At 59.3% G+C, this 64863-nt stretch overlaps 1 protein-coding gene across 1 annotated transcript; it reads right to left on the bottom strand.

Moving 5' to 3' along the window:
* Positions 1 to 7887: 7887 nt before the first annotated feature.
* Positions 7888 to 39913, bottom strand: FLT4 (fms related receptor tyrosine kinase 4). Its single transcript, XM_055124545.1, has 30 exons — positions 39857 to 39913; positions 26949 to 27045; positions 26425 to 26669; positions 25823 to 25935; positions 25579 to 25741; positions 25361 to 25500; positions 24910 to 25078; positions 24693 to 24810; positions 23911 to 24065; positions 23560 to 23722; positions 21295 to 21418; positions 20099 to 20207; positions 18471 to 18851; positions 18147 to 18293; positions 17924 to 18055; positions 17710 to 17816; positions 17009 to 17144; positions 16536 to 16640; positions 16230 to 16343; positions 15912 to 16000; positions 15660 to 15807; positions 15150 to 15244; positions 14473 to 14595; positions 13660 to 13771; positions 12653 to 12752; positions 12407 to 12512; positions 11925 to 12076; positions 10823 to 10943; positions 8741 to 8826; positions 7888 to 8065 (listed from the first exon to the last, which is right to left on the bottom strand). The coding sequence occupies exons 2-30, from the start codon at positions 27023 to 27025 to the stop codon at positions 7888 to 7890; spliced, it is 4008 nt and encodes a 1335-aa protein (XP_054980520.1). The 5' UTR covers positions 27026 to 27045; positions 39857 to 39913.
* Positions 39914 to 64863: the final 24950 nt, after the last annotated feature.

Raw genomic sequence — 64863 nt, 5'->3', positions numbered from 1 at the left:
GGTCCGAGAGCTGCCCGGGACATGAGGGGACGCAGAAGGCCCCTTGGGTGGGGAGATGACGCAGGACCGGTGGCCAGCCTGACCCACTCGTCTGTCCACACAGGACGGGGCGGCTGGGATGGCCTCTCGGTGTGGGCACTGGTGCCCTGGGCAATGTTTGCAGGGCCCTGAGGCCAAACCAACACTGGCACTCGGCCAACTGCTGAGGGGGCCTTGGCCGGGGGCCAGAGCCACACTTGGATGTTGTGGAGGCCCCACGGGATGCCAGGCGAGGTGGAGGGGGTCTGGCCCCAGGGCGAGGACTCCGTGCCCGTCCCTTCTGCTCTGACTTCAGCCCCCCTAGAGCCCCCCGACGCTAAAGACGGTCCCGTGAAGCACAGGTAGAGCTGGTCGGGCGTGAGCTTGGGACAGCCATGAAGATGAGATGGGTCTGTCTCGGGCGGGCGCTGCCCTCAGAGGTCACTCCTGCAGGGCCGGGCTGGCTGCTTGGTGCCAGGGAGTGAGCCCGGGTAGGCATGTGAGAGGCCGCCTCCCACCGGCCGCACAGTGCTCCCGTCCCCGGCAAGCCTGGTCTGCAGGAGTGACTGTCCCGGCCCACAGGAGCCCCCGCATGACGGCTGAACCCACTTTGCGGACACGGGAACTGAGGCCTGGGGTGACTGTAGTGGGTGCTGGCACAGGCCCAGGGAAGGCTGGACGCCCTCCCAGCCCTTCCCCCTGGCAGCACCCCAGACTGGACTCTCCCGGGGCGGGGAGGTGGCGGCCACACGTGGTGATGCGCAGGGGCTACTCGGGCTCTGCACTCGGGAATGACGCTGCTGTGCTCCAGGGGCCACCAGGGACCACACCCAGGCTGGCGCGTTCGAAGCCAAGGCCCTACTGTGGTCTTTTCCTTCAGCGCCCGGCAACAGAGCTTTATCTCCAGAGAAAGTTGCGGGAAAACCTGTAAAATCAGGGCTGCAGAGACAGGACGCACAGCCGACCCAGACTCAGTCCCCAGACTCTAGTCCCTGCGTCTGTCCCCTGGGCCCTTCCCGGAGTGACCCTGGAGCGGAGAGCCACGAGGAAGCCCCGAGCACCACTGGGTGTGGCAAACTCTTTTTTTTCCAAAAATCAAATTAACTCTGACAAGACAAGCAGTGTGCTCCCGCAACCGGGGGTGGCCAGGGTGGCCTGGGGTGGCCTGGGGTGGCCAGGGTGGCCTGGGGTGGCCTGGGGTGGCCAGGGTGGCCTGGGGTGGCCTGGGGTGGCCTGGGGTGGCCTGGGTGGCCTGCGTCCCAGCTGAGATGGGGCCTCCTGGCCCCTCCCCTTGGAAGAAACCCATTTTCTCTCTCTCCCTTCTGTCTCTGTCTCTGTCTCTCTCTCTCCTCTCTCTCTCCCTCCCTCCCTTTCTCTCTCTCCCCTCTCCCTCTCTCTCCCTCTCTTTCCCTCTCCTCTCTTTCTCTCTCCCTCCCTCCCTCTCTCTTCTCTCTCCCTCTCTTTCTCCCTCCCTTTCTCTCTTCTCTCTCCCTCTCTTTCCCTCTCTCTCTCCCTTTCTCTCTCCCTCCCTCTCTTTTCTCTATCCCTCTCCCTCTTTCTCTCTCTCTCCCTCTCTCTCTCTCCCCCACCTCTCCCTCCTCCTCACCCCTAAATAAAACCCTTTGACTTCACCCTTCTTCTCTCCCTGACACTGTGCTGTGGAGGAAGGCGTGGACCCCGCGAGGTCTGGGCGGGTCTAGGGGTGATGTTCCTGTTCCTCTCCTGCAAGGAGCAGCTCCTCTCCCTGGCCCGAGGCGCCAGCTGAGGAGGGTCGCCCGGGCACTGCGCGCAGAGCGGGGGGAGCCCAGGGCTGGGGGGTCTTCCCTGCCAGGGGCTCACCGAGGACTCACAGGGCGAGGTTTCCCCAGACCCTTCCCTGGGACAGAGGGGGGGAGGGAGCCTCTCCCCCTCTGTCCCTCCCACTGCACCTCTGTCACCCGCACCCCCACTGCTCAACACGTTTCTCTCCCTCTGTCCTAGCGCCTGGACCCCACCCAGTGCTGCCAGGGCTTGCTCGCGTCTCCGTGCTCGGAGGCCACTCCTGGAGTGTTCAGGGGTCCCTATGTGGCTCCAGGGTTGAGCCGGGTCGGCGACCTGCCCGCCAGGTGCCTCCGCATCTGTGCTCTGTGGCCCTCACTTCCTCTATATCGTGCACACCTCTCCCTCCCTCCCTCTTTCCCATCCTTCCTCCCCCCTTTCACCGTTCTTTCTCTCTCCCTCTCTCTCTTGTCTCCTTCCCTCACTCCCTCCCTCCCTCCCTTCCTCTCTTTCTCTCCTTCCTTCCTTCCTTCCTTCCTTCCTTCCTTCCTTTCTTTCTTTCTTTCTTTCTTTCTTTCTTTCTTTCTTTCTTTCTTTCTTTCTTTCTTCCTTTCTTCCTTCCTTTCCTTCCTTCTTTCCTCCTTTCTTCCTCTTTTCCTCTCTTCACACCCAGCAGTGCTCAGGGGTGATGTCTCTGCACTCAGGAGTCACACCTGGTGGTGCTAGGGGCCCCATACAGAACGCTGTAGATCGACCGTGGGTCAGCCAGTGCTAGGCAAACACGACGCCCTCCCCCCGCACCCCCCCAGGCCCCGCCTGGGCCAGCGTCTCTGCTTCTGTCTGATGCTTGCTGAGTCTCGCTCCCCTCGGAGCCTTTGGACTTGAGTCTCTGTCGCTGTGTCCAGGCCTTGGTCACCACGTTATCTGTCTTGGTTGTGGAGCATCTTTGTCTCGGTGTGTCTGGGTGACCGTCTCGGTGACATGCCTAGGGTCTCCCACACAGGACACCCTGTGCCCGTGGCTGTGCCTCTGTCACTGCACAGTGTCAGAGTTTGTGCGGAGTTGGCTCGATGCCCCCGTTTGCTCCCCTCCCCTGCCCCCCGAAGCCCACAGGCTCCCGGCTGTTAGCCCCTCACTCGGGGGCACCGTGGCTGGCGCTGGGGGGCAGCTGTCTGCCTCGGCTGAAGCCCAGCTCTGAGAAAGGGCGCCCCCGCCCCTCCCAGAACCCGGAGCTCCTCTGCCGTGGTTCAGGCTTGGAAACTGCCCCCGGGCCCCCTTCCTCATTTTGGGGGGTTCCCCCACCAGGGAGGACAGATTGGGAGCGGTCGGGGCGGGGAGGCTGGGCCTGTGGGTCTCTGATTTCCTTGAGGAAGGGGGAACCGCCCCAGCTGGGCCTGGCCGCAGTGCTGGACTCAGCTCCCTGGCACAGGGACTGAGTTTCTCCCACCCCGGGGTCACCCTAGGAATCCAGCCAGGGCCCTCCCGGCTCCGCCACTTCCTCATAGCTCACACCTCCCTTTCGTCAATATTGATCTGGGCGGGAAGAACATTTCCTCCTGCACCCCTCGTGGGGGGGCTGGGCGGCTGACGGTGGGGGGGGGCTTGGGCCACGGGGGGAGGGCGGGGGGGCGGGGCTGGACAGGGCAGTCATCGAGTCCAGCTGTCTCGGGGCAGAAGGGCCCGTCCCCTGTTTAGCTTTTGGTGAATTTCTCTCTTTTTTTTTTTTTTTTGCTTTTTGGGTCCCACCCGGCGATGTACAGGGGTCACTCCTGGCTCTGCACTCAGGAACCACCCCTGGCTGTGCTCAGGGAACCACATGGGATGCGGGAATCGAATCCGGGTCAATCGCGTGCAAGGCAAACGCCCTCCCCGCTGTGCTATTGCTCCAGCCCCAGTGAATTTCTCTTTTGAGGGAGGCAGGGCTGCTGGGCCTTGCTTGCTCCTGGCCCTGTGCTCAGAAACGCTCTCTAACGTCAGGTGCAGAGAGAGGACGGGGGGACTCCTCCTCCCCCTCCTCTGCTCTGCTCTTGCTTGCCTGGCAGCACTCAGTGCTCCCTCCCCGTCTGTCCCAGGTGCTGCTGGGAGCCGCCCCACGACCACCGGCGTCCTGCCCCTCGTGGGGGGCTCTGTCCTCCCCACCCCACCCCAGACAGCTTCCTGGGTCACGGGGGGGGGGGGAGAGTGCTCAGGCCCTGGGAGGGAGGGTGTCCCCCACCCCAGGCGGCAGACCCAGTTCTCCAGCACAGCGCCCCCTGCTGCACCCTGGAGTGGGCGGGAACAGCCTGGGCTCTGAGTTGCGTAGGGACGGACGGGGCTGCCTTCCCCTCCCCCCCGGGCAGTGATGGGGGGACACGCTCACTTCCTGGGGCTGCCCACCTGGTGGTCCTGTGGCACCACTAATGGCCTTTTCGGCAGCTTCCCAGAGCAGCCCCGAATGTCAGCAGGAACCTCGCCTGCTGGGCTTCCTGCCCCTGTGTGCCCGGGAGGGCTGCGTCCACTCCGACTCTCCCCTCCCCTCTCCAGCGCCCCTGTGGGTGCCCTTGGGTGAGCCGCTCACAAACCACATCAGCTTTGGGCAAGACTCTGCTACGGCCGGGTCCAGCTGGGGATCGGGCGGCGGTTCTGTCTCCCCTCTGCAAATTCTGCCTTTGGGGGGGCCCTTAGGGGTCGGAGCAGTAGCATGGCAGGTGGGGCATTCGCCTTGCACATGGCTGACCCGAGTTTGCTCCCTGACGTCCGCCGAGCACCGCCAGGAGTAACTCCTGAGTGCAGAGCCAGGAGTAACCGGAACATGGCAGGGTGTGGCCCAAAGTTAAAAAAAAGGGACCATGAAGTCCCCCAACACCACACACACACACACACACACACACACACACACACACACACACACACACACACACACACACACACACACACGATGAATCGAGTCTGCCGGGCCAGGCTGCATCGCGGGCTCCAGAATGGAAGATCAGGACTACGGAGGCTGCAGCAGGTGCCGGGTGCACGTTCTGATGTCACTTAGGACCTTGGCCAGCTCCCGGCCCCCACCCACCACTGCCCTTGCCCGCTGGTCCCCTGAAGAAGCCAAGGTGACCTCTGCTCCCATCTTCGGTGGCTCTGACCCCAAAGGCTGCTGTTATCCGGGAGAGGTGTGTGTGTGAGGTGTCGTCGGGGTTCAGGCAGAGAAATGGACGGGGAGGTTGAGGAATTGATCAGTGGCTGGGTGCTGAAATGGGTGGGTGTGTGGATGGGGGGTGGGGGTGGGTGGAGAGATGGGCGGGTGGATGGGTATGTGTGCAGACCAATGAATGGATGTTTGAGTTGATGGACAGATAAACAGAAGGATGGATGGAAGGGAGAAGGGAAAGGTGGATACTAGATGGATAAGGAGAAGACAAATGGGTCAACGGAGTCCTGGGGAATGGGTAGGTGGGCAAATTAGGGAGGGAGGGTCAGGTTCAAGCGCAGTGGCTTTTGTTGTAAAGTAAGCACCGAGTCCCTTGGCAATCCCAGTCCTGCTGTGGGTTCCCCCAGAGCACCACCAGGGGGTACTCCTGAGCACAGCCAGGTGTGGGAGGGAAGAAAAAGGAAGGAGAGAAAGGGAGGAGAGGAGGGAAAGGAGAGGAAGGGAAGGAGGAAGGAGGGGAGGAAGGAGGAGGGCAGAAGATAGGGAAAAGAAAGAGGGGAAGTTGGGAAGGGAAAGAAATGAAGGAAGAGGAGGAGGGAAGGGAGGAGAAAGGAGGGAGGGACGGAGTAAGGGGGAGGGTGAAGGGTGAAGAGAGGGAGGGAGGGGTAGTAAGGAAGGGAAAACAAGTCGAGAGGACATGGGGAGAGTGGGACGGACATACAGATGACAGACAGCCCTGCACCCCCTCACCAGGCCCTCAGGCAGGTCAGGAGAACCCGCAGTGCCGAGCTCACCCTATTCCCCCAGGCCTGGGGGGCTGTGCGTACTGAGGGGGTCCCAGCTCAGGGTCCCGACACCGGCATCCACAGGGAGTACGTGTGGGGGTGCGAGGGGCACCAGCATCCAGCGGGGTGAACGTGTGGGGGTGCGAGGGGTGCTGCTGGGACGGAGGGCTTGATGCAGGGACCCTGCCGTGCTCTGGATAAGGAGGGCGTTGGCCTCGTGCACAGCTGGTCTGGGTCCGACCCCTGGCCCCCTTATGGCCCCCTGAGCCTGCCAGGAGCAGACCTGAGTGCAGTAAACCCTGAGCTCACGTGGGGTGGCCCCAACCCACTCCTCACCCCCTAAAGAGGGGAAAAGCGCCATGTCCTACGAGAGGCCTAAAGCGCAGGTGAAAAGGAGGACTGACTCCATCCACAACACACCACGGTCTCCTGAGCACTGCTGGGAGTGACTCCCGAGCACTGAATAGGACCTGACACAGCCAGGTGCGTGTGTGCCCGACATAAAACCAGAAACACCTCGGGGCCAGAGAAACAGCACCGCGGGCACGGCCACCTCCCGTTCCATCCCCAGGACTGCCAGGAGTGACACTGAGCACAGAACCAGGAGCAGCCCCTGAGCACCACGGGGCAGGGGGAGCACCGTCTCTGAGCACTGGCAGGAGTGATCCCTGAGCACAAAGCCGGGAATCGGCTCGGCGAACGGCTGGGTGGGAACCCAAAGCAATAACCACCGTCCCCGGCCCCGCCCCCGTCACGGGACGGAGATGCTGCTCGGGCCGGTCCACAGCTGGAAGCCAGAGCGGAGCACCTGCCGCCCGCCTCCCGCGCCCCCCCTGCCGGCGGCCGTGGGGAACTGCAGGCGGGTACCGCGCGAGGGCGCCGGGAGGACGGAGCCCGCGGAGGATGCGCCGACCCGAGCGCAGAAGCGGCCCCCGTCCAGACTGGCATCAGGTTTATTATTATCTCTGGTTAAATACCTTAGCTCTGCTCGGAGCCCGGGTGGGAGACGGGGAGGAGAGGCGGGGCTTCTCCCGCTGTTCCCAGGCCCCGGGGTGGCACAGCCCGAGCGGGGGTCTCTCAGGGCTGGGCCCCACCCCTCCCGGTCCCTCCTCCGATGGGGAAAGGCCTCGGAGCATCTAGCTGGCCTCCGTCTTGCTGGCGACATCTAAGGGGGACAGCCCAGGGGCCCCGACATTTCCTAAACGCGGGCTGGACTGGGAGGCGGGGTGTCTGCCGAGCAAGCCCCCCGCCGCTGCGCGATTGTCACTTGTCCCGCAAGCGGCTCCTGGGTGGGGCAGCGGCTGGGGCTTGCTTGTCAGCTGGGAAAGGGTGGCCTGCAAGAAGGGGCCCGGCTGCACCCCAGCTGGAGGGGCGGGGAGGAAGCCCCTGGGCGGGTGCGGAGTAATGCGTGACTGTCCCGCTGACCCCCAGCCCCCCACCCCCGCGTGGATCCGTCTCTCCCAGGGATGAGGCAGGCTTAAGAGCCAGGTCTGGGTGAATTCAGCTGGGCGGCTACTCAGCACCAGACCTGGGGTCCCCATGATGCCAGCCTGTTTGGGGGCCTGCAGCTCTCCCAGGGGACTCTCTTCTGGGGGCAGAAGCACTTAGGGGAAAATGAGCTGTCAGAAGAGTCCTTATCCAGTGCTCTGCGAGCATCTGCCGCCTTTAAATTTAAAGTTGGCATGAAAACGTTTTTGTTTTTCTTTTTTCCCCCCGGTGTCCTCCTTCTTCTGGCTGGAGTGGACACTGGGAGGAGCCCCAGGGGGAGGCTCGACCCCGCCCTCCTCGAATTCCTCCTTTGCTGCTCTGAAGGAGGGACCTTGGACAGAAGGGCCGGAGGGCAGTGGGTGGTGGTGTCTGGAGGGGCTGCAGGCCCACCTGCATGTGTCACTGCAGATTCCCAGAACCCCCCACAGACCCTGCATAAGAAATGTGGTCCTGGGGCCCAGCGGGGGCTGGGGGGTTCCCTCTGAGGAGAAATGTAGGTGGAGGAGGAGACCTTCTCCTCTGCAGGGCCCCCTGGCGGGCGGGTGATGACTCTGGGGCAACTGCGGTGGTCTAGGGGGGCCCTCTTCCCAGCTGGGGAGGGGGAGCCGGGGGAGGGTCCACTTCCGGCCGGAACTGTGGGTTCTGCCAGGTTTGGACCCCTCTGCCCGTGGCGACGCAGAGCCCAGGGTTTGGGGGGCCGCGTGGGCAGCCTCAGAAGCTGCTGTCGGTGGAGAAGGGCTCTCGGGCTGACACGCAGCCCCCCTCGGCGCCCGGCAGCTCCCGGCACTCCCCGCTGTAGAACACCTGGATGGCGTGGGATGCCCGGGGGTGCGGGGATGCTCCGGTGGCCTCGTCCCTGTCCCCGTGGTGGCCAGAGGCTCCTTTACAGCTGCGGGGGGGACAGGAGAGGGCAGGAGTGAGACACGGGGAGGAGAAACAGGGAGGGAGGGAGTGACAGTTCCCAGAACGCGAGGCATCGGAGATGCAGGCATGTGCATGTACACAAGATGCACGTGTTCCTGTGCACTCACATACACAGGTGCAAGCATGCACCTGTGTATGTGCACACATGCGTGTGCACACACGCACTCCCAGACACATGGATGTGAGAGAAGTTTCCAGAAAACACATAGATGTGAGAGAAGGTTCCAGAAAACATCCAGAGCCATCCTTGTTGGCTCCTGATGTGAAAGCAAAGGTGTGGGAGAAGGTTCTGGAAAAACGGAAGAGCCATACTTAGCATTGCTGGGTGGGGGTATGTGGTGCCAGGGATCCCACTCAGAACTGTGCCTGCCAGGGGCCAGAGCAGTAGCACAGTGGGAAGGGTGACCGATCGTCTTGCACGCGGCCAGCCCAGGTTCGATCCCCGGCATCCCAGAGGGTCCCCAGCACTGCCAGGAGTAACCCCGGAGCATCGCCGGGTGTGACCCAAAAGCAAAACAAAGAGAAGTGCCCCCCTGGCTGGGCATGGCGGGTCATCGGGGTGTCTGAGCGGCTTCCCCACCGCACAGGAGGTGGCGGCAGGGCCGCGTACAGGGCACGGGCAGGCTGGGGGACCCGGTACCTGAGCCCGCTCTCTTGTCTGTGCCGGTTCTCCAACTGCTCGAATTCCTCCGAGGCCAGCACCATGCCGCTGTCCGTCTGGTTATCCTGCGCGGAACAAGTGTGCCAAGGCTGGCCACCCCATCAGGGTCCACCCTAGTGCTGGGCAGAGGGGTAGCTGTCCCCCCGCCAGGGCCCGTCCTTGGTCACTAACATGCGTCCTGCCCAGGGGGCCTGAGAAGGCCCCTCCTGCTGCTCCTGCTCTGCCCTCAGCATCCGCTGACCACCCTCCAGGGACCCCAGCAGCTGCCTCGTAAGCGCAGGCCTGGGCACCCCCACGCCCCGCCCCCCAGTCTCAGGGGGAAGGGGCCCAGCAACAGGACGGCCCTGAACTCTGTGTGGGAGCTGCTGCCTGGCCGTGGGGTTGTGCACGGGTGCCCTGTCTGTGTGGGTGCTGTCTGTGGGTGCTGTGTCTGTGGGTGCCCTGTCTGTGTGGGTGCCATGTGTGTGTGGGTGCTGTGTCTGTGGGTGCCCTGTCTGTGTGGGTGCCGTGTGTGTGTGGGTGCTGTCTGTGGGTGCCCTGTGTGGGTGCTGTGTCTGTGGGTGCCCTGTCTGTGGGTGCCCTGTCTGTGTGGGTGCCGTGTGTGTGTGGGTGCTGTGTCTGTGGGTGCCCTGTCTGTGTGGGTGCCGTGTGTGTGTGGGTGCTGTGTCTGTGGGTGCCCTGTCTGTGTGGGTGCCGTGTGTGTGTGTGGGTGCTGTGTCTGTGGGTGCTATGCCTGTGTGGGTGCTGTGTCTGAACGGGTGCTTTGTCTGCACGGGTGCTGTGTGTAAGTCTGCTGTGTATGTATGCAGGTGCAAGGCATGTTCATAAGTGCGTGCACACACACGTGTGTCTATACACATGTTTGCACATACACCGTGTAATGTGCATTTGCCCATGCGTGAGCATGCATGTATTTCTGTGCAAGGGATGCATATATATGCACACATGGGGCTGGAGTAAGAGGGAGGGGTGCTTGCCTTGAATGCAGCCAACCCAAATTTGATCCCCAGTATTCCAAAGGGTCCTCTGAGCCCACCAGGAATGATTCCTGAGCACAGAGCCAGGAGTAAGCCCTGGGCATTCAGCTGTGAATGACCACATGTAAATGCACGTATATGCATTTACAATACATGAGTGCATGCCTGTGTGCATGTTTCTGGTGTATACAGGAGTTTGATACATGCACATGGTGTATGCTGTGTACATGCACTGCATACACACGTGTGTGTGACCTGCCTGCATTCATATGTCCCTGTGCTGTACGTGTGCATGCCTGTGTGAAGCGTGTGTATCCTGCTGCGGGAAAGGGCTCTGAGCTCCGGGTGTCCCAGATCATGTGTGACATGGCGTGGCTCTCCCAGGACTGGCTGAGAAGGACGGGGCAGTTGGTGAGCTCCGAGGACCCTTGGATCTTCATGACCTGGGTCCTCATTTGCACAACCGGTGCCCACAGCACTGACCACCCACCACCCAGCCTCCCGCCCCCCACCTCACGGACCAGACCCAGCTGCAGAGAGGCTGGAGCTGGAAGGTTCCAGAAGCCTCAGGCTGCCTTTCTGGAAGTGGAAACGCTGGCTTGGACAGGCTCTGCCCACGATGGAGCCCCAACACGGACCCCAGGGCCTGTTCCCTCCTGGAGACCACCCAACCCCTCTCCCAGGGCATGGAGACACCCCAAGGCAGACCCTCTCGGGCAGATCCCACGAGGTCCTGCAGCGGCAAGACCTGTCCTTCTCCCACGGGTGCCGGGAGGCTGTAGAGCGGGCAGAGCCCGCGGGGCAGGAAGACTCGGAACTCAGCCTCCGCCCTGCTCGGACTCCGCCCCCTGCTCGGACTCCGCCCCCTGCTCGGACTCCGCCCCCTGCTCGGACTCCACCCCCTGCTCGGACTCCGCCCCCTGCTCGGACTCCGCCCCCTGCTCGGACTCCGCCCCTGCTCGGACTCCGCCCCTGCTCGGACTCCGCCTCCTGCTCGGACTCCGCCCCATGCTCCACACGGCCAGCTGCCAACTGTCCCCCAGTCTGGAGCGCAGCAGACCCCTTCCCCCTCCCCGCGACTCACCACTGAGGCTTTGTAGGTGGTAGGGGTCATGGGAAACTCTTCAAACGTCTTCATTCGGGACGGCTCCTGGGTCTGCGGGCCCCGGGCCAGGCACCCCGGGAAGGACACACAGTTGTAGTATCTGAGGGGCAGGCAGGCAGCACGGGGGACACCTAAGCACTCGCGGCCCCGCCCAAAGCCCCTCCCCTTTTCTCTGCCCCCTTAATTCCCAGGAGCGGAGAGACCTGGAGTACAGACAGGGGCCTGGGGGTGCTGGGGGCTTGGTCCCCTTCCTAGGGCCCCTCCCGGGGAGCCTCCGGCCTCCCAGGGACACATGTGCATGCATGTATCCTACAGAGGCGCATATTTACACAAACAATCTTCATATCACATAAGCGTTCACACTGCCTGTGTGTGCACACGTGAGCACACATCTCTTCTGTGCCCCATGTGAATATGCGTGTAGATCCACATGACTGTGCATGCGCATTGTGACCATGCACACATGCATGTGTGCCCAAATATACACGTGAACTATGTGCACATGTATGGGTGCATACCTACACGGGCACACTTAAGTCGACACGTGCATTGCATGTGTGCACTTAGGAACATGCATGCGTGTTTGGTGTGCGTGTTTGAGGGCTGGGAGAGGCCAGGCTCTGGTGAGCCGCAACCTTCCCTGGGGTTCAGCTGCCAACGTCAGGAGCATCTCACCAGGGCCTGGGGGTGAGACTGGGTCCTGGGCTCTGCGTCCGTCCGGGGTCCACACTCCGGCCCTCGACGCCCCTCCCACGGCCCCACCTGCCCGCCGAGTGCCCTGGGCTCTGCCTGTGCTCGAGGCATCTGGGACAAAGACTCCACGGTCTCGCCCCTGAGGGGTCGGAAGCCCACCGCCCCAGGCTAGCAGCACCCCCCCCTCCCCCCCGCTGCACTGTGACACCCCGTGGTGCTGAGGGCTGACTCCCGGCGGGTCTGGGCCACCCTGTGGTGCTGGCTGGGACCCAGGCCAGTGGCTGGCCAGGCAAGGGCCTCTGTGCTGTCCTGACACCTGGGCCCCCGGCCCTCCTCCACTCCCCTCCCCTCCCCCCAGACAGGCGGCCGCGGGAGGGCGGGGGCTCACCTGGCGGCCAGGCTATGTCGGTGCTGGCTGGGGGGGTCGTGGTCGGCCCGGGCCACGTGCAGGGCAGTGGTGGACGCCTGCAGGAAGCTGTCGCCGTCATCGTCTTCATCCAGGCTCTGAGAGCCACAGGGGGCTGAGGCCTCGTCGTCCTCCTGGGAGGGAGCAGAGCCGGCTGGCACCCTCACCCGCCCCCCACTCGGCCGGGGAACCAGTCCCATCGCTGGCCTGTGACTCAGCCCAGCCACGGAGAGAGCAAGGCTGGCCCTCCCCGGTGACCCCCGGGAATCTCAGAGCAGCCCCCCAGAGCCCCACTCACATCCAACCCTCTTGAGAGGTGGGAAAACCGGCCCCCCACTACCCACCCGGGTCCCGCCCAGCGCGAGTCCGTCCCTGGGCGGCCCTGGGGGGAGGGGCACAGCCAGCAGGGGCAGAGAGAGGAGGGGGTGACAGTGGTGTTCAAGGGTGCAGAAACGGGCGCTCACCTGCTGGCCCCTGCCCTGCAGCAGGTCCCCCAAGACGTCCACGAGCTCAGAGAAGGACGGCCTGTGTTTGGGGTCCCCCGACCAGCAGCTGAGCATGAGGCGGCGTCTGCGGGGAGAGGCGACGAGGGCTGACGGGCTGCGGGAGCGTCGCCCGCAGACCCCACAGCGTGCCGGACCCCCCCCCCCCCGCCGGGCCTGCGTCTCTGCAGACGCCCTCCCTGGGGGGATGCAGGTACGGGCACCCACATGGCAGGGGTGGCCAGGTCCGGGGTCCTCATCCGCGTGCCCTCCTTCAGCCGCTGGCAGAACTCCTCGTTGACCTGCACCCCCGGGTAGGGGGAGGCACCTGCAGGCAGAACCAGAGCAGGGGTGAGGAGAGCGGGACACGGACACCGGCCCCAGCACCTCTACTCTGGGTCCCTGCTGGCCTCCCCCCAAGATCTCCAGCCCTCTAAGAGGGAGACGGGGGGCCATGGGGGCGGGAATGGTGCAAAGGCTTGGACCGAGCTGGAGCCCCGATTCCCTCCCTGGCACTCCCTCCCCACCCCCGCTGACACCACGGGGCTGACTCCTGAGCACATTGGGGCGACCCCAGTCCCGGGAAGGTCACGGGGGCGCGGAGCTACGGAAGCCTGTGTCTGCCACAAACACCCATGTGTTGGGGGGCTTTCTCCCTGCACCCCGCTTGCTTCCCAGGTCCTCCCGAGGCCGCCACAGCGACGGCCTCTCCGTCCCCAGGGATGAGCTGGGGCACCCCTTCGAGTCTCCACCCCCAACGAGCAGCTCCCAGGAGCTCCCAGTCCCTGCCCCTGCCCCACCCACTAGTCTGGGGGCGGCAGACGCCACCCGTCCCCACCCTCCTTATCTGTGGGGGCCCCGGGGCCACGCTGGGTGCTGACCTGTTTGGACTGGCCCTGGGGAACCCCACAAAGACCACAAGAGTCCCTCAGCCAGAGTCTCACCACCCATCCGTGTCACTCATTCCAGAACTTTCTATCTCACCCAACGACGACCTCCCCTCTCCAGACTGTTTCTGGATTCTGGGGGTTCCTGTGGGATGCTTCAGAGATGCCCCTTGTGAGCAGGCACACAGTTCCCCTGGTCTGCACCCCAGCTTCCCTGGAGCAGGCCAGCATGGGCAGTCCTGGGGCTCCCCCCGGCCCCAGCGGTGAGCTGCCCATCTACTCTACGATGTGTTTGGTTCAGACAGGAGCACCCCATCGTTCCTGGGGTACTCTGCGCCCAGCACTCACCCAGGGAGAAGATCTCCCAGAGGAGCACCCCAAAGGACCACACGTCGCTCTGCGTGGTGTAGACCTTGTCGAAGATGCTCTCGGGAGCCATCCACTTCAGGGGAAGCCGCGCCTGGGGGTGGGGGTGGGGTTCCATGGAGGGGCCGAGAGAGCAGGGCCGTCCCTGGGCCCCACCCCGAGACAGGCTGGGGAGGGTGAAGTGACAGCCTGGTGGGGAGGGTGCTGGCCTTGCATGCAGCTGACCCAGGTTCCAGTCCCAGCACCCCAAACGCAAAAACAACAACAAAACCCCAAACACCCGCCTCTGATGGCACCCAGTCCCAAAGGGTTCACAAGGGACCTCCTCCCCCCAACAAGGAGTGCTACCCTTAGTACCTGACCTTCCCTCCGTGATAAACCAGACTCCGCCCGGACCCGGGATCTCTGCTAGAGAACTTTGTGCTCTTATATATTGGGGGAGGGAGGCACATCTGGCATTGCTTGGGGGTTACTCCTGGCTCTGCACTCAGGAATCACTCCTGGCGGTGCTCGGGAGACCATATATATATATATATATATATGGGCCAGAGCGATAGCACAGTGGTAGGGCGTTTGCCGTGCACGGGTTCGATTCCTCCGCCCCTCTCAGAGAGCCCAGCAAGCTCCCGAGAGTATCCTACCCGCACGGCAGAGCCTGGCAAGCTCCCCATGGCGTATTTGATATGCCAAACACAGTCACAACAAGTCTCACGATGGACAGTATGTGTCCAGCACTCCTCAGTCCGTGGCCCCGGGCAGGTGCCCGCCGGCCCTCACGCCCCAGGGCCCACTCACACTGCCTTTGCGCACGTAGTCAGGGTCCTTGTAGATGTCCCTGGCCAGCCCGAAATCGCAGATCTTCACCACGTCGCTCTCTGAGAGCAGGATGTTGCGGGCGGCCAGGTCCCTGTGGATGCACTGGGGGTGGGGGAGGCAGTGGGGACCACCGGGTCAGTGCAGCCTCCTGGAGCGGGCGTGGAGCCCATCTCTGGGTGGGGCGGGCCGAGCGCTGGGTGGGGCGGGGCTGGACTCTGGAGGGGCGGAGCTGGACTCTGGAGGGGCACAGCCTATCTCTGGGCTGGAAGCAGAACTTCAGGGGACTGGAGCTGGGAGTGGGAGAGCGTCAGGGGGGTGGAGCGGACAGCGCCAGGTGCGCACACGGAACTCGGAACGAGGGGCTCTGGCCGTGGCGCTGCGCCCTGGGGCCCCCAGCAAGGGCCATTTCCAGTTGCTGGACTTCGAGTCCTTTTCGGCTGAGTGGGAAAGACACGCCTCAAGCTCACACAGGGCCCGCGGGCGGGGGTCGGGGGCCGCAGGCAGGGGTCGGGGGGCACGTGGGAGGGGTCGAGGGCACATGGGTGGGGGTCGGGGGCAGCGGGCGGGGGTCAGGGGCACGTGGGCGGGGTCGGGGGCCCAAGGGCAGGGATTAGGAACATGGGCAGGGGTCGGGGGCAGCTGGCGCCTGCGCCCACCTTCCGGGAGGCGAGGAACTCCATCCCTCGGGCCACCTGGAAGCTGTAGCTCAGGAGGTCTTCCATGGTGAGCGGGCGGAACCACAGGTCCTGGGCTGTTCAGAGGGGCCGACTCAGGATGGGGTCCCCCCCAGCCCACCCGGAAAGGTCTAGGCAACGGAATTCGGCTGTGGCCTCTCGGACCCCTGAGTCCCCCGACAAGAGTAAGCAGCACGCGGACCCCAGCCCACCCCTGTCCCTGGGCCTCCAGCAGCGTCCACTCCCCCGGAAGGGCTGAGCCCCAGGCCGCGGCGCCCACTCTCACCCTGGACGCCCGTCCCCACTCCTGTCTGCGCTAATCTCTTCCCAGGGTCCCCGAGGCAAAGCCCAGGGTCTGGGAAGACGCCAGACAACCCCCTCTCCCGCCCCGGGCACCTCTCCACCGCAAACGGCTCTGGCGCGCCAGGGACCCCCGCCCCCACCTCCTCCCCGGCCTACGTCCTCGGAACAGGCCAGCAGGGGCTCGCTTACCTTCGTGCACGGGAGGGGCCCGCCCCGCGCCGCCCCTGCCGGCCAGCAGCCTGGCCAGCAGGGCCCTGTCGCTGCCCGGGGGTCTCCGATCGGCCTTGGCGCTCTCCACCAGGGCGCGGATGCTCCGGCGCTGCTCGGGCGACTTCTCCTGCAGGGGTGTGAAGGAGGTCCGGGTCAGGGCCGCCCCCCAGCACCCCTTCCAGCCCCCGCACTGGGCCCCGCACTCCAGGGCCGGCGTGGGCGCCCACCTACCGCGTAGGGGGCGAAGGTGTCGCGCTTGGCGCGCAGGAAGTTGGAGAGGTTGCCGTACTTGCAGAACTCCACGATCACCATGAGCGGGCCTGGCGGGGGCAGGGGGCGCTCGGTGACTCGGCGGGGCACCGCGTGCTGGGGCCCCCCGCCCCAGGCTCGGCTACGCGTCCCCAGCTCCCGCAGCCCCGTCCGGCCACGTGACCCCGGCCCCCACCGCCCTATGGCGCACGGTGTTCTCGCTCGCGGGGCGCAGAGGACCCTCGGTGTTGGGCGTGGTGCAGGCCCCAGGAGGCTGACCGCGTGGAGGTGGACCCTTACCGTTGGGCTTGGTGCAGGCCCCCAAGAGGTTGACCACGTTGAGGTGGTTCCCGATGTGGATGAGGATCTTGAGCTCGGACATCAGGGCGCGGTGCTCGCTGGCGGTGGCGCCCTCTGGGGGGGCAGGGGTCGCGTTCCCCACCGCTCCTGCGGCCCCTCTCCCTCGTGTCCCCCTCCCGCTGGTTCCCCCCAACCCCCCCGCCCGGGGCTTCCCCCGCACCGCAGCGCCTGCGCGCGCTCCCAGCGCGTCCCGCTTCCCCGCGGTCACCCTCCAGCACCCAGAGCTGCACCCGGCACCTCCCACACCTTTCAGCATCTTCACCGCCACGGTGTCGCAGCTGCCGCCCTTCTGGATGCCGAACGCGGACGCCTCCACCACCTTCCCGAAGGCCCCGTGGCCCAGGACTCTCCCTGGACGGGGGTGGGAAAGCGGGCCTAGGTGAGGCGTCCTGGGGTGGGCAGCCAGGAAGGAAGGCCCAGGCTGGGGAGGAAAGACACCCCCCCCCCAACAGGAAGAGCAGGGGCGCGGGAGGAGCGCGCCGAGAGGGGCAGGAAAGGCTGCATCCTCCCGAGCAGGTGTGACAGGCCGGGCCCGCCCTGCTCACACTCAGGAAGTGACCCCGGGAGCCTGGGAACGGGTCTCCTGGCTGCACGGGGCGCGCCCAGATGGCCGCCCAGCCAGGTGGACGCCGGCAGCAAGGCGCTGCTGGCGCCAGCTCGAGCAGGGAGGGACTTCCGCGCGCCCCGCAGACCCCAGCCGGCCGGTGCCAGGGCCTCACCCAGGTGCAGCCGCTCGCGGGGGAACTCCCACTGGCTGGCGTCGTAGGACAGGTATTCACACTGCTCCTCCAAGGGCACCTCCCCGGGGTCCATGATGATGGACAGGTAGCCAGTCTTGATGTCCGCGTGGCCCGGCTGGGGGCAGAGAGAGCGCAGTTGGCTTGGGCCCAGCGAGGGCGTGAGGGAGAGGACTGGCCTGGCATTTGGGGCTCCGGACAGCACCAGGTCCCTGGGCCGGGGAGGTGGCACCAGGGTCCCCTAAGCTGGAGCAACAGTGCCGCGTGGGGAGCTGGCCCTGCACGTGATCGACCTGGGTTCTGTCCCTGGCCCCTCATAGGGTCCCCCGGCCCTGCCAGGAGTGATCTTTGAGCACAGAGCCAGGAGTGAGCGCTGAGCACCACCGCTGGGCCCCTAAAACCAGTAATAAGTTTTAAATAAAATAAAATGAAAAGGGCGCCTGAGCAGACTGCATGCGGAAGGCTCGCGCCCTCCCGGCATCGCAGGGTCCCGCCGTAGTGTCCCCTGCCGGCGTGGCCCAGGAGCTGACCGACAGGACGGGGTGTGCCGCGCGGACGGCGCTCGCTGGGAGGGGCGGCTCGCAGGAGGCAGGCACACGTCATGGGAGGGGGTCGCTCATCCCTCGTGGGGTGGCCAGGGTGGAGGGGCGGGGTAGGGGGGCCGCAGGGGGAGGCGCGCGCACCCGCCGCATGTTACAGAAGATGAGGAGGAGGAGGATCCAGAAGAAGACCGCGATGACCCCGGTGCCCACGAGGATCACGATCTCCATGCTGCCCTTCTCCTCGGAGCCTGAGTGGGCGAGAAAGGGGCGGGTGTCCGCGTGCGCCTTGCAGAGGTGCGGGGGCTGAGCTGCGCTTCTGGGGGCGCGGCGGGCGGGGCGGGGCGGCAGGCCGCACCTCCGACGGCCAGCGTGGCCGAGGAGTTGACGCAGCCCTTGGGGTTGCACACGCTGCACAGGTAGCGGCCCGCGTCCTCCTCGCGCACGCGCTGGATGCTCAGCCTCTGGTTCGAGTCGGCCAGATCGATTCCTGCGCAGGCGTGGTTCGAGTGGGGCGGGGGGGGGGTTGTCGGGGGAGGCCCCGCTCGCCCTCGGACCCCCGCGCTCTCCGACCCCCTTACCGGACTCCTCCTCCAGCAGCCGCTCGTCCTTGTACCACACGATGCTGGGCACGTGCGCTCCGGCCACGGGGCAGCGCATCTCCAGGGAGTCGCTCACGTTGACCAGGAGGTCCGTCAGGTTCTGCGTGAGCCGGGGGGCCTCCAGGGCTGGGGGCGGGCGGGGGCTGCAGGCGCTGCGGACAGCGGGCCCCCAGCCCCCACCCCGACCCCCAGAGCCAGCTGGGAGCGAGCCTGCAGGCCGGTTCCAGAGCCACCGCCGCCCCGCCCCAGTGCCCGCCCGCGCGCCCCGGCCCCCCGCGACCCCCGGCCCCCCGGCCGCCTCACCCTGCACCGACAGGTACTTCTTGTGGCAGTGCTTGTCGTGGCTGCGCCGGTCGCGCACCTCGCACACGTAGTCGCCCTCGTGCTCGGGCGCCACGTGCGGGATGGTGAGGGTGAGGGTGGCGTGGCGCGCGCCGGGCGCCGCCTCCTCCAGGCTGGCGGCCAGCGGCGTGGCGAAGAGGTGCACGTTCTTGCAGTCCAGCAGCGGCGGGTTGCCCGGTGGGGCGGCGGCGTCCTCGTGCTGGTGCAGCGTGGACAGGTTGAGGCGGTACCAGCGCAGGTTCTCGTAGGTGTAGCTGTCGGCCTGGCAGCTCAGGCGCACGGCCTGGCTCTCCAGCGCCTCGTCCGCCGGCTCCGACTCGATGCTGAAGCCGTCGGGGATGGCTACGGGGGGAGGAGGACCCGTGTCCGTCCTGGGCTCAGCCCCGGGCACGGCTGGGTTCCGGGTAAGGAGCTAGCTCGCCAAAACCCCTCCCAGGGATCACGTCCTTCTGTCCTCTCCCCGCCCCTGGTCGTTGAGTTCCTTCTGATATGGTGGCCAGGCCCCCTTGTTCCTCGCCCCCGCTCCTCTCTGTCCATCGGGCCCTATCTGCAGATCCTGTTAGTCCCTGTTGCCTAAACTCTTCCTGGGGTGCCTACGTTTAGAACACCTGTCCCCATCCTTGCAACCCCACCCATCCCCCAGTCAACTCTCCTTTGTGGCTTTATTATTATTATTATTATTATTATTATTATTATTATTATTATTATTATTATTATTAGGGCCACACCTGCTGTGCTCAGGGCCTCTTCCTGGCTCTGTGCTCAGGGATCACTCCTGGTGGGGCTCAGGGGACCCCGGGATAGAACCAGGGTCTGCTCTGGGCAAGGGGGATTAGGCAGTGACTGCCTGTGTACTGTCTCTCCAGCCTTGCCTTCCTGGCCTTGCCAGCACCGTAAAGGGATGAACCAGAGAGAGACGACCAGGGTCCCATTCCTGGTCCTGCACGGGTCTGGGTTGAGCTGCACTGGAGACTCCAGCCAGGCTGGGGTCACTGGAAGCCCCCCCCATGGAAGAAGCCACAGCCCTTAGGCCCAGGGTGACACACACCAGGGGCCAAGTGCCGGAGAGATAGGACAGCCAGGTGGACACCGGCTTTGCATGGAGCAGAGCCAGGTTCAGTCCCCAAGGCCCCTCAGCGCAGAGCCGGGGAGGAAGCCCTGAGCACCTCAAAACCAAAATGACTTTAAAAAAGATGCTTAGGAAGGAGGCAGGAAGGGAATGGAGTTGGTTGAGATTGTGGGGAGCAAGAGGGCACCCTAGGGCTGGTGCCTGGAGGCTGGGGGACAGAGTGTCACTCTAGCACATAAACCGCACCTGTGCTCACATCCAAGTGTCTTCCCCGGGGGCCCTGGTGATGTACAAAGAATAAGCACTTGCCTTGCACACGGCTGATCAGGGTTCCATCCCTGGCATCCCATATGGTCCCCTGAGCCCACCAGGTGTGACTCCTGCATGTAGAGCCAGGAGTAACCCTGACAACTGCTGGGTGTGGCCCCAAACCCACCAAACAAAATCCAGTGCTCTGCCCGACTCCAGGCCTGTTAGGGTCCGCTGCCCTCTGAAGTGTCTGCCCACTCCCCAGACTCACTGGTCACGTAGAAGTAGATGAGCCGCTCATCCTGGCCCACTTTGTTGGAGACCAGGCACTTGTACATGGCTGACACGTTGGCATCCTGCACCACCAGCTTGCTGACCGTCTAGATGGAAGCCAAAACTGGGGGTCGCCTCCTGTTCTGTTCTCTCCCACCGCACCGTCCCCCACTGCCTGGAGGCTGCTGTGGTGCTTAGAATCCAGGGAGGGAAACTGAGGCTCCACTCTGGGTCTGGCCTGGAAGCCAGGAGACCGGTGTGGAGGAGGCGCAGCCCTGTTGGCAGAGGGCTACAGACCGGAGAGTCGAGTGGGGAGGGTGTCCCAGCATCCCGTACGGCCCCCTAGTGCAGTCAGGGGTAATTTCTGAGTGCCAAGCCAGGAGTGACCCCTGAGCATCGCTGGGTGTGGCCCAAACACACAAAACAAACAAAAACCCCAGAAAAACCTAAGAAACAGTGTCCGGACTGTGAACGCTAGGCAGGAGGGGGCAGAGGATGCACGGGGAAGGATCCCCGAGAGCGCTCAGGCTGTGGCCCTGCAGCTGACCACCGCAGGGGGGCCCTGGTCATATCCCCCTTTTTCTCCCTGGACCACTCCATGTCCATCATGGGGGAGACTCATGTATGTGTGCGCATGTGCGCGCGTGTGTGTGTGTGTGTGTGTGTGTGTGTGTGTGTGTGTGTGTGTGTGTGTGTAGTAGTAGTAGTAGGAGGCTGGGAAACAGGGGAGATGGGGCAGGAGACCCTTCAGTCCTCCCTAGAGCATCTCCAGACCCCACACCCCCACCCACCAGCTGGGCACTTCCTGGCCAGGCCTGGGACAGGAAGAGGCTCCGAAGGTGTGGAGGGAACAGGAAGTGGCCGGAGGAAGTGGATGCCTTTGTTCGTTCCCCCTCCCCTCCCCCCATTTGGGTTCCTTGAGGTTTGATCCCCAGCCTCTGGGGGGGACCTGTCTGGCCCTTCAACACCCCCACACAGAGGCCTGTGATTGGCCGAGCCCACGACCAGGCCCCACGACCTAGAATCTCAGCCCCTGCCCCTGCCTCGTGCCGAACTGGGACCCAGACACCCCACAGATGGGTCCTGTTCGCAGCCTCCCCGGGCTGGGTGGGCCAGGAAGGAAAGGCCAGGACAGGGCCCCCTTCCAGCCTCGCACCCCGACACCTCACCCTCCTGCAGCCTCCGGGCTTGTACCTTATTCTTCCCCTCCACAAACTCGGTCCAGGTGTCCAGGCTCTCAATGGGGTTCACGGGATCCTGTGTGGTCACTTCCCGCCAGTCCTCACACTGGGGTATCTCATCCCGCTGTCTCCGGGCGCTGGAAACACGACGAAGGGGGCACTTGGGCATGGGAGCTGCAGAGCCGGGGGCGGGAGGGGGGCTTTGTCGTCATCCACGGCAGCAGGGAGCTAAGACTGATCCTCAGGTCCAACACAGTGAGACCGGAGGCCTTCGGGGTCTCTGATGTGGCTGTCAGCGAACTTCTTAGCTGCCTTAGCTGCCTTCTTAGCTCGGCAGAGCGGCCCCAGGCACGGACGCACGTGCCAGCCAGCCCCGGAATGCGCACGTATGGTTCAGAGAATTTCTCCTTGAATTATTTCTTCTTGGTTAACTTTTTTCAGGAGGAGGGAGTTTTTGGGGGTCCTATTTGGCTGTGCTCAGGGGAGCTGTGGGGAGCTGGGGGTTGAGCCCAGACTGGCCCCATGGGTTGTACTGCTCTCCAGCCTTATTTTTAAATTTATAATAGTAATAGTGGTGGCTTGAGGTGGTGGTCAGGGCTTACTCCTGGCTCTGCACTCAGGGTGCACTCCTGGTGGGCTCAGGGAACCATGTGGAATGCTGAGGCTTGGACCTGTGTGGGCCATGTGCAAGCAAATGCCCTGCGTGCTGTACTATCTCTCCAGCCTTAATTTTTAATTTTAAAAATAATCTTTCCCCCGGGTTTGGGGGTCCATACTGGGCCGTGCTCAGGGGATTCCTCTAGGCTCTGTGCTGGTGCAGAGCAAGTATCTTACCTGCTTTTTTTTTTTTTTTTTACACAGGGGTTACCCCTGGCTCATGCACTCAGGAATTACTCCTGGTAGTGCTGGGGGACCATATGGGATGCTGGGAATCGAACGTGGGTCAGCCTCATGCAAGGCATGCAAGGCAAACCGCCCTACCCGCTGTGCTATTGCTCCAGCCCCTTACCTGTTCTATCTCTCTTTATATGAAATATTGGGAGGGGAGAGGGGCAGAGAGAAAATACAGCAGACAAGGCCCTTGCCTTGCCCGTGGCACGCCCTGGTTCAATCCCTGGTTTTCTGAGCCATGCTAGGAGTGCTCCCTGAGCACAGAGCCGGGAGTAAGCCCTGAGCACTGCTGGGTGTGGGTCCCATTCAGAGAAAGAATGTTGGGACCACACATGTTTAGCAACCATACTCGAGCATGCTCCACGGATCTTGCTGTAGACGGGATCAAACCCGGGGCTCCCTCATGCGAAGCAATTGCCCCCGCCGCCCCCTGAATGCCTCTAGGGGTCTCTCCGGCTTCTAGAAAAAAACCTCTGAGAAGCCCTTGACCTTGTGATCTTGGAAGAGTCCATGGGTCCCCCTGACTTTTTGTTTTGTTTTTGAATCACACCCAACCGTGCTCAGTAATTACTCCTGGCTCAGTGCTCAGAGATCACTCCTGGCAGGGCTCAGGAGACCCTATCTGGTGCCATGGATCAAAATGGGGTCTCAGGAGCCCTGCTTGGGAGCTCCACTCCCCACAAAATAGTAAACAGGAAACGGGACAGTCCCTCCGCTCAACCACGACTGGTCCCTAGTACCTTAGAGTGGGAGGCCCCGCCCACTCCGAGCCCCGCCCCAGGGCCCCGCCCCGGGAGTGGCCTCGCTGGTCCAGGTCTCTCACGGTCTCCTGGTGCCCAGCTCCATGGACAGGAGGAAGGCCCGGCCATCAAGCATCCTCTGCTCCTTCTTTGCTTTGGGCGGGGGGGCAGGGGCACACCCCGCGATGCTTAGGGGTTACGCCTGGCTCTGCACTCAGGAATTACTCATCTCCTCTTCGACCCTCAGTTTCCTCCTCTAAAGGGGGTTCGGGGGTGGTTAGTACAGCGGGAATATACTTTGCCTTGTACATGGCCGAGCCTGAACCCTGGCACCCCACAGGGCCCCCCAGGCCCCCTGAGTACCACTGGGTGTGGCACCCAAACCAGGAGTAGAAGGGTCTGCCATCAGCAATAAGCCAACCGGAGGGGCCTCTGGGGTGGACCTGGGGCACACCCGGGTCCTGCCCTTGGTGGGAGGCAAACTCTCCAGGTAATGCAGTTAGCACCATGGGTGGTCTCGGCCCGCCCCGCGGCTCAGAGGATGTGAGCGGGCCGGGTCAGGGAGGCCTCAGGCCGCCACGGCTGTGGGGGGGGGCAAGTTGGGGCTCTCGGGGAGGGGCGCCGGGGCCACGGGGGAACCCACTCACAGGCTGCGCTGGCTGAAGAGCTTGCAGGGTGTCCACGGGCGCCAGTGCCACTGGACACTGAGGGGGGCCGGCACCCCGTAGGCTGTGCAGGTGAGGGCCTGGCGGCTGTGGCGGGAGTAGATGCTGGGCGAGGAGGCCTCCTTCTCGTGGATGTGGGGGGGCACTACGGGCGGGGCGCACTGGTCAGTGTCCCGGACCACGCGGCCTGTCCGCCCCCGCCCTTACTGACTCCTAGTGCCCTGGGGAGGCAGTGTGGAGCCCAGCCCAGCCCTGAGGACCCTCCCTGGAGCCTGGGGGGGTCCCGCCCCCAGGAACCCCGCCCCCGCCCCTGGAGACCCCCGCCCCCGTCACCATTGACCACCAGCTCCAAGCTGATGTTGCGGCGCAGGCCGGCCGCCAAGTTCCACAGGGCCAGGGTGTAGGTGCCCGCGCTGGCCTCGGTCACCTCCTTGAGCACCAGCGCGTGCGGGCTGTGCCGTCCCGACACTGCTTTGCCGTCCTTGAACCTGGTGTGACAAGGCGCAGGGAGGTATGAGCCGGGAGTGCCCCTCCAGCTCTCCTCCCGCCCAGCCAGGGGGTCCCGGAGGGCTCAGGGGCCGGTCAAGCCTAGGAGTTGAGTGTGAGTGTGTGTGTGGGCAGGGGGGGGTTGGGCGCTGCTCTGGGGAGCAGAGAAGGGGGGCTCTGGCTCCTCCTGGTGTCGCTGCTCCGGGAGGTCCCGATACCTGGAAGCCCCCCTTAACTCAGGCTAACACTCGGAGGTCATCGAGACTCCTCCAACACCTGGCGCCTCCCCATGCCGACCCCTGCAGGTTCTCCCATGGGACCCCCGTGGTCACTGGGGGCCTAACCGGTGCCTCAGCCCACATACAGGTGCGTGCTGTTGGGGGGCGTCTGTCCTTTCTCCCTGGCTCTGGAGGAGGTCTCGTCCACTTGGGGGGAACACCTGACCCATGGGAGAGGGGGCTGTACCCACAACCCCCACAGGCTCCAGGGCGGGGTGAGCATCCCCAGCCAGTTCCCCGAGTGGGATACTGTGTTCCGGAGCATCGCCAAAGCGCCTTTGGAGGGAGAGTCCCCAGGGTGGCAGGGTGGCGCCGGGCGGGGTGCCGGGCGCGGGGCGGGCGGGCACGGACCACTGGAACTCGGGCACCGGGTAGGCGGCCAGCTTCACGGGCAGCTTCACCAGCTCGTCTCCCACCGTGGCCTCCAGGACGGGGCCCTTGAGCCACTCGACGCTGATGAAGGGCTTCTCTGCCGGACAGGAGCGCGCAGGTCAGCTGGGGGGCTGCCCCCGCGGCCGTGGGGAGGGGCGGCCGGAAGGCAGGTCGGCCCCGCCCGGCCCGCGCCTACCGTGCACGATGACCTGGGTGCTGTCGCGGAAGCGCTGCACGCCGTTGCTGGCCTCGCACACGTAGGGGCCCAGGTCCAGCTGGCTGACGTTGTGCACCGTCAGGATGCTGGACAGCTCGGTGTGCGTCTGCTGCGAGCGCCGCTCGGGCACCCAGGAGCCGCGTTCGGCCTGCGGGAGCAGGGGAGGGTCGGGGCAGGGCTCCGGGCGGGCGGCCGCGCCCCAGGGCCTCTCCGGAGCAGGGGCGGGGCGGGGCGGGGCGTCGGGCTAGGTGGCCACGCCCCCAGCCCCGCCCCGGGACGGCCGGCACCCAGGTCCCCCGAGGGACTCTCCCCTGCAGGGCGGAATGCCCCCGCTAGCCCGCCCCTCGGTCAGACCAGAGGGGACCGCAGGGGGCGGGGGGGCTCCTAGCGTGGCGCGGGACCCCCGGGGTTGCGGGACAGGGCCGCCCACCTGCTTGCCCGGGTAGTCCCACTCGAAGGTGACCCCCGAGTTGAACTCGGCCCACACGGTGCAGTTCAGAACCAGCTTCTCCCCGACGAGCAGCTCCAGCGACCTCTTGGGGGACAGCTGGATGTCGTAGAGCTCGTTGCCTGCGACACACGCGGCGTGACCCCGCGCCCCGCGGGCTGGGCCCCCCTCGCGGGGTCCGGGGTCCGGGGCGTGCCTACCTGTGACGTGCACCAGGAAGGGGCTGGAGAGCAGGGCGCGGCCCCCGCGCGTGGTCTCGCACTGCAGGTAGAGCGCGTCGCGCAGCAGCGCCACGGGCACGCGCATGCCCCGCCGGTCGTCCCAGAGCACCGCCTGCCCGTCGGGCCGCAGCACCGCGCTTTGCTGCGGAGACGGGGACGCGGGCGGTCAGGGGCCGTCCCGGGGGGCGGGGGGGGGGGCGGGGGGCGGGGGCGGGGGCTGTACCGAGCGCAGAGTGACGTTGAGGCCGGGGACCGAGACCAGGCAGGGCACCCACATCCAGTCCTTCCTGTCCACCAGGAGCGTGCCCGGCTTGTTGAGGAAGGGCTGCTCGGCGTCTGCGGAGACCCCGGCCGCAGCGGGGGCGAGACTGTTAGTGCCTTGGGTCTGGGCTGTCGACGGTGCTCGGGGTCACTCCTGGGGAGCCCGGGGACCTCATGGGGCACCAGGGATTGAACCCGGCTGGGCAGCGCGGCGCGACCTACCCGCACTGTATGCCCTGCCCTTCAGACCTCAGAGCACGCTCGGACCCTGCCCAGACCCTGCTCCAGATTCCAGGCCACGCCCCAGGCCGCGTGCCCAGGTCACACGTCCAAGCCCGAGGGCTGTCCTGGGGCCGCCTGGGCACCCGGCCACACCCACGGCCCAGGCCAAGCGCCCAGTCTCAGGCCGGTCCTCGGGGCCACGCTGGACCCTAGGACACGCCCCAGCCTAGGTCGCACCTCCAGCCACTCTCCAGGCCTTAGGACCTTCCTCCAATCCCAGGCCACGTCTTGGGGTCCCAGGACTCTCCCAAGCCACGGGCCACCCCTCAGGCACCCCCTGACCTCGCACGAAGACGTAGGTGCCGGCCGCAGTGGTGCCGTCGATGCGCGCCCTGATGTACTTGTAGTAGCACCGGTAGGCGCCCGTGTCGTTGGCGCGCGCCTCGCGCAGCTCCAGCAGCTTGCAGTAGGGCCTGGCGTCCGTGCCCGCGCAGTCCCGCACCGCGCCCGCATCCTCCGCCTCCTTCTCCCCCGCCGCCGGCGCCTCCTGAGCCCCCGGCCAGGCCCACTCCAGGGGGTGCTGACCCCTGGCGGAGAGAGGGCACACTGCGGCGGGCCGCCCTGGGGGGTCTCTGCCCACGCTTGGCTCACCCTGGGGACAGCCTGGTGCAACGCAGCCCCTGCTCCCCCGAGGAAACCCCGACTCTGGACCTTAGCTGGGACTGCAGAGAGGACGGGTGGTCTTGGGTGGTGGCAGAGCATGGGGGTGTGTGATGAACTGGGGTCTCGGTGTTTTGGGCCCCTCGGCCTGCCTGGAAGGAGTGACCCCCGCCCCCCGCCTCCCTGGCTGGACAGGGGCTCCATACCTGCAGGAGATGGACAGGCTGTTCCCAGAGTCGATGACAAACGTTTCCTCTGTGATGTTCAGGGTCGGAGGGGTCATGGAATAGCTGCTGACCAGGCCTGGGGGGGTGCAGGTTAGTGGGGGGCTGCCTCAGCAGTTTCTGTGGCCCCAGGGACAGGGCAGGCCTGAGCCCCCGTGGACCTTTGGTGGGCTGCCCTCAGGCCTGAGGTGCATCTCCTGACGGGAGACCCTCTCTCAATTCCAGGCCGTGCGGAGCCCCCCCACCCCCCAACACCAGAGATGTCAGACTCCCCCGAAATGCTGCATGGGGCCGTGCCCCTCCCTGCTTCAGGGGGGCCTCTCGCATGCCTCTGGCTCCACCACCTGTTTGCCCTCGTGTCCCCTCTCGCCCACCTCTGGCTGCCACAGCCCCCTCACACCTCCAGACATTCCCACGAGCCCACCCTAAACATACCACTTTGCCACCCCTGCTGGGAATTCCCTCTGTGGCCCCCCAGACCCAGATGGCAACCCACCCAGCCACCACCATGTCCTTGTCGTGGGAGATGGAATAGACATTTCATACATGTATGTGTGCTTGCTTGTGCACCTGTGTGCATATGCATGTGGGTATATGTGCATGCAGGCATGTGCTGATGTGCACGCATGTATACATGTATATATGTATGTGTCCACATGTATGTATGTACATGTACCTCAAACTTGCACATGTATGCATGCATGTGTGCGCACACATGTGGATGTGTACGTATTTATGTGTGTATGTGTGTGATGGGCTTGTGTGTAGGTGTGCATGCATGTATATATTTATATGTACATGTGTGCCCATGCAATATGTGTATACACTGCATGCACACCTGTGCTTTGCACAGTACATGTATGTACCCTTGCACATGGGTGCATGTTTACACATGCATGTATGGGTGTACACACACTTGTACCTATTGGCCTGTGAGTGCACATGCACACATGTGTGATGTTCGGGTTTTTTTTTTTTTTGCTTTTTGGGTCACACCCGGCAATGCTCAGGGGTTACTCCTGGCTCTGCACTCAGGAATTACTCCTGGCAGTGCTCAGGGGACCATATGGGATGCTGGGGATCGAACCCGGGTCATCTGCATGCAAGTTAAAACGCCCCACCTGCTGTGCTGTGGCTCCAGCCCCGTGCGTGATATATCGTGTTTGTATGTGTGTGCATATATGCATTCGTATGTGTATATGCATGTGTCGCCTTTTATGCAAGTGCCTGCTGGTGTGTTTCTTTCTGTTTTGTGGACCTGGGGGGTCACATCTGGCTGTGCTCAGGGGCGGCTCTTGGCGCTGTGCGGGGGGTGGGGGGTGGTGGCTTCCAGGGGCGCTCAGGAGACTCGGCGGTTCCGGAGACCCTGGACTCGCACCTTGCACACAGAGCCTGTGCTGCGGTCCTGTGTGTATCCCGGGCATGTCTGCATGTGCACGTGTGGGTCCTGTGTGTGTCCTGGGCATATCTGCGTGTGCACGTGTGGGTCCTGTGTGTATCCCGGGCATGTCTGCGTGTGCACGTGTGGGTCCTGTGTGTATCCCGGGCATGTCTGCGTGTGCACGTGTGGGTCCTGTGTGTATCCCGGGCATGTCTGCGTGTGCACGTGTGGGTCCTGTGTGCATCCCGGGCATGTCTGCGTGTGCACGTGTGGGGTCTGTGTGTATCCCGGGTATGTCTGCGTGTGCGCGTGTGGGGCCTGTGTGTATCCCAGGCATGTCTGCATGTGCGCGTGTGGGGCCTCGCGGGGGTGGGCATGGGCCCCAGAGCAGGGCTGGCCGTGGGTCTGAGGCAGATGCATCCTGCCCGGCACGCCCTGGACAACAGGAAGAGGAGAGAGCATGGCCAGACCCAGAGCTGCGTCCTGTCCTCCTGCCCCCTCGGCACCGCCTGCAGCCGCTTCCCTGGCACCAGGTGGCAGAAGCGCCTCCCCATACTCCCCATGGCGCCACACACAGGACTGAGGCCACGGGGAGGTGGTGTTGGGGGCAGTCTGACCCGCCCTGGGCTTCACTTTAGCCTCGGTGGACCGGTGCTGCCACCGTACCCTGGGCCACAGCCGAGCAGAGCTAACAGCTGCTGGGCAGAGAGAACGTTAGGTCGGGCACTCGTCCCGCACATAACCCGCCTGGGTTCGATCCCTGGCACCCTGGAAGGTCTCTGCGCCTTCCCAGGAGTGATCCCTGAGCACCACGCCAGGAGGCGTGAGCACCCCCACCCCCCAAGCCCAAGCAAAGACCACAGCTCCCATATGCACACAGGGAAACAGTCCCACCAGGACGGGCTGGCCCCTCCAAATTTAGCCCCTCCCACCTTGCTGCCCCCTCAGTGCCCTTTCCCTGGGCTGCGGGGGGCTCCACGAGGTACCAGGCTTCCCCCCGTGCCTGGGGGCTGAAGGGCTGGAGCAGGTCTGGAGGGCAAATGGGAGCTGGGTCTGGAAAGAATAAATGGGTCTGCAGAGCAGATACAGTCTGAAGGCACCCCCGGAAGATGATGCTCTCTGGGCTGTGGGTGACCGGGTGGCCTTGGTCTGAACCCATGGGGGCATCAAAGAGCCTCATGCTGGGTCAGTTAGGGTCACGTCAGGCCAGAGGACAGGTGTGGCAGCCAGCCCATCTGCTCCCCACCCAAGCACCCCACGGGGAGTCCAGGGGGTCTCCTTGTTTATCTGGCTGTGACAGATGTCAGCTTTGCTTTCTTTGGGGGGCTCCAGGAAAAATTGGGGTGTACCAGGCACCTCCCTTTGCTCTTGCTCTTTCTCTCCAGCTTCAATCGGTGACGCTTTTCCCAGAGCCTGTCACCATCCTTCCCAAAGGCCAGGCTTGGTAGGGCAGGAGTCATAAGCCTTTGGTCTGTCTGTATCTTGATCACATAAAAGTTTTTCCTGTTTGGGGGCCACACCCAGGGATGCTCAGCTGTCACTTTTTTTTTCTTTTTGGGTCACACTCGGCGGTGCACAGTGTGTGACCAGAGTGGTTCATGCACTCAGGAATTACTCACGGTGGTGCTTAAGAGACCGTATGGGATGCTGGGAATTGAACCCGGGTCAGCTGCGTGCAAGGCAAATGCCTTACCTGCTGTGCTATCACTCCGGCCCCTCAGCTATCACTCTAAGAAGTGGTTGGGGGACCCAAATTGATGCCAGCGTTGGAGGGAATGGGTAGATATGTGGATGGATGGTGGACGAATGGGTGGATGAATGAATGAATGAATGAATGAATGAATGAATGAATGGGTGGATGGACGGAAGGGTACGTAGGTGGGTGGATGGATGGGTGGGTGGGTGAATGCATGCATGCAAGCATGGGTGGATGGGTGGGTGGATGGATGGGTATATAGGTAATGGTGGATGAATGGGTGGATGGATGGATGGATGAGTGGGTGGACAGATGAATGGGTAGAAGCACATATACATTTATGGATAGATGGATGATGGATGGATGGATACATAGATAAGTGGGTATGTCAGTGAGTGATGGATGGATGAGTAGGTATATGGAAGGATGAGTGAATAATGGATTAGTATATGGATGGCTGGAATACTTGGATGAATCAATGATGGATGGATCGTTGGTTATATGGATGGAAGGAGGGGTATATGGATGGACAAATGAGTGGGTGGATGGATAGATGTATGTGTGGAGTATATGTATGGGTGTGTGGGTATATGGATAAATGGGTCCATGGATAGATGGATAATGCATGAACTGATGAGTAAGTGGGTATATGGGTGGGTGACTGAGTAAAGGTTGGGTCACTGTCACTGTCATCCCGCTGCTCATCAATTTGCTCGAACGGGCACCAGTAACGTCTCCATTGTGAGACTTGTTGTTACTGTTTTTGGCATATCGAATACGCCACGGGGAGCTTGCCAGGCTCTACCGTGCGGGCGGGTTACTCTCGGTAGCTTGCCGGGCTCTCCGAGAGGGACGAAGGAATCGAACCCGGGTCAGCCAAGTGCGAGGCAAACGCCCTCCCCGCTCCAGCCCAAAGGCTGGGTAGTGAGATGAGTGGCAGGATGCAGCCTGCAGCAGCACCCTGAGCACCCACTGTGCTGAACACTCACCCATCAGCGCAAGCGCTACCCAACCACCCCCCCAAGCGCCTCATCTGCCGTCCCCTCTTGTTCTCACACCCACTGCCCGAGGGGTTGGCTGGCCGAGCTGGAGCCGCCCTCCTCCCCCAGCCCTCCTGCTGTCGGCCACACAGGACCTCCCAGGACCCAGTGGCCCCCGGGACGGCGCCCCCACCACACGTTCTGGCACCTGGGGCCTCTCGAGACCCTAAAGCTGTCATCGGTGTCTGTTCAAGTCACTTCCCCTCATTCTCTGCTGCCTGTGCCCCTGCTCCCCTCCCCCAGGCTCTGCGTGACCTCAACATCCAGTGACTCAGCAGCACCCTGGCTCGGGCTCTCCCCTCCGACATCCTCCCGCTCTCTGCCACCCGTCTGTCCACTCCTGGGTCTGGCCTGGACTGGTCCTTGCTAGCTCCCTCGCCAAGTGCCGGCCTTCCTCGACACCCGCGTCCACCTACTCTGGTGCCCTTGTCCCCCCCCCCCCCCCCCCCCCGGCTTGGCATGCTCAGGCCGGCACCCCTCCCGCCTCTCCATCCCCTCAGCCCAGTCACCTGGCCGCATGATCAGCACTAGCCTCTCTCTGCCCCTCAGTGACCCCCTCTGCACCCCCACACTTCCCCCGTGGGGGGCACTTCAGGGCACCCCTCCCTGCAGTGGACAAGGACGAGGCAATCATCTTCCATATCCAGCCCCCCGCCCTGGCTGCACGCCAAGTCCCCCACATGCCCCCACACCCGAAGCCTGGCTTTCATTTCTCTGGATGGGGGCACACACCCAACCATGCCCAGGGCTTACTCCTGCCTCGGTGGTCCAGGAACTGAACTTGGGTCAGCTGTGTGCAAGGCGGCCGCTCCACCTGCTGTAGTATTGCACCACCCAAAGGCCTGACTTTTCTATCTAGATCCTTCCATTCTCTCCTTCCCCACTCCTCCCCCAGTGCTCAGAGGTTACTCCTGGGAGTGCTTGGAGGACCCTAGGGGAAGCCAGGGATGGAACTCGGATCAGCTGCACGCAAGGTAAACACACTCCCCACTGTGCTGTCACTCTGCCCCCCCCTCCCCTTCTCTCCTGATGCCACTTCCCCAATGGAATCCTCCTGCTAAGCCCACCAAGCCTGACTCCCTAATCCGCTGCTTCTGCCCACGGTCCCGGTGCCTCCCCTTCACTGCGAAAGCCCCCGCTACCCTCATCATCTCCCCGCTGACGAATACAGACTCTTCTGGGTCTGCAAAACCCATTTTCTGGTGGGTTGGAGCAATAGTCCAGCAGGAAGGGCGTTTGCCTTGCACGCGGCTGACCTGGGTTCAAATCCCAGCATCCCATAGGGTCCTCTGAGCACCGCCAGGGGTGATTCCTGAGTGCAGAGCCAGGAGTGATCCCTGTGCATCGCCGGGTGTGACCCAAAAAGCAAAAAAAATAAAAAATAAAAAGGCCAATCTCCCCCCGCCCCACCCAACCCACCCAGTTCCCTCGGCTCTGTTCCAGCCCCCGCTGCCCTCTCTTGCCCACCCTCTACTTTGCATGTGTGGCTTTTGGGGGCCACACCAAAGGGTGCTCAGGGGTTACTCAAGACTCTGCACGCAGGAATCACTCCTGGCAGTGCTCAGGGGACCACAGAGGATGTTGGGGATTGAACTTGGGTCAGCTGCGTTCGAGGCAAATGCCCCACCCAACAGACTATGGCTCTAGAACCTGGAGCGTTTCGGCCCTACTGTGTGCTCACCCTGCCTCTCACTTCCCTCACACACCTGTGCCCCCACGTCCTGCCTACAACCCCAGCATCTAAGAGCCCGCACTGACGCTGGGTGCTGGGGCTGGCCCACATGTCCACCCCCGGTGAGGTTCCCGTGGGCCCCTCCAAGAGCCTGCCCCATGCACTGCTGAATGATTGTTTAAAACACCAAAGTTGGGGCCCTCGAGAGAGGGAGGGGGAGAGCGGGGAAGGTGCTTGCCTGGCACATGGGCCAACTTGGGTTCGATCTCTTGCACCCCAGAAGGTCTGTGAGCCCCATCAGGAGTGATCCCTGAGCACTGAGTTAGGAGTCAGCTCTGAGTGCTGCAGGGTGTGGCCCCAAAACCCAAAGAAAAGGAAAACAAAATCAAAGCTCATGAGAAAGGCCCATTGGCCACTCCCCATGTGTGGCAGGAAGCTCCGAGCTCTTGCCTGTGTCCCAGACCCTGTCCCGCCCACTGTCCCAGAGACCTCGTCCCCACTCCCCATGTCCACAGTGTCCAGCCACCATGGCTCTTAGTCAGCAGCCCAGGCCCCCTCGTGGTACCCCCTGTATGTCTCTTCTCACCTCCCGCCTACTCTTCCTTCTCCTCCCTGTTCACAACGGCTGTATTTACTGGTCAGCCGATGCGTCTTCATGTTGCACTGGACAGAACGTGCAAAGAAGAGGACACAGTCCTCTCTCTACACCGCCCCATGCTCGCCTAGCGCCTGAGCAGAGCTCAAGGCTCTTTAGGCACTGATTGGATAAATGAAAGAACGGCGGGAGGGAGGGATGGGACAATGGGTGGGTGGACAGAAGGAAGGTTCAGTGGGAGGCCGGGGGAGAAGTCTGGACGGAGACAGGAGACAATGACCGGAAGATGAGTGAGAGTAAGAGGCAGAGATGGGTCCGTGGAAGGAAGGATGGGGGACAGAGGGACGGAAAGATAGGTGGGTAGATGGGCAGAAGGGCGTGGAAGGAAGGAGAAAGGGAACTGATGTAGTGGGAGGATGGGAGGATGGACGGATGGGTAGAAGGATGGAAAGAGGTGAATAATGGCGAGTGGGTGAGTGGATACAGGAAGAGTGGATGAATAAAAGGAGGAAGGGTGGATAGGTAAAGGACAGGTAGACAGCTGGGTGGATAGGAGGATGGGTGGAAGGATGAAAGGTGGAAAGATGGGTGATAAGAGGAAGAGGTGGATAAAAAGCTGAAGGATTGGGGCTGTGGTGCTGTTAGCAGCTCAACCCCGACCTGCTGGCAAGTGCACAGAGCCTGATGGTGACTTCAGACTTCCCGAGACCCCAAAATTGCCTCTGGCGGACCCCAACAACTCAGGACCAAGTTTTCCAAGAAGTTAAGCAGCCAAACGTTAGGCATGCCCAGAAACCACCTCCAACGCAGCCGTACGAGCTCATTTACAGGCCTTGCTCCAGAGACCCGTAAATACCTCTCGAAACAGATCAGAAGCTGCAGTTAATCTCAGAGCCACGCAAGGCTAAACAGACTGGGGTAAATCAGGGTGGGGGCGGGTCAGCTTGGTGCCCACCCAAGCAGAGCCCCTGGCAGCCGCTTCTCCCACAATCCAAAATTACCGCCATGCTCCTGGCCAGACCCCACCATCTCAGACTCCCTCCACCTCACCGAGACATAATCTGCTGAAAATTTGGGTATGCAGGTTTTGTGACTGAAATCACCAGGCTTTCTCAAGGTCAGGATGGGCTACCTCCCCCCACCTCCCTGCACCTCTGGGAGCCTCGGCAGTCACGTCCACACCTCACATCTGCCACCCGGGTAAAAGAGCTACTCCAGCCTGACCTTCCTGATAAAAATACTGAACGCCCTGAACAAACACGATGACCTCTTAGTACCTGTATCGCAAACCATAATGCCCAAAAGGAGAGAAAGAAGAAAAGTGTCTGCCATAGCGGCAGGCTGGTGGGGGAAGTGCTGGGGGTGCTGGGAGGGAAACCGGGGACATTGGTGGTGGGAAATCTACACTGGTGGGGGGATGGGTGATGTTTTTATTGAATGACTGAAACCCAATCATCAACAGTCTATCTCACAGAAGTTCAATAAAATATTTTTTTAAAGCTGAAGGATGGATGTGTGGGTGGTAGGTGGATGAACAGGAGAATGGGTGGGTGGGTGAAAGGATGAGTAGATGGGTGAGTGGGTGGGTGGGTGGATGGCTGGAAGGGTGGATGGGCAAATGAGTGGACGGATGGGTGGGTGGGTGGACAGATGGATGGGTGGTGGTGAATGGATGGGTGGGGGATGGGTGAGTACGTGAATGGGTGGATGGATGGACGGGTGGTGGGTGGGTGGGAGGGTGGACAGAGGGTGAAGGGGTGGGTGCAGACATGCATAGATGGACAGATGGTGGGAAGTGGGCAGGTGGGCAGCTGACTGGTGGTTAGAGGGACCGCTGGGCCTTCCCACAGCTTGAAGCCAGGGCTCGAGACCCTGCGTTCCTTGGGGAGAGATTCCCGCCCCCAGCGAGGCCCTCGGTGCCCCACGTATCCCGCGTCTCGGCGGCTGCTGTGCCCGGGCGCGTGCCGCCCAGCCCCCAGCGCCCGAGGAGGTGCATCCTTCCTGCCGGCTGTTGTCTGTCCTGCTGTCCTTCCCTTCCCGCAGCAGGAAGCTCAGTCATCCTGGCCTCTGCCGCGCTCCCCCTGCCTTCCTCTTCCTGGCCCAGGAACCGGCTCCTTCCTTCCCCCGGCCCGCGCCCCTGGCCCCAGCCTGCAGCAGGACGGCCGGGGCAGGGCCAGGCTGAGGTCAGGGGCCTGGGTGCTCTGTGCTCTGTGCTGTCAGCAGTCTGCAGCCGGGGGGCTGGCGTCAGAGCCGCGGGGGGAGCCGCTCGCCGGGGCCCGGGGCGAGGGCTGGGCAGCCTCCGACCCTCCCGAGGGCAGCCTAGGACTGACAGGGCCAGGAGGGCCCCACGGAGAGCTGCACGAGGGGTGGGCTGGGGTGAAGACACCCAGCGGTGCTGCGCAGGGGCACCTGGCCTGCGAGGCGAGTCCAGGTTTGTCTCTGGCTCCCCCTCCCCTGCCACTCCCAGCCCCGCCCCGGGAAAGCGGCCTCCCTGCCTCAACTCTGGGCCTCTCTCCTGTCCCTCAGTCCAAAGGGGATGCTGGGCCCAGAAGCACCTCCACGGAGGGGGGCTGGGAGCCGTGCACCTCCCGGTTGGGATCACCCCGGGGTCTCCAGCCCCAGAGCCACTGAGGCCCACCTCCTCCCCATCCACTGAGGCTGCATCTTTGTCTTCTCTGCTCTGAGGCTGAGGCCCGGGCCCAGCAGTGCCCTGGACAATCCCACCTGCAGGCCACATCCTGGTCAGCCTGGTGATGACAGTCCCCGCAGTGAGACCCCCCAGTCCCTAGGGCAGGCAGCTGTCAGCCTGCACCAAAGGCGAGGTGAACCGGGGAGCTGGCCGGGGTGGGCACAGGATGAGGGACCCCGGGGCAAGAAGCGAGGTCTTGGAAGGGGGCGGTGAGGAGGGCCCCGTCATCCACCTCCACGATGGGGAGTCAGGCCTGTGTTTCCTGGCCTGAGAGATGGGACAGGGGCAGGGGTCCCCAGAGAATGCAGGGAGTCACAGTGTACCCTGGGCTGCCCTTCTGACCAGCCCCCTCCTCCCTCCACAGACTTAGTGCGCCAGAGGGCATGGTTGGAGGAGGAGGACCTGGCTTTAATCCCCGACACTGCCTGGTGCTCCTGTCTGCACGTGAGCATATGTGTACATGCATGTGTATGCACACACGTGTGCATGGTTGTGAGCACACATGTTAAGGCACACATGATGGCATTCCCACACACATGTGCACATCTGTGTGCACCCATACACACATGACTGTGTTCCTATATGTGTGTACATACATGTAATTGTGCACACACCTGCCTCCTATAAACAAGCACACATGTGTACATGCCTGTGGGCTACATACATGTGCACATATAGGCCTGCATTTCTGTATACAAGTACATGTGTAGATGTCTGTGAATATACATACACAGTGCATATGCACACATGTCTGTGTACAAGCAAATGGGTGCACATGTCTATGGGTATACACATGTACACACGTGTACACATACCTGGGTTCCTATTTACCAGCGCACACATGTGTACATGTCTCTGGGCACACAGTTCATGTGTGCAGACACACTCCTGCATTCCCATACACACATGAGCATGTGTGTGCAGGTCTGTGGTACACGTACACACCGTGTCGCTTCATACAGATGCTCCTCTCGGGTGGAAGTCGAGGGAGGGCCAAGGACGCAGCTCGGTGCCGGGGGAGCAGGGATGCTGCTCTGAGCCCCCGAAAGCTGGACTCCGGCCCCCGACCACGGCGGGTCCTGCACCCAGCCCTAGCTTCCTCCTCTGGACCCACAGTGCCCTGTGGTGGCACAACACGGCGTGTGTGTTTGGGGGCCACGTCGGGCAGTGCTCAGGGTTGCTCCTGCTCTGCATTCAGGAATCAGGCCTGGTCCTCTCGGGGCCCTGCGGGGTCCCGGGTTGAATCTGGGTTGCCTGGGTGCAAGGCTCCCCCCGCCCCCCACCCCCTCCGTGCCACTGTCCTGGCCCCTGGATGGGGATGGGGACCTCAACGATTTGGGCTGCGGAAAAAGGTTTCTGCAGGTGCAGTAGCCACCAGGACACTCAAATTACCAGGGGCTCTGGCAGTGCCTGGAGAAGTGGGAGAGCTGGGGAAGGCCGGTCCAGGGACTTCTCCTGGGGTGCCCGGGAGGGACGGAGAAGCGGGAAGTGGCAGGGGAGGACCTGGCTGTGTGGTGCAGACACGAGGCTCAGGCCCCAGCAGGAAGAATCCTGTCATGGTCCAGACGGGGAGCACCAGGGCTGAGCGGTTCCTGGGAGCCCTGCTAGGCATGACCTCAGTACAAGGCCTGGGTCAGCCCTGGGCATGTCCCCCCCCACACACACACACACCAAAAAAGGGGCCAGAGCAATAGCACAGTGGGGAGGGCATCTGCCCAGCACGCAACCAACTTGGGTTCGACCCCTGGCACCCCACATGCTTCCCTGAGCACCGCCAGGGGTGATTCCTGAGCGCGGAGCCCGAGCACTGCTGGAAAAGCAGGGAAAAGCGTGAGGGGTTGCTGTGGGGATCAGGAGCCTGTGGCATGTCTGGGGACACACGGATGCGAGGGAGCGCCAGAGAGGAGGAGCACCCTGGCTCCCAGGGTAGGGGGCGCTGCCAGCTGTGCCCGGGGCTCAGGGCTGTGTGTGTCCCGGTGGCAGGACGGGTGGTTTTATCAGCCGGCCCAGCTGGCTCAGAGGTGACCCCCCAGCGCGGCTAAATCTGGGCCGTGGGCTCGGGCCACAGGAAGAGGGAAACGCAGGCAGGATGTCCTCTCCTGGGGCAGCCAGGCTTTCTCATGAACCCCTGCTGACCTCGCCAGCCACGTGGGGGGCTCCCCCACTCGCCACCCTGGCCAGGGCCACTACTTGGCTGCCCGCGTCCCAGCCTGGCCTGGAGGGGCGAGGGGCGGGGGCGGGGTGGCAGGCTGGGACATGCCTGCGAGTCCCTCGGCCCCAGCTTCCCGCCTGAGCGTGCTGGGGGGCACCCCCACCCCGCCTGGGCCTCACTGAATGCCCACAAACCTTCCTGCTCCCACACTCGTCCGGAAAAGCCAGATCCCAGAGGAAGCCGCCGTCTGAGAGGCGTCGAGATGCAGGAACCCCCGGCCCAGCCAGCACGCTGCTCTGGGCTACCCACACCGTGCCACACAGGCACTGCCACGCCATGCCACACACCATGCCACACCACACCGTGCCACGCCGTGCCACACCACACCACACCGTGCCACACAGGCACTGCCATGCCATGCCACATGCCATGCCACACCACACCGTGCCACGCCATGCCACACCACACCGTGCCACACAGGCACTGCCACGCCATGCCACACGCCATTCCACACCACACGGTGCCACACAGGCACTGCCACGCCATGCCCAACTGCCACGGGTGCCCTGTCACACAGCAGAGCTGGGGTGTCTTTCAGAGGGAGGTGCCAAGTCCAAGGTGTTCGCTGAGCCCCCTCTTGCCCACTTGCTTCTGGAAGGCTGGAGACACACAGGACACGTGCCCCGGAGAGAACTCTGCCTGCCCCGCCCCCCAGGAGGAGAGAGCCCCCAAAGAGAGCCGGAAATGGAAGGCATGCGTCTCCCCTCGTGGCTAGAGCCCCTTTCACGTTCTTGGATCTGTGGACCCCTGGACCTCTGGCTGCGCCCTAAGTGTCCACACTTTCTGCTCTGGTCACAGACCGTCACAGGAGTCCCAGATGGCCCCGCTAGGGGACCCCACTCGGGGATCTGGTCCTCCTCCTGAGAGCCCCAACTCCTCCCTCCCGCCCCGTGCCCCTGGCTGCCTGGGGGTGCACCTGCAGCCTTGCTGCAGTTCAGCAGGGGGCCTTGCCTGCACCCCCTTTGCCCCCACCATCTGCCCTCATTCCGGGAGAGACACCAGAGGGTCCCCTGCTCAGAACACCCCTTCCCAGGTGAGCTGCCGCCGCCGCCCTCTCCGCTGCAGGACTGGGGCCGTTCTTGGCCCTCCTGGCATTCCCTCCCATGGAGCTCGCAGAGGGCACCAGTCCTCCCCCAAAGAAACGCGTCCTTCTTCCGTGCACCCCCAGTTCCTCCAGCTGAAGCGCGCGTCCTCGCCCCGGGGAGTCGGAACAGCTCTGGGACTCGGTGCCTGGGGGCGCTGGGGAGTCCCGCCTGTCCCCCACGTGTCCCCTGCCTCCAGGCTTGCAGCAAGGTCCTGCCTGCCGGGAGCCCCAGGTCGGGCGTGAACCCTCGGAGCTCGCGGCCTCGCGGGGACCAAGCCAGGGGGACGGCCGAGTGGAGAGTGGGGGGCGTCCCAGGGCTCCCGCAGCAGCTTGGGGGTGGAAAACCAAGGAGGAGACGGGTCGGGGGAGACGCGCCCCGACGGTCGTCAGAGCGCAGTCGGGGGTCCCGGCGGCGCGGTCCCCACCCCGCGCTGCGTCCCGGCCCGTTGGAGGAGTCCCACCGCCCTCCCGCGGGGGCCCAGGGGCGGGGGCCGGGCTGGACGCGCGCTCACCCCGCTCACCTGGGAGCACTTGGAGGCACAGCCACAGGCGCAAGCACAGCGCGGCACCCCGCTGCATCTCCGGCCGCTGCGCGCGGTGGGACCTGCGGGTCCGCGGCGGGCGCAGGGAGTGAGGGCGCTCGAGCGGGCGGGGCCGGGCGGGGCCGAGGGGCGGGGCCAGGCCTGAGGGGCGGGGCCAAACCGATGGGGTCGGGGCCACACTGGCGCTCCGCTGAGATGGAGCGGCGTGGCCAAGACGAAGGGGCGTGGCCAACCCAGTGGGGGGCTTGGTCGCACTAGAGATCCGCTTCACGGAGGGGCGTGGCTAAACTGGTGGGGGCGTGGCCATACGGGGGTCCGCTTCGGCGGGGCGTGGCCAAATCGGTGGGGGCGTGGCACGGTGGAGGACTTCTCCGGCGGAGGGGCGTGGCCACACGGGCGGGGGCGGAGGGCTATTTCCCCGCGGGTGGGGCGGGGCCGCTGCAGCCTGGACAATGTGGGCGGGGCCCCGTCCCTCACCTCGTCCCTCCCGGCTTGGTCTGGGCCTCAGCCCGAGATAAGACGGGGCGCGCTCGGCACCGACTGGTGGTGCCAGCGCCTCCCCAGGGCCCCTCCGGGCTGGATGGGTGGGTGGGGGGTGTCCTCGGTCCTACGCCGAGAGAACGGGACCCCCTGCTTTTCCTGCCTCCTACCCCCGGCGTTTCTTAAAGGAACCAGAAGCTCCCCCCACCTCCCATGAATCCAGCCGGAAAAAAATCCGGTGCCAAGCAGCTGGACCCCCGGGCCGGACAGATGCGCCCACGCCCACCCGCAGCCGCGGCCCCGCACCTGCCCCCGACAGTCCTGCCCCGGGCCCGCTCGCGTGTCCTTAAACAGTCAGGTGACAGCGGACTCGCTGACTTCGCAGCCCGCGCGGATTTCCTCCGCTCTCTGGGGCCGGCTCCAGGGTTTCCCGACTCGCAAACAACCCGGGGCGACCCCGCCCGCGCCGCCCCGGTCTCCGCGAAGCCCCCACCCTCTCTGCAGAGCCCCCCACCCTCTCTGCAAAGCCCCCACCCTCTCTGCAAAGCCCCCCATGCTCTCTGCAAAGCGCCCCGTCCCCGTCCCCGCCGGTCTCTGCAAAGCCCCCATCCTCTCTGCAAAGCCCCCCATCCCTGTCCCCCCCTCTCTGCAAAGCCCTCATCCTCTCTGCAAAACCCCCTACCCTCTCTGCAAAGCCCCCCATCCCCGCCCCCGCCCCGTCTCTGCAAAGCCCCCCACCCTCTCTGCAAAGCCCCCATCCTCTCTGCAAAACCCCCCACCCTCTCTGCAAAGCCCCCATCCTCTCTGCAAAGCCTCCCATCCTCTCTGCAAAGCCCCCCATCCTCTCTGCAAAACCCCCCACCCTCTCTGCAAAGCCCCCATCCTCTCTGCAAAGTCCCCCATCCTCTCTGCAAGGCGCCCCACCCCGCCCCCGACCCGTCTCTCGGCGAAGCCCCCCGCCTCCCAAATCCCGGTCTGCGCACACGCGGCCCTCGGGGGCAGAACAGGCGGACGCCCAGAGCCGCGGCTGTACGCAGAGGCTGAACTAAGTCAAACTAAAGACGTTGAATAAACGAAGACAGAGTTCCCTGCCGTCTCACTCTCACACGGCCTCCCAGTGTTTGAATTGGAAAAAAAAATAAAAATTAGAAAGGAGGAGGAGGAGGATCTGGGGCACAAATGCAACGAGCTCAGACCGACGCGCTCTCCGCCTCACCCCTCCCCATCAAGGAATTTAGGAAAACAGCAACTTTCCGGGCTCCATCACAAGCCCACTCCCATCCGGCCCCCATCCTGCTTTGTTATTGCCTTCCTTTACCCTCTCACTAACTAAACAGTTGTTTTGCTTGTTTTGTGTTGTTGTTGCTTTAAATCTCATTCAAAATTGGGGGTGTGTGCTTAGAGTTTACTCCCAGCTCTGTGCTCAGGGTGGGTGAGGGCTGGGGGATCCTAGGTGATGCCTTAAAACCCCTGTGCTTGCTCTTCCGTTCCTTCTTGTTTAAATTATATTTTAAGGGGCTGGAGAGATAGCACAGCGGGTAGGGCGTTTGCCTTGCACACGGTCGACCCGGGTTCAAATCCCAGCATCCCATATGGTCCCCTGAGCACCGCCAGGGGTAATTCCTGAGTGCAGAGCCAGGAGTAACCCGTGTGCATCACCAGGTGTGACCCAAAAAAGCAAAAAAAAAAATTATATTTTAAGATATTTTAAATTTAATTTTAATTTTTTTCCCAACTGACATCTTTGATTTACATCGTAATGGGATTTCAAGGGCTAGTGTCACCCCCTAGCTGTGCTTACTTACCGCCTCTCCCCTCACCACACTCTCGGACCACTCCATCCCCCACGCTTCTTCCCACCCGACACCCCTTCTCCTCAGGAGCCCCAAAGGGAAACTTTCCCTTCCAAGTCTGGGCATCAACCCCACTGCCTCTTCCCAGCTGACCTGCTGCAGTGATTCATTCCGCCTGCCTGTGAACCCGACCTATCCTGGTTGTTTTCTCTACAAAATCCCTCAAGGTTCCTTCGTTTTTGGCTGGAGCGACAGCACAGTGGGGAGGGCAGCAGCCTGGCACACGGCTTGTCTGGGTTTGAGCCCAGCACTGCGGCACTGCCAGGCTCAGGGCTCAGGGGTAAGCCTTGAGTACACTGATGTGGCCCCAAAACAAACAAAAAAATCAAATCATTCATTTTGCCCCTAAAGGCACACTTACATCTTGAGTGTTTTGCTTGTTTTCATAGCAAGGTAGTTAGCATTCCTTTGCCTAAAGGGTCCAACAGCTTCAGGACCACTTACCACGCTTGGTTTTTTAATTTAATTTAAGTTTTGGGTTTGGGTGCCATACCTGGCAGTGCTTAGGGCTGACTGCAGGTCCTGCACTCCGGGATCACTCTTGGCAGTGCTTCAGGGAAGCCGGGAATCGAACCCCAGTGGGCATCATGCAAGGCAAATGTCCTTCCCACTGGACCATGGCTCCAGCCATGTGCTTGGGTATCGAGGTGTGTGCCAAGTCTTGGCTTTAGTGAATAAAGCTTTGGTGAATTCACTGTGAAATGCTCTTTCTCACCTGTGTGCTCATGCCCTCTGGATAAATGCCCAGGAGGGTGTTGCTGGATTGTAAGGAATTTCCAAATGAACTTTTTTTTTTCAGGGTTGGGGGGCACACCCAGTGCTCAGGGCTCTGCACTCCTGGATGTCTTCAGGCAGTAGCTAGGGGTGCAGTGGGGGTCAGCCTCAGATGATTGGGGTGGGGGAACCCTCCTTTCTACCAGTACTGGGTAACAAAATGGATTTTTTTTTGGTTTTTGGGTCACACCTGGCGATGTACAGGGGTTACTCCTGGCTCTGCACTCAGGAATTACTTCTGGCGGTGCTCAGGGGACCATATGGGATGCTGGGATTTGAACCCGGGTCGGCCCCGTGCAAGGCAAACACCCTACCCGCTATGCTATCACCCCAGCCCCCACAAAATGAATTTTAAAGTGAATATTTGCAGCCAGACAGCATACTCACTCCATGTGTCCTAAATGTCATGTATCATAAATGCATATTTATTATAAACTTACACATGTCTATTTTAATAAATGTAAACACATATTTAAAATGATGTAAATATATAATGGCAATTATGTGTATGCAAGCATACATATTATATGTAATATATAATATACATGTACATATACAACCGGCAGAGCCTGGCAAGCTACCCGTGGTGTATTCGATATGCCAAAAACCAGTAACAGTAAGTCTCACAATGAGAGACGTTACTGGTGCCCACTCGAACAAATCGATGAGCAACGGGATGACAGTGACAGTGACAGTGACATATACAACATTAAGTTATTCCTTTTTTCTTTCCCCCACTTTACTTAAACACAGTAGTTTACATTAAAACCTTGTCTGAAATTTAAATGGTCCCACATTAAAAATGTTCTTACATCACTAATCATCAGGGAGATGCAAATCAAAACAACAATGAGATATCATCTCACCCACAGAAACTGGCACACATCTGAAAGAACAATAACCAGTGCAGGTGCAGATGTGGGGAGAAAGGGACCCTCACTCGTTGTTGGTGGGAATGCCTACTTGTCTAGCCTTTTGGAAAACACAAGATCATTCCTCAAAAAACTAGAAATCGAGCTCCCATTTGGCCCAGCAATACTACTTCTGGGAATATATCCTGGGGGCCAAAACACAGCAGAAACACTGTCCACACTTGTATATTCATCGCAGCACTGCTCATAATAGCCAGAATCTGGAAAAAGCCCAAGTGCCTAAGAACAGATGTTTGGATAAAGAAACTATGGTGCCTCGGGTAGTGGGGTGAGGCGCTTTTCTTGTATGCAGTTGACCTAGGTTCAATCCCTGGCATCCCATATGGTCCCCTGAGCACCACCAGGAGTGATCCCTGAGTGCAGAGCCAAGAGTAACCCCTGAGCATCAACAGATGTGCCCCCCTCAACAAAAAGTTAAAGCTTCTAGGGGCTGGAGCGATAGCACAGAGGGGAGGGCATTTGCCTTGCACGCGGCTGACCCAGGTTCGATTCCCAACATCCCATATGGTCCCCTGAGCACCGCCAGGGGTGATTCCTGAGTGCAGAGCCAGGAGTAAGCCCTGTGCATCGCCGGGTGTGACCCAAAAAGCAAAAGCAAAAAAAAAAACCAAAAAACAAACAAACAAAAAAACACAAAACTGTGGTGCCTTTACATGACAGAATACTATGCAGCTGTAGGAAAAATGAAGTCATGAAATTTGCTTATAAATGGATGGGCATGAGGAGTATCACTAAGTGAAATGAGTCAGAAGGAGAGGGACAGATACAGAATTACTGTGTTCACTTGTGGGATATAAAAATAAAAGTCTGAGACTAATCTCCAAGGCCAGGGAAAACAAGACAGAAGGTCAAATCTTGCGGCAGGTGTGTGTGGGGTGAAGGGCAGTCAGGATAGAGAAGGGACCAGCAAGAGGGTAATTGTTGGAAATGGTCACCCTGGACAGGAACTGAGTGCTAAGAGTAGGTAAAGGGATACACAGTAACCTTTCAGTATCTGTTTGCAAACCGTAATGCCCAAAGGGAAAGAGAGGGAGGGGCAGAGGAAGAGAGAGGAAGAGATGGAGAGGGAAAGGGGGAGAAGAAAAGTGTCTGCTGTAGAGGGGGAGGGAAACTGGGGACATCCGTGGTGGGAAATGTGCACTGGTGAAGGGACGGGTGTCGGCACATTATACGACTGACACCCAGTCACAAACAACCTTGTAATTGTGTGTCTCACTGTTCAATTAAAAATAAATATATTAAAATTAAAAATAAAGTTCCAGTTTCTAAAGAAGACCTTGTCTGAGGGTTCACTGAGCAGTTGTTGCTACACGAACCTTCTGTGTTACTGTTCCTGTTAGTCAAGCTTAGTTGGCTTCTGTGTTCCCTTCCCGTCCGGTCTGGCGTGCTCTCGTGGGGTATCAGTCCTGTAGAGTTGTCTTTGGAGACGTCATCCAAGAAAATCCAGAACATTTAGCTGGGCAGTGGAGGCAGCAGGATGTGGGGATGGCTGCCAGAGCTTCCGGAAGTACCAGGGGCTTGGAGGAGGTTGCCCACCCAACTCCAAGAAGGTCTGAAGTGTTCAGTAAAAAAAACCCCTGTGTACCTGAAATTTTCAGCAGGTTAGCATCTCTGTGGTGCTCAGTTGTGAGGTGGTGGAGTCATGCCGGAGGCAAGGTGGAAGCTTTTTGAGGTATCTATACATTTATTATTAAATTTGTAGTACAACAAATTTAAATGCATATCCATAACTAAGAAATGTATGATAAATTTTATGTATCATAAATTTGTATTTAATTTCATTTTGTTTTCTTTCTGGACCACACTTGGCTGTGCCCTGGACTTACTCCTGGCTCTGCACTCAGCGCTTAGGGGACCATGTGGGATGCAGGGAATCAAACTCCAGTTGGCTGCTGCTGCAAAAAAAAGCCTTACTCTCTGTACCATCACTTCAGCCTCAAAATTTGCATTTAGCTTTATATTTGTATTCATATATTTATATTTATAGATTTATATTTGTATACATGTACATTCATAAATATATTTATTATAAATTGACTCTTAATTTTTATAACAATCCATTTAAATGTATATTCACATACATTACATCCATTAAATAATAATAGATTCATCTATGAAATAATAGATTACAATTTCCATAAATTGATACTAATTTATGAAATTATTTGCAAATAACTAACATATTTATAAATATAAATATATTTATGTACTCTATTTTATAATTACCAATTTGATTTGGTCCTGTGGATTTTATATTTATTTATGATGTTTTTAGGTCGTATCATAAATTTTATGTTATTGTGGGGCCAAAGAGATAGTATGGAGGGTAGGGCACTTGTCTTGCATGCGACCAACCAGAGTTCAATCCCAGCACCTCATATGGTCCCTGAGCATCACCAGGAGTAGTTTCCGAGTGCAGAGGCAGGAGTAACCCCTGAGCACTCCCAGATGTGCCCCCCAATTCATGTCATTTAATATTTATAGAAATATTTATAGATTTAAATGCATATCAGTACCTTTAAATTTAATACACATTTTCATTACATATATATCACAATCACTGTATCACTGTCATCCTGTTGTTCATCGATTTGCTCGAGCGGGCACCAGTAACGTCTCTCATTGTGAGACTTTTTGTTTTATTTTTTAATTTTTATTAGTAAATCGCTCTGGGGTACAGTTACAAACCTATGAACTTTCATGTTTGTATTTGGTTTACATCCCTCCACCAGTGCCCATTCTCCTCCATCAATTTTCCCAGTATCCCTCCCACCACCCCACCCTGCCTCTGTGGCAGGGCATTCCTTTTTGTTCTCCTGTTGGATGTTGTAGTTTGCAATAGAGGTATTGAATGGCCTTCATGTTCAGTCTATAGTCCACTTTTGTCATTGTGAGACTTATTGTTACTGTTTTTGGCATATCGAATACACCACAGGTAGCTTGCCGGGCTCTCCAAGAGGGGCAGAGGAATTGAACCCGGGTCAGTCGCGTGCAAGGCAAAGGCCCTACCCGCTGTGCTATCGCCCCAGCCCATATATCACAATACATTTCTATATTTACATTTATATAGAGGAAGGTACAGCGGGGAGGGCGCTTGTACAAGCAGCCGGCCCGGGTTCGATCCCCGGCATCCCACACGGTCCCCCAGCATGGCCAGGAATGACCCTGAGCACAGAGCCAGGAGTCAGCCCTGAGCATCCCGGGTGTGGCCCAAAATAAACACAAAAAACGAAGCCGACCCTGAAGCGAGTCGCTTCTTTGCACATTTTCCCGACGTCTCTGATGCTTGACTATGGGGGGAAGGCTTCAGGAGGGGGATGGACCTTTGAATAACACGGGGGCAATACCTAAACCAGGTGGGAGTGAAAATTAGATCAGTAGGGACGGAAAAAAGAACATTAAAATGAAAACACGAAACAAAACAGAAAACCCGCGAGGAAACGTCTGCACCCTGGACTCCGGGGTGCGAGCCAGGCCCAGCGGTGGTGCTGGGGCGCCGCCTGGTGGCCGCCGTCGGTAACACCCTGGCCCGTGACAACACTGGGTCCAGTGATGGGGACATTCCAGGGCGTCATTCAAAGCCAAGACGGGCCAGCTGCCCAGACGCCTCTGCACAGGTCCAGCGGCCGGACATCGCGCCTTCGGGCGTCTGGGAGTGTGTGTGGGAGTGGCCTCAGGTGAGCCAGGTCCCTGCCTCCCTCTCTTCATGAAATCACAGAAGAATCCGTCCAACATTTTTTCAGCTTTTCAGTTTCATTGGTGGAAATGCTTCCGGGGCAGGTGACAATGTCCTTTAAAAAATTATTACTTTTTACTTGAATCACCAGAGATACAGTTACAAGGCTTTCATGTTTGAGTTTCAGTCATGCAATGATCGAACACCCATCCCTCCACCAGTGCACATTCTCCACAACCAACGTTCCCAGTCCCCCCCCCCCATCCCAACCCTCCCCCTGCCTCCATGGCAGAAAATATTCCCCATACTCCCTCTCCACTTCTGGGCATTATGGTTTGCAATACAGATACTGAGAGGTTCTCATGTTTTGTCCTTTATCTACTTTCAGCACACATCTCCCATCCCAAACGATCCTTCCAACCATCATTGCCTTAGTGATCCCTTCTCTATTCCAGCTGCCTTCTCCCCCAGCTCATGAGGCAGGATTCCAACTATGGAACTATTGTCTTTGGGTTTTAGTCTCATATTATGTTATTTTATACTCCACAAATGAGTGCAGTCATTCTATGTCTGTCCTTCTCTTTCTGACTCATCTCACTTAGCATGATACTCTCCATGTCCATCCACTGATAAGCAAATTTCATGACTTTCTCTTTCCTAACAGCTGTGTAATATTCCATTGTGTAGATGTAGGAAAGTTTCTTTAACCAGTCATGTGTTCTCGGGCACTCAGGTTGTTCCCAGATTCTGGCTATTGTGAAGAGTGCTACAATGAACATACAGGTGCAGATGTCATTTCTACTGTGCTTTTCTGCACCCTTGGGATATATTCCCAGAAGTGGTATTGCGGGTCATATGGAGGCAACCGTGTCTTAAAGGGGTGTGTGAGCAGGTGAGATGAGCAAGGCACGCCTCCTGCAACGCTTGGCCTGGACGGGGCAGTCGTCCAACAGTTCCTGGGCTTCTGTTCACTCTTCTGGTCCACAGGACACGGAGCTGGGTTCCAGGAGCTAGTGTGCCTGGCAGAAAAACGCACAGAGCATGAAGATGGTTTCCTGAAGCTCACAATTCCCACAGGCAGAACTTGAGACGTCAGGCAGAGGAGAAGGGGCTCAGAATAGCCAGCAGGGGCGGGGACTAGAAGCCAGACTTACTTGTGGTGGGGTGCCTGGGGTCACTGCCGGGCTCTGAGCTTCACACACTCCATCCCTACTGGCAGTGGCAATGCTCCGTGACAACATGGGGTGCCAGGGATCAAACCCAGGTTGGCCGCATGCAAGGCAAGCACCTGTCGTACTGCCATTCCAGCCCCAGTGTATGATGTATTTGAAGTGCCATAAATTCATTCATTATGCATTTACATTTGTTGTTATAAGATTTTAATTATCATTAAAATAGTTATACATTAATACTTGTATTTGTTCACTGCATTAATATTTTGGTCATATTATCTATTTTATAATATTTTAGATAAATATGCATTTTATGTTATGTAGGGAGCCATTTTACCTTACTGATCTTATCCTATCACCATTTGTTTATCACTAGCTAACGCCCATGCCACACCCTGCATTTCTATTGGAGGTCCCGGCATGTATACATACCAGCTCCTCCCAGCAGGGAGGTATAAATACTGTAACTGCCATAGAATAAATGCCTTTTCTCCCTCCTCCGGGTTCTGTGTCTGTTCATTCGGCTGCATCCTCTTCTCAGCCCCATGAAGGGTTCTCCCTGCTGAACAGAACTAGACCTCCACATCGACCTCCACAATGTTATTTTATATTTATTTGCTTATTTTAATATATCTAAGTGTTTATATTTATTACTGATATGTTATTGTTTCTGGGCTGGAGCGATAACACAGCGGTAAGGTGTTCACCTTTCACGCGGCTGACCCGTGTTCGATTCCTCCGCCCCTCTTGGAGAGCCTGGCAAGCTACCGAGAGAATCTCGCCTGCACGACAGAGCCTGGCAAGCTACCCGTGGCATATTCGATATGCCAAAAACAGTAATAATAAGTCTCACAATGAGAGACATTACTGCTGCCCACTTGAGCAAATCGATGAACAATGGGATGATAGTGACAGTGACAGTGATGTTATTGTTTCTATTATAACATCTTTAAATTTATTCAATATTTACATATTTATTTAATTGTATATAGTCATAGCTTCCAAAGAGAGCTGGGAACCAACCTGTCAGGACTTATTGTTCAATTTTGTGCCGTACATGGTGGTTTAGTGCTGACTCCTGGCTCTGACTTCTGGCTCTGTGCTCAGGGATCACGCTTAGCAGGACCATGTGTGGCGGCATGCAAAGCAAAAGCCCTACCTGTTATATAACTTTCAGGCTCTAAGACTTGACTTCTTTACCAAGACATGTTTATTTACTTATTTTTTACTCCACTTCCCACTCTGCTCAGGCTGGAGGGACCCAATGGGATCCCACCTTCGATCAAACCTGGTTTGGCTGAGTGCAAGGCAAATGCCCTACCCACTTCTCTCCTGCCCTTGATGATTTATAGTGTGGAGCTTCATGCCAGAAAGGCCAAACCGAGGTCAGAGACGGCGTCTTCCTCCGTTTGGAGGGAGCAAGCAGGTGTTTTCCCCAAACATCCAGCCCATCCTTGACCCCACGATTGGGCAGGGCTGAGACCTGCAGGAAGTATAGAACAGCCTCCTCTGAAGTGCTTCCAAACAATCATGTTCATGCAACAAGGCGTCGGAAATGTCTGAGCCTAAGGGAGGCTCAGAAACGTCGGAAGTGGTGGTGAAGAATAATCCCAGGGGTGCTGGCAGGTTTGTCCAAGATGTAAACCACACATGAGGTGATCCAGGAAAGGAGAGAGCCCAGAAAGAGTGCAGTGAGAAGAGCCTGTCAGGATCCGAGTAAGCCTCAAACATCGACTCTCAGACTTAGCCCTGTCTCTGAGCCCAGACTTAATTGGATCATTCTGTGCAACGTCAGCCCAGGGCACTGGGAAAACAGCAGGTCTTCACATCTGGGTGCTGGCAGGGAGGTGGTCCAAGTGTCCAACAGGACGGCAGATGATCCAGGATCAGCATCCACAAAGACATATCAGCAGGGGGGCTGGAGAGATAGCACAGCGGGTAGGGCGTTTGCCTTGCACGCGGCCGACCCGGGTTCAAATCCCAGCATCCCACATGGTCCCCTGAGCACAGCCAGGGGTGATTCCTGAGTGCAGAGCCAGGAGTAACCCCTGTGCATTGCCAGGTGTGACCCAAAAAGCAAAAAAAAAAAAAAAAAGACATATCAGCAGGTTCCCCAAGCAGGGGAGAAGTGGCTGTCACCAGAAGAGCCTCTAAACAAACAAGAACCAATAATAAGTTATGGGGAGAAAGAACGGCCAACAGGACCAACCCAGAGCTGCTGTAAGGATCTGGAAATGACCAGATGTGGAAAATCCCAGGAATATTTGACCCTTGTATGGGGTGTGTGTGTGTGGGGGGGGGAACTGGCATGAGCAGCTTCCAGTGAGTGGGACCAGGTGTACTCAAACAAAGGCTTCAAAGCAACCACTGAGAATATCTTCCAAGAAGGAACACAAACCACATTGCAAGTCCCAGAGTGCTGATGGTCCCTTCTCATGGAAGGGAGAACGGGAAGTAGCAACAATTAAAATGGATCCAAGGGGATTTAAGAGACATAGAGGCCAGGGTGCTTGCTTTGAACACGGCTGACCTAGGTTCAATCCTCTGCATCCCACAGGATACCCCGAGCATACAAGGAGTAACTTCTGAGTGCAGAGCCAGGAGGAACCTCTGAGCATCACCGGGTGTGGCCCCAAATTTAACCAAACCAAACCCAAAAACCTGTTTTGTGGATTTTGTGGATTTGAGTCTTTTATCTGCGGTATGTAGAGAAACAAAAAGAGGCATGGGCAAAATTTCACACACAGCCAACGTGGGTCCCATCACCAGCACCTCACTAAATCCCTCAAACCCACCTACACGGACCCAGGGGTCACCCCTAAGTATAGCTGGATGTGACCCCAAAGCAACCCCCTACGTTTTACAAATATTTGATTTATTCATAATAACTTGCAATTTTGAAGGTGGGGACTGAGGCTTGGGGCACAGCTGAAGGTGCTAGGGGCTACTCCTGGCTCTGTGGACCAAGGTCATTCCTGGTATACAGCTATAGACGAGGCTGCATGAAAGGCAAGGTCTTAAGCCCGGTGTGAATCACTGTCTCCCCTAATTTGCATTTGGGGGCGGGCCTGGACACCATCCAGGTCTGAAATACTCAAAGCCAGTGCTGACCACTGAGCCACATTCCCCTGCTCTGATTTCTGGTCAGTATCGCTGCAGGAAGGTCAGATTCTTCTCTGGAAAGGGCAGGAGAGGGGCAGGGCAGGATTCTGCAAAAGCTCCCACCTGTGGAGACGCCCTCCTACGCTCCTCGAGCCCCCCACTCACCGCCCACCTCCAGATCCGAGGTCTAGTTTCTCCCACCCCGCCGGCCCGCATCTGAGGATGCTGGAAAGAGTCTCTCCCAAGGTACCAGAAGCAGCGGGTGGGGGGAGCACCAGTGACCGCACGAGGCTGCACCAGCGCCTCACTCCCCTCGGAGTGAGCACAGCAGAGCCCACGGAGAGTACAGTCAGCGGGGAGGGCGTTCCCCTGCACGCCGCGGCCCGGGGTCCCATAGGGTCCTCCCAGCACCGCCAGGAGGGATGCCTGAGAGCGAGTCAGGAGCAACCCCTGAGCGTCGCCGGAGGTAACGCAAAAAAAAAAAAGTTTAGTCTGCCTCCCTGAAGATGCTGGGGTCTGGCGGGAGCCCGAGGATGGGAGGTCGACTCCCAGGGGTCGCTATGCTCTAACACTGTGCACGTCCACAGCACCAGGGAGCCCTGGCACATTCCGGCCCGCTACGCGAGTCCCCGCCCACACCAAGAGGCCACGCCCACTATCCAACCACGCCCAGCCGCGGAGGCCACGCCCACCCCTCTAGGCCACGCCCAATCACTAACCCCGCCCACTCCGAGTCCCGCTCACCCCGACAGTACCAGCCCACAGTGCGAGGCCACGCCCACTCTGCTAACCCCGCCCACCCTGTGAGTGTCCACTTGCCCCGCTAGCCCGCGCCCACCCTGCGTGCGCTCTGCCATCTGCTCGCGCGTTCCAGCGCTGCGTCAGCCCCTGTGCGCGCTCGGCTGGGCGCCCCCCCTGGGTTCGGCCAACGGCAGCCTCCCAGGAGCCGGTGCCGGCGCGGAGGGCCCCGACGTGCGCGCCTGCTCTGGATGGGCAGCTACCTGAGCCGGCCGCCCCCGAGGCCGCCGGCCCCGGCCCCGCTGGGCGGGGAGCTGCCCGACAGCCCCGAGTCGCTGGGACCCGCCCACGGCGCCCGCTGGGGGCCCCACGCGGCGCGGGTGTCCTCGACGGCGCCCACGCCGGGCCCGGCCCGCAGGATGTCCTCCTGGGACCCGCTGTGCTGGCCGCGCCGCCTGCGCCAGCACCGCCGCCGCCGCGGCTCCCTGCTGCCCCGGCGGCCCTGCCTGCTGCAGCAGGCGCGCGGGTTGCTCCCGGGGGGCTGGGCCCGGGGGTCCCGGCGCGCCGCCCCCGGCGCCGGGTCTCTGTGCGCCGCGCTGGTACTGCAGACGGCCGCCGTGCGCGGCCAGCGGGTCCTGTGCGGGTGGGCCTCGCTGTCCGCGCAGCGCTCGCCCGCCCAAGCCGAGGCCGTCGGGGGCGATGCGAAGGCGACTCCCCCGCAGAGGGACCTGCCCGCCCCGGCGGAGGGAGGCGAGGGGCACCGGCCGCAGGATGCCCCCGGCCCCGGAGCGCAGGGGCCGCAGCCCGCGGGGGCTTCCGACGGCAGCGGCGTGGGCAGGAGCCTGGAGTCCGCCTTCCGGCGCCTGATGTCCCGCGGGAGCCTGGCCTCCTTCGTGCCCAGGCCGGGCCCCCTGCAGCTGCCCCACCGGGGGCTCCCGGGGAACTGCCCGGAGCCGGGCCCCTCGTGCCGGCGCAACGCCATCTCCAGCTCCTACAGCTCCACCCGGGCCTTCCTGCTGCCGCACTTGAGGCTGCTGGTCGGCCCCGCGGGACTCCCCGACGGCGCAGGCGAGGACGACCCCGGGGCGCAGGCTCGCCCCCCACCGGCCTCCCCCGAGCCGGTCCCCGATGAGCCCCCGGCGCCGGGCGCGCCCGCCCAGGGCGCAGAGACAGCGCCGCCTTCCCCGCGGCCCTCCGCGCAGGGACAGCAGGATCCCGGGGGGGCCTCGCGGCCGGCCGAGGACGCCCCCCGGCCCCGCAAACGCAAGGTCTGTCTGCTGCGACCCTGCAGGCCGAACGAGCCCCTGATCCTGCCCCCCGCGCCCCAGCCCGGCTATCCAGTCACCTCGGAGGACCTGGACGCAGAGAAGCGGGCGGCCGCGCAGTGGATCAGCAGGGCCCTGGAGGGGTAAGACGCGGCCCCGGGGACCCCCCGCCCCACCCGCCAAGACTCCGTCCGAGAAACTCCCGGCTCTGCGGCTGGAAGCCAGCGGGGACCCCGCGCCCTCCCCGGCCGGGGGCTTGGAGATAACTGCTGCCCGCCCCCCTACCCACACCAAGGGCTGTGTGTGTGCAGGAAAAAGCCACAGAATCCAACTCTGCTTAGCCCGGCCCCGGGCACCTGGGCTTTTTGTTTGTCTGTTTTTGAGTCACACTCGGCTGTGCTCAGGGGCTGCCCCTGGCTCTACACTCAGGAATCAATTCTGGCGGCGCTCAGGGAACCCTAAGGGATGCCAAGGACCGACACAGGCCCCGGGTCCAAGGCCAGCGCCTTCCGCCCTGAACCATCTCTCCGGCCAGCATCTAGGCTCGATTTGGTGGCCGGAGAGAATTCCAGAGCAGAGGCAGGGAAACTGAGTGCAGGTTGGGGCAAACAGCTTACTCGAGCGAAGGGCACACAGCGAAGGGTGTGTGTGTGTGTGTGGGGGGGGTGGTTTCGTTTAATTTCAAGGAGAACATGCACATAATTCCAACACCATGCCCATCACCTTGTATCCTGCCTTCCTCTCTGGAGGACTCCAGCACCCCTTCCTCCCAGCAACCCACTACCTCAGTTGTGTGGATTACCTCTCCCACTATGTGGCCCTTTGTTCCTCCCTGGCTGTGTATTTTTATGAAAGATTATTCTGTCTCTGTCCCTTTCCTTCAGACTGACTTCAGCAAGCATGAACTATCCTCTAGTTCCATCTGTATCATTGCAAATTGCAAGATTTTGTTCTTTCTCGGTGCTGCATAATATTCCATTGTTTATGTACACTACAACTTTTAAAAATTTGTTTAGGAGCCACACCTGGCTGGCAATGCTTAGGGGTTACTCCTGGCTGTGCACTCAGGAATCACTCCTGGTGGCTCTCGGGGGACCATATGGAACGTTGGGGACAGAATATGTCAATTTCAACTATGTTTCATTTATTTATGTTTAATTGAATCACAGTGAGATACACAGTTACAGACTTGTTCATGATTGGATTTCAGTCGTGTACTATTCCAACCGTACATTCCCCACCACCAACGTGCCGCCCAACACCCCTGCCCTCCTCTGTGGAGAATGGCTCTATTTTAAGAGCAGAGTAAGCACTCAGGGTCAGAAAGCCCACACACGCCAGACAGACCCGCCGCTGCCAGCTCCATGGAAGTTTCTAGGTTAGGCACGGAGATGGGGACAGTCCTGAGGGTCAGGGCATGCTTGGAGGCACGTTGACAATGAGTAAGAGGCGTCACGTGCCCGTGTCAAGGTATCTCCAGGATCCCAACGGTATTTGTTTACTTGCTGGGGTTCTAATGGCAATCGTAAATTCATAGCTCTTTTTATTTTATTTTATGTTGGGGTTTTTGAGGTCACACCGGGCAGTGCTCAAAGGTGACCCCTAGCTCTGCACTCAGGAATTACTCCTGGTGGTGCTGGGGGACCATATGGGATGTGAGGGATCAAACCCAGGTCTGCCACACGCAAGGCAGGTGCTCTACCTGCTGTCCTATGCTCCAGCCCCTCCTCATGTCACTGTCACTGTATCCCGTTGCTCATCAATTTGCTTGAGCAGGCACCAGTAATGTCTCCATTGTGAGACTTGTGGTTACTGGTTTTGGCATATCAAATATGCCACGGGGAGCTTTCCAGGCTCTGCCGTGCGGGCAAGATACTCTCGGTAGCTTGCCAGGCTCTCCGAGAGGGGTGGAGGAATCAAACCCGGGTCAGCTGCGTGCAAAGCAAATGCCCTACTCACTGTGATATCGCTCCAGTCCCTCATAATGCTTTTTAAAGTCATTTTTCATCACTTTATCACCTAATGCTTATTTTTTATCACATAAATGTGGTATATGGGGGTCTATAATGAGACTGGAAGGCGTGCTTGGTTGCTCTGCCCCTTCGTGTTTCCTTTTGTTTGTGTTTGATTGGGGGCCGACAAAGTGGAGCTCAGAACTTCCTCTTAGCTCTGCATTCAGGGATCACTCCTGGTGGTGCTCAGGGGGTCGTATGGGACGTCGGAGATGGAAGCTGGGTCTGCCACATGCAAGGCAAATGCCCTACCCACCGTACTATCTCTCTGGCCCCTCCATGTTTTAAAAAAAAATTGGGGGGCCACATTCAGCGGTGCTCAGGGCTTACTCCTGGCTCTGCATCCAGAATCACCCTCGGTGGTGCTGGAATCATGCTCAGGCAGCTGCACGCACGCAAGGCAAGTGCCCGACCTGCCGTCCTATCTCTCTGGCCTTGGTCCTGCATTTTGATTTAACTGGACCCCAACTGGTGCCAGGCTTCATTTCTCTCACAGTTTGAGGTGCTCATTCCGCACCTGTAACATCTGACCTGCTCTGTGCAAAGCATGTCAAACCGGGGCTGGAGTGATAGTACAGACGTAGGGACTTTGCACGTGACTGACCTGGATTCAATCCCTGGCATCCCATAAGGTCCCCCTGAACGTGCTGAGTATTTCATGCCACTTCCCTTCATCGCCACTTTTTCTTTTTTGCAGGTAATGGAGTGAAGACCCAGAATAATGAAATAATTTGTTGATAACTACGTGACTTATCTGCCGATGAGTGAATCTTCCCTCAAATCTAAGCAGCTTGGCCCTATTCTGTGCATTTAGTGCAATGTCACCTTCCATGTTTTGATACTTAAGAGAATCGTCTACATGCTAACTAGAGCGTCTGGCGTTTCTTCTCCCTGTGCTGGTTATTGAACTCTCTGGAAGGCATGTTCCATTCTGCTGAGCTACATTCCTGCTCCATGGGTTATTCATTACCTCCCCCCACTTTTTGTTTTTTGGACCATACCCTGTGGTGCTCAAGGCTTACACCTGGCTCTATTCTCAGGGATCACTTTTGGCAGCATTCCAGGTACTATATGTGGTGCCGGGGGTTGAATCCTATGTGGTCACATGCAAAGCAAATATCTAACCCCTGCACTGTCTCTCTGAACCCCTGTGTTTTATTATTTTTGTTTTGTTCTGAAACACACCTGAGTGCTCAGGGATTACTCCTGACATGCTCAGGGGACCATCTGTGGTGCCAGGGATTGAACCCAGTTGGCTGTGTTCAAGGTAAGCACCCTACCTGCAGTGCTGTCACCCTAGTCTCTCGTTCCCTTTCCCTTCCTCCTAACCTGAGACCCTCAGGTCACTGAGATCTGGATCAATGAATATGTTCCATACTCTTGATTTGCTTCTCTCTAGACGACAGATGAGTGAGATCATTCTGCATCTGGACTCTGCCTTTGGCGTATTTTCCTTGGCATGTCACTGTAGCACTGTCACCTGTTGCTCATCGATTTGCTCGAGCGGGCACCAGTAATGTCTCCATGGTGAGACTTGTGGTTACTGTTTTTGGCATATCAAATACGCCACGGGTAGCTTGCCAGGCTCTGCCGTGCAGGTGAGATACTCTTGGTAGCTTGCCGGGCTCTCCGAGAGGGACAGAGGAATCGAACCCGGGTCAGCCGTGTGCAAGGCAAACGCCCTGCCGCTGTGATGCTCAGGGGTCATATTGGGTGCTGGGGTCAAACCTGGGTGAGCTGCATGCAAAACAAACTTCTTATCCATTTACTGTCTCTCTGGCCCTTTGGGTCCCGTTCTTAATGCTGTGCTGGATCTCGTGATTCAGATGTTTGCAGCCATCTTGCCTCTGCCCCAGGGAGCCCTGGCCCTGCCCCTGTATTCCTTCAGGCTTCCTTTCCTTGCTTTCCTCCTCCATTTCTCTCTTTCCTTGGCTTTTTTTTGTTTTTATTAAGTTAAATTTCTTTTTATTGAATCACCTCGAGATACAGTTACAAAGCCTTTAATGATTGAGTTTCAGCCACACAGTGTTCCAACAACCATCCCTCCACAGTGCACAATGCCCAACACCAATGTCCCGTTTCCTTCCCACCCCTGAAGCCTTTGTCTCTTTCTCTCTCTCTGCCTGTCTGTCTCTCTCTCTCTCTCTCTCTCTCTCTCTCTCACTTATTTTCCGTTCAGGCACTGTGGTTTGCAGTACTGTTACTGGAGGGTATCATGCATGTCACTTTCCCTCCTTTCAGCACTCAGTTTTCCTCCAGCGTGAGCAGTTCCAGCTGTCATTGTCACAGAGATCCCGTCTCCGTCCTAACTGTGCTCCACACCCCCCCCACACATGTTTACTACCCTTGACCAGTCTTCCTGGCTTTGGCATTTTGTTTCTGTAATCCAGAGCCAAGGATTTGCTCCCTACCATCCCCTAGACATACTATTCTATAAATCACAAAATTAGTGAGAATATGCAGCATTTGTCCTTGTCCTTCTGACTTACTTCACGTAACATAAAAACTCCCAATTTCATCTAAGTTACAGCAAATCTGTGGCTGAGTAATATTCCACTGTGTGTATACTTCTGTGTGTATACACATACATATATATATATATACAGTGTATATATATATATATACACGCTACTATATGTAAGTACTGTATGTATGGGCATATATATGTATGCGTATGTACACATCCACTCTTTCATTGTTGGGAATCTGGCTTGTCTCCATCACTCGGCCCTTGTACCAAGGGGTGCAGTGAATATAGGTGTGATCCATTAAATGCCCCGAATAGCCAAAGTCATTCTGAGAAATAATAAAACTGGAGAGATTGGTTTTGGGGTCACACTGGGAGTGTCTCAGAGATCATTTCTGGCTCTGCTTTTAAGGATCACTCCTGGTGGTGCTCAGGGGACCCTGTGGGGTGCCAGGAAGAGAGTCAGGTGAGCCCCGTGCAAGGCAAGTGCCCGTCCCACTGTGCTATTCACTCAGGCCCCCGTGCTTACACTTAATGCCTAGATGTATGTCTTATACACTTATTAGTAACTTAATGTTATAATGTATTTATATGCGTGTCTAATAAATGTATAGTTAATTTTCTGTATGCTAGAGAAAGGAAATGAGAAAATGATCAAATGAACCAGAAATGATCCACAGTCAATGTCCATCTGCTTGAAATGATTAAGGTAGTTAGCATACCAACTGTGTATGTTAACTGTGTGTATTTTGTCAAACCAATCATACTTGGCTGTCAGGAAAGAAGATTGATCAATGGCATTCACCTTTCTATACACGGGGAAAGTCTCTACGAGAGGTGAATGTGAGAAAGACAAGTAGAGGGGTACACTTGCCTCGTGTGCGGCTGACCCAGGTTTGCTCCCTGGCATCCCTGATTCCCACCAGGAGTGACCCCTGAGAGCAGGAGGAACCCCTGTGCATCGCCAGGTGTGACCCAAAAAGAAAAAAAGAAGAAGAAAAAGAAAAACACTCTATAATTCACAGTGATATCATTTTTTTTAAAAAGTTTTTTTAGTTAAATGTTCCTTGAGCACAGAGCCAGGAGTAAGTCCGGAGCACAGCCAGGATTATTTACCCAGCCCCAGTAAATCAGTGGCTAGGGCCTTTGCTTTGCACACGGCCAACCAGGGTTCACCTTGCACGCGATCAACTCAGGTTCAATCCCCAGCATCCCTTATGGTCCTCTAAGTGCAGAGCCAGCAGTAATCCCCTGAGCACTACCAACTGTGACCCAAAAACACAAACAAAAAAATAATGAGAACTAATATCTTTGGGTCTTGGGGGAGATTGGGTCACATCCAGCAATGCTCAGAAAATGCTCACGCAGGAATTACTCCTGGCTCTGCACTCCAGAGTTACTCCGTGGTGCTCAGATGACGATATGGGATGCTGGAAATTGAATTCAGGTCGGCTGCACTCGAGGCAAGGCCCTCCCTGATGTACTGTCGATCAGGCCCCTCCACCACGCAGGCCCCTCCAAACACTTTTTTTTTTAATTTTGGAGTACTACTATTTAGTTAGCCATTGAGTAAGCTTATTGAATTGGGCATGAACTCCACATTACTTTTTTTTTTAATTGAATCACTGTAAGACACAGTTACAAAGTTTTCATGTTGGAGATTCAGCCGTACAATGATTGAACACCCATCCCTCCACCAGTGCACACTTTCCACCACCAGAGTCCCCAGTATATCCCCCCATCCCAGTCCTCACCCTGCCTCCATGGCAGGCAATTTCACCAATACTCTCTCTCTACTTTTGGGCATTATGTTTTGCTTAAATTATTATGATTATGTTTTGCTCACATTTTTCCCACCACCATTCAAGCCTGCCTGCCAGGGGCAGATGCTAGATCAGTTATTGTCCATTGCTCATTTTTAATATCTTGGGTGTCACAGTCATGCATTTCTGGAATCCTAGAAATGCGGGTGTGATTCAAAAGGAAAAAAATACACCTGCATACCCGAATTTTTTGCAGATTATATCTTGGTGAGGGCTGAAGCGATAGCACAGCAGGTAGGGCATTTGCCTTGCACGCAGCTGACCCAGGTTCGATTCCTCTGTTCCTCTAGGAGAGCCCGGCAAGCTACCAAGAGTATCCCGCCTGCACCGCAGAGCCTGGCAAGCTACCCGTGGTGTATTTGATATGCCAAAAACAGTAACAACAAGGGGCCATTGTGATAGCACAGCGGGTAGGACGTTTGCCTTGCATGCGGCCAACCTGGGTTCAATCCCTGGCATCCCATATGGTCCCCCGAGCAACGCCAGGAGTAATTCCTGAGTGCAGAGCCAGGAGTAACCCCTGAGCAACGCTGGGTGTGACCCAAAAACCAAAAAAAAAAACCCAAAAACAAAAACAGTATCAACAAGTCTCACAATGGAGATGTTACTGGTGCCCACTTGAGCAAATCAATAAGCAACAGGCTGACAGTGATACAATGCTAAATCTAGGTGAGGTCCATCCTGGGACGGTGGAGTCAGGCCAGGGGTATGGTGGTGATTTTGGGTTATGCAAGCAAGTGGCTGCCAGGGCCTCCTGAGTGGGCAGGCACAGGCCAACCTGCCCCCCTCTGATTTACCCCAGTCTGTTCAGCCTTGCTCGGGTCCGAGATTAACTGTGGCTTTTGATCTCTTTTGAGATTTATCTGTAGGTCTCTGAAATAAGGCCAATAAATGAGCTTGTATAGCTGAGCGGGAGACAGTTTGTGGGTGTGGCTCCCACATACCTAACTTTTGGCCATTTAATTTCTTGGTAAACTTGGCCCCAAGTTGTTGGGGTCCGGCCAGAGGCACAGCAGCAATTTTGGGGTATCTGGAAGCCTGAAGTCACGTCCGGCTGCTGACGCACTCGCCCCGCAGGTACGGGTGGGTGGGCGGCACCATACCCCCTCCGGACATCCTTTTGTGGAGAGCCGAGAGTTTCCTTCAAGAGTTCAGCCTAGAGGGGACCTCGCACAGACGCAGGGGTGCAGCGGGGGTGGCTCTCAGACTCTGAACTGTGGAAGTAACGGCACAGAAACTCCATAATTTTGTGGGAATGAATGAATGTCAATTCTTTTAAAAGGCGCTTTTCAAGAGCAGTCGGTGCCTGGAACTGCCGAGGGGCCTGGACTCCCACCTTGAGCACCCGGCTTGCAGCCCTGAGTTCCCAGAAACTCGCAGCTGGCCCCGAAGCCACCCCAGGACTGAAACCCACCGGTGCTCCCAGGCTCAGCCGCGGGCAGGGCAGCCCCCTGCATGTCCCCCCAGACCAGTCCCACAGCCCACAGCATATTACGGAGGAAAACCTCCCCAAGCGCCCGCTGTCCAGAGACCCAGGACGGGGCCATCGTGCCCTAGTCAGACTCTGCCAGACTGGTGGCTGCACCCCGCCCAGAGTGACGGGTCATACACGGTAGAGCCCAGGCCCCGTCCTGGTCAGTGCTGACCGCAGGAACACCTGGGCCCGGGGGCAAGTGCATCAGCAGCCTGAGGGGGCCTCCAGACTTCCTGACACCCCTGAACTACCACCGTTCCCCTGGCCCAACTCCAACAACTCAGGACCAAGGTTCCCGAAAAATTAAACGGCCGAAGGTTAGGTATGTGGGAGCCACAGCCACAGACCACCTTGGGCTCAGCCGTTCTTGCTCATTTATTGGCCTTCCTTCAGAGACCCATAACTAGATCTCAAAAAAGATGGAAAGCCACAGTTAATCCAGGGCCCGATTAACTTCAGACTAGGGTAGATTGGAGTGGGGTGGGTCAGCCTGTTGCCTGTCCAAGCAGAGCCCCGGGCAGCCACTTGCTCCCACAATCCAAAATTGCTGCCATGACCCCCCACATGCCAGACTCCACGGTCTTCACCGAGATATCAACCTGCTGAAAATTTGGGTGTGCGGGTTTTGTGACTGAAATCTCCAGGCATTCTTGGGGTTGGGATGGGCTACCTCCCCCCTCCTCCCTGTAATTCTGGAAGCTCCAGTGGTCATGTCCACACCTCTAGGTCACCACCCAGTGAGTGCAAAAAGCTACTCCCGCTATGCCTTCTGGGTAAAAATACTGAACATTTAATTTCTTGGTAAACTCGGCCCCAAGCTGTTGGGGTCTGGCCAGAGGCACACCGGCAATTGCTGATCCCTGAGTGTGACCCTGAACAAACACAGTGACCTCTTAGTACCTGTATTACAAACCATAATGAGAGAGAGAGAGAGAGAAAGAGAGAGAGAGAGGAGAAATGTGCCTATCATAGAAGCAGGTGAGTTGGGGGCCTGAGGGGGGTGGTGGGAGGGAAACTGGAGACACTGGTAGTGAGAAATGTACACTGGTGGAGGGATGGGTGTTGGAACACTGTGTGACCCAATCGTGAATCGCTTTATGATGGTCTATATCAGTGATTCAATAAAAACATATTAAATTTTTTTTTCAAGGAATTTAGCTTAGTTATTCCAAGATACTGATTTCTGATCTTCATGATTGTGATCAAAGAAGCTTCCAGAACCTTGAATGGACATTAGTTCTTCCCCAAAGAACATGGCCAGGATGGCATTGTTCGTAGGGATACATGCATGTATGGGGTCCTAAAGCGAGAAGAAGAGGAATTGTAATCAGAGTTTCTGTCCGGGACACAGAGGTTCCAGTTTTTGTGGTCGGGACACACCTACATCAGTTTTGAAATAAAGAGCTGTCAGATAAAAGAGCCACAACATGGAAGACCTCTGGGCTCGATGCTAATCTATCTTTATTTAATTGAATCACAGTGAGATACACAGTTACAAAATTGTTCGTGATTTGGTTTCAGTCATATAATATTCCAACACCCATCCCTCCTCCAACCACTGTATGTTTCCCACCACCAATGTCCCAGATTCCCTTCTCCTTCTCTCTCTGTCTCTCCTCTGTGTGTCTGTGTGTGTGTCTGTGTGTGCTAATCTTACACGCCATCCATAAGAATCCAGAGTGGAGGGGCTGGAGCAATAGCACAGCGGGTAGGGCGTTTGCCTTGCACGCGGCCAACCCGGGTTCGATTCCCAGCATCCCATATGGTCCCCTGAGTACCGGCAGGAGTGATTCCTGAGTGCAGAGCCAGGAGTAACCTCTATGCAGAGCCAGGTGTGACCTAAAAAGCAAAAAAAAAAAAAAAAAAAAGAATCCAGAGTGGACAGGTATCCACTAATGAGTGTCCAAGTCTACATCAGGGCCAGAGTGATAGCACAGTGGGGAGGGCACTTGCCTTGTACGTGGCCAACCGGGGTTCAATCCCTGGCACCTCATATGGCCCCCCAAATCCTGTCAGTAGTGATCCCTGGGTGTGACCCAAAATCAAAATACAAAACAACACCAAAAATCCCAAACCAACAACAACAACAACAGTCCCGAGCTACCGGGCATCAATTCTGGGCACCAAGCACTGGGGTCATCTCAAGGCGGGTAATGAAATGGAAGCGAGAGGGGTTGGGGTGGTCGCACAGAAGGCAGGGCACTTGCCTTACACACCCAGGTAGCCCAGGCTGGGTCCTGGCACTCAGTGTGGCCCCTGCGCCCTACCAGGGGCCGGAGAGAGCAGGGTGCTTGCTCGGTCCGCATCCCGCGGTGCCAGTTGCCGCACGGGGCATTGCTGGGGTGGACCAAAACCCTCCGCCGGCTTGTTTCTCTTCTGCGGCAGGCGCTGGCGGCCTGTCTGTCTTCCCTCCCCGAGGAGGAGACCCCATCAGCGGGGCGGACCGGGAGTCCGAGGGGCTGGAGAGCTTCTTACAGCAGGAGAACTCCCGGCTTGCACGTGGCCAGCTCGGGTTCGATCCCAGCACCCCATATAGTCTGTCCCCAAAACCTGCCAGGTGTGATCCCTGAGTACCTCCTGATATGCCCCAAAAAAAGGTAATAAAAAGAAAGAGAAGAGACGAAAGAGAAGAAAAGGCCTTCAAGACGGCTGTGCCCCCGAAAACCCCCGTAGGGCCTGCCTGCATACCTCCTCCTGACCACCAGGTGGCGCCAGAGGCCCGTTCTCTGTTCCACTGACTCCGCGGCGCAGTTCCAGCCCCCGACCCCAGCCGGGGTGCTGTGGTCCCTTCCTCTAGCCCCTTCGCCTGTCTCCCTGGGTGGCCGCGTTACCGTTTCACTGACCAAGAACTGTGCATTCTGGCTGGGGAGACTCAGTGACCCCTAAAGTCCTGTAGGCCCCCAGTGCCTGCCCTTCCCGACCAGCTGCTGCACCAGTCTCTTCCTCCTCTGCGTGCTCCCCCACTGCGTCCTCCCCCACCTGCGTCCTCCCCTACCTGGGTCCTTCCCCACCTGTGTCCTCCCCTACCTGTGTCCTCCCCCACCTGCGTCCTTCCCCACCTCTGTCCTTCCCCACCTATGTCCTCCCCCACCTGGGTCCTTCTCCACCTGTGTCCCTCCCACCTGTGTCCTTCCCTCCGTGTCCTCACCCACCTGTGTCCTTCCCCAACTATGTCCTCCCCTCCCTGTGTCCTTCCCCACCTGTGTCCTTCCCCACCT

The sequence above is a fragment of the Sorex araneus genome, chromosome 2 (assembly GCF_027595985.1).
Source record: "Sorex araneus isolate mSorAra2 chromosome 2, mSorAra2.pri, whole genome shotgun sequence".
Lineage (NCBI taxonomy): Eukaryota > Metazoa > Chordata > Mammalia > Eulipotyphla > Soricidae > Sorex > Sorex araneus.
This window is presented reverse-complemented; position numbering and strand designations above follow the sequence as displayed.

Coding starts and splice junctions, on each gene's coding strand:
- FLT4 (XM_055124545.1), bottom strand. CDS start 27,025: ATGACCCCTCCGACCCTGAACATCACAGAGGAAACGTTTGTCATCGAC. Junction 21,419..23,559: donor CTCTTCAGCCAGCGCAGCCT/GTGAGTGGGTTC, acceptor TCGTGTTTCCAG/CGCCCGGAGACAGCGGGATG. Junction 8,827..10,822: donor CCACCTACAAAGCCTCAGTG/GTGAGTCGCGGG, acceptor TGTTCCGCGCAG/GATAACCAGACGGACAGCGG.